Source organism: Pseudocercospora fijiensis (assembly GCF_000340215.1).
Source record: "Pseudocercospora fijiensis CIRAD86 unplaced genomic scaffold MYCFIscaffold_1, whole genome shotgun sequence".
Classification (NCBI taxonomy): Eukaryota; Fungi; Ascomycota; class Dothideomycetes; order Mycosphaerellales; family Mycosphaerellaceae; genus Pseudocercospora; species Pseudocercospora fijiensis.
The window spans coordinates 5,374,412-5,445,581 of NW_006921532.1; the positions used below are offsets into that span (position 1 = coordinate 5,374,412).

Below are 71,170 nucleotides of genomic sequence, written 5' to 3' on the forward strand. Positions count from 1 at the left end.
CTAATTACAATACGAGCGCACCTTCCCTACTATAATAGGTAGGTATACGGGGTATTATAGCACTGCCCCCGTTCTAAGTAATATCGTACCGAGTTCTCTACGTCTACTCTTAAAAGACCTAGAAATGTCCGCTTCCGAGGGTTGTTCTTGTTATTACGAGGGATTGTTCTTATTGTTACGAGGGCTATTATTTACTATCGTAGTTTTACTAGCCCTAATTAGTTAGGTTTAGCAGCCTTTAATTGTTAATCTTATCTTATCTTTTAAAAAACACAGCTCGTCTAGTTTCTATAGGTAAAGGCTATTGTAAGTATAGTAGTAGAGGTTCGCCTCGCTTAAAGGGTTAGATAGATCGAGGAGTAACCTATTGTCCGCAAGATCGACCCCGGCTAGCTTAGCTCTATAGTTTTGCCCTTAGTTAGTTAGTCTATTAGTCTACTTAATCTTTTAAGCGGCTTAAAGTTTTAACTCGGCCTTAAAGGTTTAATTAAACCTTTAACAGGCTTAAAGCTTTAATTAAAGTTTTGATTAAAGGTGCCTTAGGCTCGTAGTATAGGTAAGGTTGTCTTCGTAAGTATAGCGACAATAGTAAGTAATGTTAATAATAGCGGCGCTAGTCGTCTTAGCGCTAACTTTACCTCGCTTCTAATCTCCTTCTTCTACTAATAATACACTCTGCAATACCGTTACTAATATAGCCGCGCCGGCTATGCCGTCGTTATTATTATTATTACCGTTCGCGCGCGCGCCGTCCTCGTAGATCGCCTAGGCCTTAAGGCCCCGATAGAAGGAAGAAATAAGAGGGGGCGCTAAAAGAAGGGTCTTATAGATTGCGCTAGTAAAGAGGTAGATCCCTTAAAAGTTAAAAGAGCAGGCGATTAGTTAATAGTTATAGCGCGTTTGTTAACGCTCGACGCGTATCTACTATAGTAGTATAGTCTTATTGTCCTTTGTTGCTAACAATTGCTTGCCTCTAATTAGTTAGCTAATAGCACCCCGGGGGTAGTATTAATCCTAGGCCCCGATAGTAACATTATAAGCTTTTAGCCTTCTTCTTGTTCTTTACGCTAGTCTAATACTTATCTAACAACTTAGTTATGTCTTCGAAAGAGGCTTTAGCTTCCTATAAGTCCTATTTAGGTAAATAGCCTTGCTATCTTAATAGGTACTCCTTCTTGCCCTATCTAGTCCGATACTTTAGGATACGTTCTATAGACTATAGCTCTTCGCTATTAGCTAGTATATCCTCGGATTTAGTAGGTGCTTCATCCCCTTTACGTAGGTAGTACGGCTTAAGGAGGGATACGTAGAAGGTATTATAGATAGTGTAATAAGGAGGGAGCTATAACTAGTAGGCCTAGCTATTGCCCTTCGGTTCTCGGATACGGAATAGGCTAATATATCTTAGTACGAGCTTAGGCCTTGTTTTGCTATTAGGCGATAGGTGTTTGCGGATACGGAGGTTCTTAGTACTTAGCATAACTATATCGCCTTGCTTGAAGGTTATTAGCGTATAGTGTTTGTTATAATAGGCCTTCTAATAGGCCTAGGCCTTTGCTAGTTTGTTAGCTATCTTAGCGTAAATCTCTCGTATCTTTTAAACCTTCTTAATAGCCGCTAGTGTTTTAGGTTGACCTTGACCCGCTTCCCTTTCCTTACGCTCGGCCTCGAGCGACAAAGGGTCTTATAGTATAGCAGCGTTTTAGCCTATTATAGCGAAATAAGGTAACACCTTAGTAGATAAGTAGATACTATTGTTATATACGAATTCGGCTAGTTATAGGAGGTTAACCTAGTCGTTAGGGTTCTTATTAATATAGCTACGTAGGTACTGCTATAGCGTAGCATTCTGCCTCTCGGTCTAGCTATCTATTTGTAGATAGAATGCTATAGATAGGCGATGCTTGAGTCTTAGCTATAGGCATATCTTACTCTAATAGTAAGATATAAATATCGAGCCTCGGTTAGAGACTATCCCCTTAGGGGTTCCCTAATAGCTATAGAAGATGTTATTCTATAGTAACTTAGCTAAGTTAATAGCTGTCTAATCCTTCCTAGTAGGGATATAACGAGCGCCCTTAGTAAATCGGTCTACGACGACTAGGATAGCGTTAAAGATGTCTTTGCTTCCTCTTCGCTTAGTAGGGGGAAGGCCTATAATAAAGTCTATTGTAAGCTCTATAAAAGGCTTCTTTAGAACAGGGAGTGAAGACAACTCGCTAAATAGTAAGTGCTTTAGTGCTTTAACTCGCTAGTATACTATATAGGTCTGTATATACTCCTTTATATACCGCTTACTATTTAGCTAGTAGTATATACGCGATAGTAACTCGTGCGACCTCTCTATACTATAGTAACTAGCGAGTTTACTATTATAGTGCCTCTTTAAAAGCTCTTGTCTAATCGATTGTTTAGCGGGGATATAGTATCTACCCTTAAACTTTAAGTAACCTTTGTCGTCGATCGACTAATTATTGTTACTCTTGCTAGATCGGGTCGCCCGCCTACTTATAAGCCTATTAATACGCTCGATAGCAAAGGCGTCCCTCTGCTAAGTACGTAATAGCTTATCTATAAACGATTAACTATCCCTATTTATAAGGTTATTTAATAGTACCCTCGCTATCGAACAAGGTACGTATTGTATGCATCTAATAGTACTAGTAGCCGGATTAACTGCAACCTCTTCTATAGTGCTATCGCTATAGATAGCAATATCTTTAATCGAGTCGTTATAGCTCGAGCGATCTACGTCCTTTTTAACGTATACTAGAAGAACGACAACTCTGCTATAGTATTTATTGCCGCTGCGGGGTCCGGAAGTCCGCTTATCCTACGCCTACTTTATAGCAAGGTCTATAGTAATCTTATGCTATAGGGTTAGAAACAGAGAATTAATATATTAGGTTTCGCTATCGTAATTAGGTCGCCTCGATAGGCTATTAGTAGGGTTACTTACGCCTAGCCGATATAATATATCAAAATCGAACCTAGCGAGGTAGACGGCCTATCTAGCCTATCGACCTATAACCCTAGTAACCTTCGTAATTCTACGGAGGTTGTTATAGTCCGTATAGACCTAAATAGGGTACTAAGCACTATCGAGATAATAGCGCTAGTGCTTAAAGGCTTCTACGATTGCTAGGAGCTCTTACTCGTAGGTCTCGTACCGACGTTCTATATCGATTATCTTCCGTAAAAAGAAGGCAATCGGGTACTAATAGGTGTTATTAGCCTGCTATAATATAATAGCTAATACAGCGAACTGTAAAGCGTTAGTTTCAATTCGGATCTGCTTGCTTAGCACGAAATAGTATAATAAGGGGACATTAGTAAAGCGTTACTTTAGGCCGTTAAAAGCGGCTTGTGCTCTATTAGTCTATTTAAACTCTTTAGTTAGGTTAGCCTTGGTTTTAGTAAGCTTAGTTAGGGGCATTATATACCGTAAATAGCCCTTAATAAACCGACGGTAGAAGTTAGCAAAACCTAGGAATAATTAAAGCTCTTTAATAGACGTAGGAATAGGCCATTTAGTAATTGTTTTGATCCGGTTAGGATTAGCCTTAACACCCTCGGTCGAAATAAGGAAGCTAAGGAATAACACCTCTTTAGTAGCAAAGGTACATTTAGAAGGTTTGCAATATAGCCTATAGGCTCGTAGGCGGTCGAGGACCTTACGTACTACGGCCTAGTATTCTACAATATTAGGTAAATATATGTAAACTAGGATGTTATCTAGGTAAACTATACAGAGATAGTCTAATAGACCCGAAAGGGCCCGATTAATATAGGACTAGAATATTGCAGGGGCATTAGCTAAGCCGAATAGCATAACTAAGTATTCGAAATAGCTATAGCGAGTACGGAAGGCTGTTTTCTATTCGTCGCCCTTACGAATACGGATACGATAGTACGCATCCTTAATATCTAGTATAGTATAGTAGTAAGCGCTAGAAAGGCGATCGAGGGTCTTATTAATAAGCGGAAGTAGACAGCGGTCTTTAATAGTAATAGCATTAAGTCTACGGTAATCGACGTATAACCGTAGGCTACTATCCTTCTTTAGAACAAACAGGATTAGTGCACTAGCAGGGCTGTTACTATACCGAATGCGGCTATTAGCTAGGTTTTCCTCTAGATACTTACGTAATATAGTAAGCTCCCGTTCGCTAAGGTTGTAGAGGGGGCTAAAAGGAACCTCTTTGCCCTCTATAATCTTAATCTTATAATCCGTCTCTTTAAATATAGGCAATGTCGATACTAAGTAGTGTTCGAACACATTAATATAGGTCTCTCTAATAGGCTCTAGTATGCGAGCAAGCTAATTAGGATCATTAGGGGGCATAGGTTTATCGTTATTACTACCGAGCAGATCGGCAGTCGGATTAGCTAAGGCGGGTGTTAAGTTGCTAATAAATAGGACCCTAATATCGTTAGGGCACTCGCTAATATTAATGTGTTTAATGTCCTCTTTCCTAGCGATTCTAAATCGCTACTTCTAAATGCCTAAGTCTATAGCTATAGCGTAGTACTTAAGAACAGGGTTGCTAATAACAATAGTAGCTCCCCTATATAGGTTGTCTATATCTACTGCGTAGGTAGTAAAGTCTAGTAGGCGTTTATTTCCGAGGTCGTCCTTTAGAACTATAGGAACATAGTAGGCCCTATAGGTTAAGTGCCGAGCGTTATTAAACTAAGCAAGGGTTAGTAGGTTAGTCCTAGGCAATTGTCGAAGGTCTAATTGCTTAGCTAGGCGATAGCTAATAAGGGTACTAACCGAATTCCCCGGGTCTAGTATAACCTTAGTTTAATAGCTAGTGCCCTTCGTGTCCTATACAAGGTAGGAGCGTATTATAGCTAGTACAATGTCGATAGTTTTACGCCGTACGAGGCTAACAGTTAGTGCGACGCTTATTCTTTTTTTAACTAATTAGAAGGTTAGCCTATAGGGGTAGCGTTAGCTACTAAGAGATGCTTTCGGTGCTTAGTAGTAGCACGGTCGACTCGGGCCTAATCCCTAGGTTTGTCGTATTAGCCTAGCAGATAGCTAGTACTGTCGTAATTAAAGCACTTTAATCTAGTTAGGAGGTTGCTATAGCTACTATTAGTCGAGCGGTTAGCGTTATAAGGATAGGAGCCCCTTCTACGGCCCCTATCGCGGCCTCCTCTATATAGCCGCCGGCTACGGCCTCTTCTACGGTCGCTGTTACTATTTCTATTATTAGCATTATTGTTTTAGTAGGACCCTTAGCTATTGCCTCCGCGGGCACTACAATTGCCGCGGTTAGTACTAGTTAGTCGGATCCTCGATTCTAGTCGTTACTAGAGCTAAACAGCCCGCTCGGCTATTTCTACTTCGACTATGAATTAAATGCGTATTAGGTTAGCCTATTCGAACATACGACGGCGGTCTAATTTAAGGACCAACTCCTATCGCAATTTAGGGCGTATTTCGGAAATCTAGATAGAGTCGGTCTTAGCTAGCAAATCGTCCTCGAGGGTCTTTAAATAGGCCTTAAATAAGCGGGCCGATTAGTTAGTCTTTTGTTTAGCCCGAAGGTACTAATCCTAAGCATGTTGTTGCCTTAGTATAGGGTTTCTAAGGGTATCTAGGATAATAGTTTTGTAGGTCTGCTACTAAATAGTAGTCTAGTTATCTAGGGAGTCAAAATGGTTATCCTAGGTGCGCTTTAGGTCTCTATTAATATACTATATAGCATAGACGACTAACGAATAGTCGTCTAGAAGGGCCCTCGGTGCGTTTTGCTAGTTAAGCTTATAGTTACGAATATAGTCGTTGTATTGCTTTCGACTAGAGCTATTAAACATAGTATAGTCCTTAAGTTTAGCATCCTTCTTTTAAACAGTTAATAAGGAAGGCCCTACTACTAGTTTAGCATTAGTTATTAGGGACTCCTATAGGCGGCGAATTTCGAGGAGATTATCCTTTAGCTATTGTTCTTAACGTAGGGCAGTAAGCCTATTTCGGGTAGCTTCCTAAAGTCTCGCTACTAGCTAGGGGCTAAAGGCTAGCTAGCTATATCGTCGATTAATAATGTTGTTGAGAATGTCGTTAATAGGCAATTCTAGATCGTTACCTAGAATTATAGGTTCTTCTTTAGTAGGCTTAGTAGTAGGCCCTTTAGTAGGAGGCACTTTAGTAGGAGCCTTAGTAGGCACTTCGGTAGGCACTGTGCTACTAGTATTATCGTTGCTAGCGCTGCTAGCGGCAGCACGGTTATTGTTTCGTAATAAACCGGCTATTATAAGGGGTAACACTAATAATATATTATAGGCCCCTAAGATGCGGATATAGCGGAATTAGTAGATATCGGTCTAGTATGCTTAACTTAGTATAATAGGCTGTATAGAAGGCCTTACTTAATAATTGGTACGGTTGTTTCGACAGAATAGTACGTATAGGTCCCGTTCTTCGGGCGCAATATAGTTAGATTAGTCTTGTTCGTAGCTATACCGCTAAAAGCTTGAAATAAGGACTATCTAGCTACTACCCTTAAAGGGTAGATCGAATACTGTATAAGAAGGGTTATATTAGCAGGTAGGTAGGGTAGTAGTAAATTAGTATAGTATTCGATAGAGATCTAAGAGGAGAGGGAAGAAGGCGGGCTAGTTAGCCTAACGCTAAGCGCTAAGCCCTACCTAAGGCATCGAGACCCTAGCTTTACTCGAGCCCGGTTACATACTAATTACGTATAACCTCTTTAGTCCTAATATCTAGGGATGCTAAGGGGAGGCGCTTACGACGAGGCTTAGGTAGGTTATTATCGTTATCGTCTCCGTCTAAGCCGTTCTACTCGTCCGAGCCGTTCTGCTTTGCCTTACCTAGCGTAGTCGGCTGCGTCTTGTCTTTCTATTACTTAGTACAGTATTACTACGGAGGTGCTACCTTGTCTTAAGAGGAGCCTCTAGTAGTAGAGCTCTTTACTAGGTATATAGTAATATCGTATCCGTATATAGTACTAAAGGCGGGCTCTGTATTACGTAAGAGTATAGCCTTACGGCTAGAGGTACTAAGCTTATAGACGTATATACCGTTAGCGTCTTATTCGCGGATTAAAGTCGAATAGCGGATTAAGTCTAGATCTAAGTCGACGTCGGCACGATCGGCGTTAAGGAATTCCTCGGTATCTTCTACGCTCTTAGTAGCGTAGAGGTTCGGGAAGGCTAACTAAACGGCGTCTACGACCTAGCGTACGGTTATTAGGACGTCGGCGCAGATAAGGATAGCGTCTATAGCCTTACCCTAAAGTTCGTCTTTGCTCTTATTATCTAGAGGAGCGGGGCCCTTATCGTCTTTAGTTCTAGCGTTACCTATAGTAATATCCTTTCCTATAGCCTTTTCTTTCTATACTTCGTACTACTCTTTCTCCGTTACGTTCTCGCTATCGACGTCTATATAAGAAGGGTATATTAGTAGGAAGATAGGGTAGTAGTAGGTACGAGTAGTATTCGATAAGGAACTAGGAGGAGAGGGAGGAAGGTAGGCAAGTTAGCCTATTACTAAGCGCTAAGCCCTGCCTAAGGCACTAAGACCCTAGCTTTACTTAGCCTAGTTACATGCCAATTACGTGTAGCCTCTTTAGCCCTAATATACGCTTCCCTTCTAAAGGCCGCGCCCTCGTAGCCTGTCTATATTCTACGACCTCTATTGCCGCTAACTTAGCAAGTCTAATAAGCTGCTTAGCCCGCGCTAAATTAAATACTTAACTACCTAATTATGTAACTATATTAAACCTTACCTCTGATACAATGTCTAACTCTAACTGCGCTATCCTTGTATATAATAAAGTAAAGGGATATAAAGCTATAAGAATTAAGGGCTATCGACTAATTATAATATAGGCGCGTCTTCCCTGCTATAATAGGTAGACGTACGAGGTATTGCAGCCCTACCTCTGCTCCAAGTAACATTGTTCGGAGTTCTTTGCGTCTACTCTAAAAGACCTAGAAATGTCCGCTTCCGAGACTTTGTCCGTTCCGAGGGTTGCTCTTATTATTACGGGGGCTATTATTTACTATCGTAGTTTTACTAGCCCTAATTAGTTAGGTTTAGCAGCCTTTAAGTGTTAACTAATTATATCTTTTTAAAAAACTCAGTTCTTCTAGTTTCTATAGGTAAAGGCTATTATAAGTGTAGTAGTAGAGGTTCGCTTCGCTTAAAGGGTCGGAAAGATCGAGGAGTAACCTATTATCCGCAAGATCGACCCTAGCTAGCTTAGCTCTATAGTTTTTGCCCTTAGTTAGTCTATTAGCCGCTTAATCTTTTAGGCAGCTTAAAGTTTTAATTAAAGTTTTAATTAAAGGTGCCTTAGGCTCGTAGTATAGGTAAGGTTATATCCGTAGGCGTAGTAATAATAGCAAGTAATGTTAATAATAGCGGCGCTAGTCGTCTTAGCGCTAACTTTACCTTGCTTTCGATTTCCTTCTTCGACTAATAATATACTCTGTAACACTATTACTAATATAGCCGCGCTAGCCGCCGGCGTACTACTAGCTCGTAGCGCGACACTATTACCTTTATTACTATTATTCGCACGCGCGCGTACATCGCCCTTATCGAACGCTTAGGTCTCGAAGCCTCGATAGAATAAAGAACAAGAGGGGGACCTATAGGGCGTATTAGTAAAGAGGTAGAATCCTCGAAAGAGCAGTCGATTAGTTAATAGTTATAGTGCGCTCGTTAGCACTCGTTGCGCGTTCGTTATCGTAGTATAGTCTTGTTGTCCTTTGCTAACAATTGCTTGCCTCTAATTAGTTAGCTTAATAGCACCCTAGGGGTAGTATTGTTCCTAGGCGACATTATAAGCTTTTAGCCTTCTTCTTATTCTTTATACTAGTCTAATACTTATCTAATAACTTAGTTATATCCTTAAAGGAACCTTTAGCTTCCTATAAGTCCTATTTAGGCGAATAGCCTTGCTATCTTAGTAGGTACTCCTTCTTGCCTTTCCTAGTCTGATGCTTTAGTATACGCTCTATAGACTATAGCTCTTTACTATCGGCTAAGACTTCTTCTAACTTAGTAGGCGCTTTATCGCCTTCGCGCTAATAGTATAGTTTAAGAAGGGATACATAGAAGGTATTATAGATAGTGTAATAAGGTAGAAGCTACAACTAATAGGCCTATACGGAAGAGCCCTTAACTTCTCGAATGCGGAATAGGCTAATGTATCTTAGTGCGAGCTTAGGCCTTGTTTTGCAGCTTTTGCTATTAGGTAATAGGTATTTGCAGATACGGAGGTTCTTAGTACTTAGTATAACTATGTCGCCTTGCTTAAAGGTTATTAGCGTATAGTGTTTGTTATAGTAGGCCTTCTAATATGCCTAGGCCTTTGCTAGTTTGTTAGCTAACTTAGCGTAAATTTCCCGCATCTTTTAAACCCTCTTAATAGCCGCTAGTGTCTTAGGTATTAGTACTTGACGCGCTTCCCTTTCCTTACGCTCGGCCTCGAGCGGTAGGGGGTCTTATAGTATAGCAGCGTTCTAGCCTATTATAGCTATATATAGTAATACCTTAGTTAATAAGTAGATACTGTTATTATATACGAATTTAGCTAGTTATAGGAGGTTGACCTAGTCGTCGGGGTTCTCGTTAATATAACTGCGTAGGTACTGCTATAGGGTAGCATTCTGCCTCTCTATTTAACCGTTAGTCTACGGATAGAAGGCTGTTAATAGCCGATGCTTCAGTCTTAGCTATAGGCATATTTCGCTCTAATAGTGCGATATTAGTATCGATCTACGATTAGACACTATCCCCTTAGGGGTTCCCTAATAGGTGTAGAAGATATTGTTCTATAGCGCTTCTGCTATATTAATAGTAGTCTAATCCTTACGTACTAGGATGTATCGGGCGCCTTTAGTAAATCGATCTACTATAATAAGGATAGTATTATATATATCCTTACTACCCCTACGCTTAGCGGAAGGAAGGCCTATAATAAAATCTATTGTAAGTTCTACGAATAGCTTCCTAGGAACAGGAAGTAAAGACAACTCGCTAAATAGCAGGTGCTTTAGTACTTTAATACGCTAGCATACTACATAGGTCTATATATATTCTTTTATATGCCGCTTACTATTTAGCTAGTAGTATATACGCGATAGTAGCTCGTGCGACCTCTCTATACTATAGTAACTAGCAAGCTTACTATTATAGTGTCGCTTTAAAAGCTCTTATCTAATCGATTGTTTAGCGGGGACATAGTATCTACCCTTAAACTTTAAGTAACCCTTGTCGTCGATCGACTAACTATTACTCTTACTAGATCGAGTCGCTCGTCTACTTATAAGCCTATTAATACGCTCGATAGCAAAGGCGTCCCTCTACTAAGTACGTAATAGCTTATCTATAAACGATTAACTATCCCTATTTGCAAGGTTATTTAATAGTACCCGTACTATCGAACGAGGTACGTATTATATATATCTAATAGTACTAGTAGCCGGAACTACTACAACCTCTTCTATAGTGCTATCGCTATATAGGCTATTACTATAGATAGCAATGTCTTTAATCGAGTTATTATAGCTCGAGCGATCTACGTCCTTTCTAACGCGTACTAGAAGAACGACAACTCCGCTATAGTATTTATTGCCGCCGCGGGGTCCGGAAGTCCGCTTATCCTACGCTTGCTTATTAACAATACGGGCTATAGCAATCTTATGCTATAGGGTTAGAAATAATAAATTAATATACTAAGTCTCGCTATCGTAATTAGGTCGCCTCGATAGGCTATTAGTAGGGTTACTTACGCCTAGCCGATATAATATATTAAAATCGAACCCGGCGAGGTAGACGGCCTATCTAGCCTATCGACCTATAACCCTAGTAACCTTCGTAATTCTACGGAGGTTGTTATAGTCCGTATAGACCTAAATTGTATGCTAAGCACTATCGAGATAGTAGCGCTAATACTTAAAGGCTTCTACGATTGCTAGGAGCTCTTGCTCGTAGGTCTCGTATCGACGTTCTACGTCGATTATCTTCTGTAAAAAGAAGGCAATCGGGTGCTAGTAGGTATTATTAGCCTATTATAACATAATAGCTAATATAGCGAACTGTAAAGCGTTAGTCTCAATTCGGATCTGCTTGCTTAGCACGAAATAGTGCAATAAGGGGACTTCGGTAAAGCGCTTCTTTAAACCGTTAAAAGCGGCTTGTGTTTTGTTAGTCTATTTAAACTCTCTAGACGGGTTAGCCTTAGTTTTAGTAAGCTTAGTTAGGGGCATTACATACCGTAAATAGCTCTTAATAAAGCGACGATAGAAATTAGCGAAGCCGAGGAACGACTACAGTTCCTTAATTAACGTAGGAACAGGCTATTTAGTAATAGTTTTAATCCGATTAGGATTAGCCTTAATACCCTTAGTTAATACGAGGAAGCAAAGGAATAATACCTCTTTAGCAGCAAAGGTGCATTTAGAAGGCTTGCAATATAGTCTATAGGCTCGTAGGCGGTCGAGGACCTTACGTACTACGGCCTAGTGTTCTATAATATTAGGTAAATGCGCATAAACTAGGATATTATCTAGGTAAACTATATAGAGGTAGTCTAATAGGCCTAAAAGGGCCCGATTGATATAGGACTAGAATATTGCAGGAGTATTAGCTAGGCTAAATAGTATAACTAAGTATTCGAAATAGCTATAGCGAGTACGGAAGGCTGTTTTCTATTTATCGCCCTTACGAATACAGATACGATAGTACGCATCCTTAATGTCTAATATAGTATAGAAGTAAGCGCTAGAAAGGCGATCGAGGGTCTCGTTAATAAGCGGAAGTAGACAGCGGTCTTTAATAGTAATAGTATTAAGTCTACTATAGTCGATATATAGACGTAGGCTACTATCCTTCTTTAGTACGAACAGGATAGGTACACTAGTAGGGCTATTACTATACCGAATACGACTATTAGCTAGGTTTTCCTCTAGGTACTTACGCAATATAGCAAGCTCGCGCTTACTAAGGTTGTAGAGTAGTCTAAAAGGAACCTCTTTGCTCTCTATAATGTTAATCTTATAATCCGTCTCTTTGAATATAGGCAATATCGATACTAAGTAGTGTTTAAACACATTAATATAGGTCTCTCGAATAGGCTCTAGTATACGAGTAAGCTAATTAGGGTCTATACTATTAGGGGGCACAGATTTATCGTTATTACTACCGAGCAGGTCGGTAGTCGGATTAGCTAAGGCGGGTGTTAGGTTACTAATAAATAGGACCCTAATATCGTTAGGGCACTCGCTAACATTAATGTATTTAATGTCCTCTTTCCTAGCGATTCTAAATCGCTACTTCTAAATGCCTAAGTCTATAGCTATAGCGTAGTACTTAAGAACAGGGTTGCTAATAATAATATCGGATAGGAGGCTGTCTATGTCTACTACGTAGGCAGTAAAGTTTAGTAGGCGCTTATTGCCGAGGTCGTCTCTTAGGGCTATATAGATATAGTAGGCTCCGCAGGTCAAGTGCCGAGCGTTATTAAACTAAGTAAGGGTTAGTAGGTTAGTCCTAGGCAGTTGTCGAAGGTCTAATTGCTTAGCTAGGCGATAGCTAATAAGGGCACTAACTGAATTTCCTAGATCTAGCACAACCTTAGTCTTATAATTAGTTCTATACGTATCCGATACGAGACAGGCACGTATAATAGCTAGTACAATGTCGATAGTCTTACGCCGTACAAGGCTAACAGTTAGTACGGCGCTTATTCTTTTTTCGAAGGTTGGCCTATAGGGGTAGCGCTAGCCGCTAAGAGGTGCTTTCGGTATTTAGCGGAGGTACAGTCGATTCGGGCCTAGTCCTTAGGTTTGTCGCATTAGCCTAGTAGATAGCTAGTGCTATTACAATTAAAGTACTTTAATCCGGTTAGTAGACTGCCGTAGCTGTTATTATTGTTAGTAGAACGGTTGGTATTATAGGGATACGAGCCCCTTCTACGGCCCCTATTACGGCCTCCTCTATATAGCCGCCGGCTACGGCCTCTTCTACGGTTATTGTTACTATTCCCGTTATTAGTACTATTGTTCTAGTAGGAACCTTAGTTTCCTCCGTAGGCACTACGGTTGCTACGGTTAGTACTAGCTAGTCGGATCCTTAATTCTAGTCGTTATTAGAGCTAAATAGCCCGTTCGGCTGTTTCTACTTCGACTATAAATTAAATGCGTATTAGATTAGCTTGTTCGAATATACGGCGACGGTCTAATTCGAGGATAAGCTCCTATCTAAGTTTTAGGCGTATCTCGGAGATCTGTATAGAATTAGTCTTAGGCAGAAGGTCGTCTTTAAGGGTTTTTAAATAGGCCTCGAATAAGCGGGCCGATTAATTAGTCTTTTACTTAGCTCGAAGGTACTAGTCCTAAGCATGTTGTTGCCTTAGTGTAGGGTTTCTAAGGGTGTCTGGTATAATAGTTTTGTAGGTTTGCTACTAAATAGCGGTCTAATTAGTAAGGGAGTTAAAGTGGTTATCCTAGGTACGCTTTAGGTCTCTATTAATGTACTATATAGCATAGACGACTAGCGAATAGTCGTCTAGTAGGGCCCTTAGTATATTTCGCTAGTTCAATTTACAATCGCGTATATAATTATTATACTGTTTGCGGCTAGAGCTATTAAATACGATATAGTCTTTAAGCTTAGCATCCTTCTTTTAAATAGAAGGTCCTACTATTAGTTCTAGTCTAGTAGTAGTTGTTAGGGCTTCCTATAGGCGGCGAATCTCGAGGAGATTATCCTTTAGCTATTGTTCTTAACGTAGGGCAGTAAGCCTGTTTTAAGTAGCTTCTTAAAGTCTCCCTACTAGTTAGGGGCTAAAGGCTAGTTAGCTATATCGTCGATTAATAATATTGTTAAGAATGTCGTTAATAGGCAATTCTAGATTATTACCTAGAATTACAGGTTCTTCTTTAGTAGGCCCTATAGTAGGCTCTTCGGTAGGAGGCACTTTAGTAGGTGCTTTAGTAGGCACTTTAGTAGGCACTATACTACTTGCGTTGTTATTGCTAGCGCTGCTAGCGGTAGCACGGTTATTATTGCTTCGTAATAAGCCGGCTATTGTAATAGGGGGTAACACTAATAATGTATTATTAGCCCCTAAGATGCGGATATAGCGGAATTAGTAGATATCGGTCTAGTATGCTTAACTTAGTGTAATAGGCCGTATAGAAGGCCTTACTTGATAATTAGTACGGTTGTTTTCGATAGAATAGTACGTATAGGTCCCGTTCTTCGGGCGCAATATAGTTAGATTAGTCTTGTTCGTAGCTATACCGCTAAAAGCTTGAAATAAGGACTATCTAGCTGCTGCCCTTAAAGGGTAGATCGAATACTATATAAGAAGGGTATATTAGTAGGTAGATAGGGTAGTAGTAAGTACGAGTAGTATTCGATAAAGAACTAGGAGGAAAGGGAGGACGGTAGGCAAGTTAGCCTATTGCTAAGCGCTAAGCCCTACCTAAGGCACTAAGACCCTAGCTTTACTTAGCCTAGTTACATACTAATTACGTATAGCCTCTTTAGCCCTAACAGTCTATCTTCTCTACGTCCTGCTTTTTACCTACGATCTCTTTTCCTAGTTCCTACTCTTCTTTCTCTATTACCTTCTTGCTATCGACGTCTATCTTTTCTACGTCCTACTTTTTACCTACGATCTCTTTTCTTAGTTCCTACTTTTCTACTATAATAGTATCCTAATACGTCGCGTTGTTAGGGTCCTTAAGCTCCTTCTTATACCGCTAGAGTATAGGTATTTCCTTAGGGCGTAGGGCCGCCTTTCCCTTAGGGCGCTTAGTAGCTAACTCTATAGCGCTAGTATCGGCGTTAAGCGCGGTAGCGTCGCGTACTACTACGGCGTCCGAGGCATATTAGTATTAATTTGCAGCTTCTCTAAGATACTAAGGAAGGTCCTTATCGCCCTATACCTATCCTTAATTATTATAGTAATCTATCTACGGAGTATTAGGCTTAATTATCTTAACAATCTTAGTAGGACCGAGTACTATAGTTACGGTACGCTCTTTCTAGTAACGGTATTCCGTCTAAAATCGCGCAGAGGCGGCGTATTGCTTAGGGTAGGCGTCTAGCAAATCGGTGCTATTAGACGTAATTAGGTCGATAGGCTCGAGTACGATAATCTTCTCCTATACCTTTACGTATATCGCGGCTATCTACTACTAGACTATCGCCTCTACGGTAACGTTCTATTCCTCCTTAAACTAGCCTAGTAAGTTATAGCAATTAGCAGTCTAACTAAGGCGCTCGTCGCGCTACTCTAGCGTTTCGTCTTCTAGTCTATCTGCCGTACGTACTACAATCTATGCAATCTATATATATACGGATATAAGGTTTAGCTCGGTCTCGTCCTAGCCTAGTATACCGGTAAGGATCTCGTATAGCTTATCTAGGGCGTTCTTTGCGAAGCTGTAGCTAGCTAAGGCGCTTATAAGTTAAAAGGCAGTCTAGGTATAGGGTACCGCGAAGGGTATACCGTTCTCCTTATAAGACGTTAGAGTAAGGTCGAGTTTAGCGAGCGTCTAGATCGCGTAGTAGATATTATAGTTACGGACTTAGTCCGGGATCTCTACTAGATCGCAAAACAATTTAGCGTACTAGGGATTAGGTACGATAACGCGGTATCGCTAGCCGTCCTAAGCGACGTCTAGCTTAGCGTCTAGAAACTAATAGAACTACGGCAGGCCGAAAAACGTAGCCTAGCTAGCGTAATTACCTATTTCGTAGCCGTTAATACTAGCGCCCTACTATAATAAGATAGCGATATAGCGTAAGGTATTACGGTCCTTTAGATTAGCTTTAGGGTCGAGTAGTAGTAGGGGCAGGTAGCTAAGTTCGGAGAGGTCGATTAAGCGAATTCGTATAATATATACCCTATCGGAGCTATAGTGCTTTAGAAAGAAGTCCTCGAAGGTAATAGGGTTTACCTATATAGTTCTTCTACGTAATAGTAGGCGCGGCACTAGCGTACGATAGATTCGTGCCTATACTATAGCGTTAACGAAGTTACTAATATTTTCTAGTAGCGGCCGGTCGAGCTCGCGGTATAACTCTACTAGGACCTTATTATAAGGGATTTTGTTAAGGTTCGCCTACGCGATATGTTTAGGCGAGCTAGTATAGTCCTCGTAGTACTCGATTTGTAGTAGTACTAAGGCAAATAGTAGGCCGCTAACCTTGCGACGCTAAGGTAGCTACTACTAGCTTAGTTCGGAGAGCTCGTCTTCTTTATAGGTATATTGCTATTATATAGGAGGGCCGCGCTCGCCCGCTAGCGGATAGTAGCGCTCGCTACGCTCTATTTTAGTAATAGGTATTATCGTCTAAGCTAGTAGTCGAGGCGGCGTATACTTAGTAAGGATAATAGAAATAGTATTAAGCGGAGTAGAGAGAATTTAGTATATTACGTATATATAGTAACTAAAGACTACCGGCGTTGCTAGAGCGTTCTACGTTATTATAACGCAAACTTTACCTCGCTTACGCCGCGCCGTTTATATATACGGTACGGCCTGTCCGACAATAGGACGCGTCCTACGTTAATAATAACAATAAGACGCGTCGCCGCGCGCTTTAGAGCGATAATAGAGAGGGGACAATAAAGTAAACTATATACGTTTCAAAATAGAGTAAAGTAGGGTATGTTTTAAAATAAGGTAGAATAGGGTACGATTTAATTATAAATAATAATACTATAACGTAACGTGCCGCGGTAAAGATGCCTATTATTATATATAATGCTACTTAGTTATTCTTCTATAAGGCTATTCGTTAGGAGTTACGCAAGCTAGGCCTCCGAGAAGGCCGAGCCTATAGTTCTCCTACTATTAACTATAGTACGCCTAGGGACGGCGCTACCTATTGCGGTACCTACTATTATTATACTCGCTATCGTAACGCCTGCTATAGGTAGAGGCGGTCGTACTCTTAGACGAGTTCCGCTAAATTACGGAGGTCGTCGATATTATACTAAACGTTATACGCGTAACCGTACCCCTGCTATTTAACTAAATATTACGTCTTACCCCTCGAGACTCTACGTCCGAGGAGCTTCTCGACTTTATAATAGGGCGCCTTTAGGTATAGGTAGTCGTTATCGAAAGGTGCTTTATCTACTAGGCCTAGCTCGGATACCTCTCGGTTATATAGATCGCGGCCCTTAGGATAAGGTTCGAGCTACGAAACTAAGATTATAGGGTAGATACGTATTACTAGGGAGAGGTCGAGCTCGTATACGAGGTTGCCGACCGGGCGTACTACTTTAAATAGTCTAGTGCGCTACGTAGAGAGCTTACGATTAGGGTTGCCTAGTAGGCGATATCCCTTATATAGCTTAAGTAGTACCTTCTAGCCCGTCTTAAAGGAAATAGGGCGATACTTACGGTCGTATCGGTCCTTTATTATTACTACCGCCTACGCGAGAGAGTCCGTAGCCTAATCGCGTACCTTCTATCTTAGTACTAAGTAGTCTTCCGTAGGGAGCTCGGTAAGGGGGTTTAGCGCGTCTAAGTTTGTCTTAAATCCTTAAATTAGAATATTAGGTATTTCTCTAGTCGAGGTATTCCTAGCGTTATTAAGCTCAGCCTAGATATACGGTAATACGTCCGTCTAATTAGCGTTCGGATAATTAGAGGTAAAGAATCGGAGTGCGATTTCTATAGTCTAATTAGTTCGCTTAGACTAGCCGTCCGACTAAGGATAGTACGCTATCGTTACGAAGAACCTCGTACCTAACTTTTTAAAGGCTGCTTTTATAAATTCGCTAAGCTAAATAGGGTTACGGTTACCGATTATAATAGCTAGAAGGTTTCGTTCTATTTCGATATATCCTTAGATCTAATCGCTACCGTACTGCTACGCCGTCTACGTTAATTTGCACTTGCGTAGTATAACGCGCTTAGAGTACTTATACGTCTTAGTAAGGAAACTATCGTAGCCGTCTTTATTAGGTAGCAGGCCGTAAACCTAGTCCGTAGTAATAGCGTACTATAGAATAGGCTAGTATTTAATCGGCTACAATTTACCGTATAAAGGATAGCGGAGCGTCTAGTTTAGGATATACTCGGAGTAATAAGCGATATACTTAGAGACCTCGCGCCCGAGCCGGCGTATATAGAAACTAGCGTATAGGCGAGCGTAAGTGCAGTAATAACCTACGTAGTAATAATAATCGTAGGCTATCTAGAAGACCTCCTTATATAGGGAGCGGGGGATATATAGCCTCTCTCTACCGTCGGTATCGTCCTTAAAATAGATAAGGTCGTCGCGTAAGAAAAAACAAAGTCCTAATAGGCTCGACTCGGCCTCGCCTATAATATCCGCTTCCTTATAATTAGGGTTGTCGTTAGCGTCTAGGGTCCTTATAGCGGCGGCTCGTAGGCGGCGTTCCTCTATAGCGTTTAGCTAAGCTAGGATTGCGAACTAATAGGGGTCCTTAGTATATCCCGTCTTTAAGTCGTTCTTAAATTCGGTAGCGAGTTCTACGAGTACGGAGTAGAAAACTATAGGCTCGTTAGAGGTATACGTTCGGCCGGAGTGCTCGTTAATTATAGTAGCGTAAAAGCAAATCGCACCCTCGCTTTCGTATAGGTATATATAGTACGCGTCGATTATATTATTCGTAGGGGCAGGATCGTCGTATACTAGGGGATCTAGTATATCGTATACTTAGTCTGCTGCTCGGTTAAGATCCGCTACAAGCCTACTTAAGGCGTCCGGTATTCTATAAAGGCGTCCTAGGCGATAATATACTTTAAGCTTAGGGTACTAAGAGAGGTACTAACTAGCTCGCACTAGACGGAGATTAAGCTTGTCCGTAGACGTCGTTATCGCTAGGCTCGCTGCCGTTATAATGCCTAGGGCCGCTATATAGTCGGAAAACACGTATACCGGCTTACGTACCGCCTATAGAATTATTCGTGCCTTCTATACTATCTAGACTAGTCCGCTAACCTTAAGCTCGGTAGCTAGGTACCGCTTTTCTACGTCCGTAAGTGCTTTGCTAAGGTATATAATTACTTGTACCTAATCTACCGGGAAGCGTACGGCCTTACTATTCTCGATAGTCGGCTCTAGATCTCCTTTAACGTAGTATACTACTACTACGAATCCTCCTACGTAGGCGTCTAGGTCGATATGTATAGGGCGATTAGGGTCCGCGTAATAGGAGAACTTCACATCGCGGTATATCTGTCTTAGGATGTCGAAGGCCTTATATTCCGTCTCTAGTAATTTATCCGAGTCGAAGGCTAGGGTCCTTACCGCGTAACGCTTACGCTTATTGCCTTTATTCGCTAGGCTAAAACGCAAGAGCTCCTTTTTACGGTTCTCGAATAGTATCGTAATCGTAGAGTAGTATAGAATATACTAGCGTTGCTATCTAGTAAGCCCTAAGTAAAATTTAATATCCTTTAGGGTCGTAGGGAATTTCAAGTCTAGAATAGCCTAGACCTTTTCTTTATAAGTAGTGTATCCTAGTCCTAATACTCGTTAGCCTAAAAGCTTCGTAGATAGATATACGAGGAACGACTTATACGGTGCGATACTAATGTTCCTGTCTACTAGGCACTTAAAAACGGCGTCTAGATACTATAGGTACTCCTCGAAGGTACGGGAATAAATAACAATATCGTCGATATAAGTACGGTAGTAGGATTTGTATCGCTTAAGGATCTTATCGAGCTAGCGCTAGACATATTACACGCTATTTAAGAACCCTATAATAGCTACGTGCATCTGTTCTTAGCCGCGGTAGCTATTAATCGCGAATTTGCTACGGTCCTTCTCGGCTACGGCCTATTAGTAGAAAAATGCTACGGCGTCTACTATTGTAATATAGGTAGAGCTACGTAGTACCTTAATAATGTCCTCCTATCTAGGTAGCGGGTAAGAATCCTTAACCGTAATCTTATTTAGGCCCCTAATATCGACGACCGCGCGTCCCTTACGGACTAGTTTGCTATCTACTATCGTCGTTTTCTAGACTACGAAGACTAGGAACCTAAATTAAGTAGGCTTAGTCGTAAAGGATATCTTTCCTTATATATATAGAGGGTCGAACGTCTTGTTTACGACTTCTTTATTAGGGGCGTAGAGTAGGTACGCTACTATAGGAACTTTATCGTTCTTATAGCCTAGCTTTAGCGTAACTTCTAGGTAGTTAGACTTAGGAATGTCTACCGTAGTGCCCTTATCCTTCTATAGGTCCTCGTACTTCTTTACTACGGCCTCGATAAGTTATACCTACTCTTCGGTACCGTAGGCCGTTACGCTATTAAAAAGCTAGGTCTCTTTTGTAGGGTTCGGTAGGTCCGGTAGCAGAAGGCCGGCCGCGCCGTAATCTTTAGACGCAATATAGTAGCAGCCGTAGTAGTTACACTCGCGTATATACCCTATCTTTGTATATCGTAGTAGAGTCTATAGCTAATCCGTATCGTTACGGATCTATATGAAATTTATAGCGGCGTCTATAACTACGGCGTAGATAGTTAGGGCCTTATTCTTAAGCTCCTAGTTTTGCGGGTAGAAGGCTACGTCTCGATCTATAGGGAGGTCCGCTCTATACTAAACAGGTACCGAAGTTACTGTTTGCGGTACTAGAACGACGTTCTTATCGCTAGAGTATATAACCGTGTAGAACTTAACTTAATCTTTGCGGCTTACTAGTAGGGGGATCTTCGCTTTTTTATAGGAGTTAATCGTTACAGTACGATATAGTATATTAATTTTGATGCCCTCCGGGCCGATAATATCTATTGCTATAAGGAACTTAGCGCTAAGCTCCTTAACGACGTATACCCTATAACGCATATAGGCGATAACCTTAGAGCCCTTAACGATTCCCGGTACCTAAAAATCGAGGTCTACGTACTTACTAATGTCCGTTAATCCTACGCCTTTAACCTTTAGTAGGGCTATTAGACGCTTACGCTCGATATCTAGGCGCGTCTAGCGTAGGAAGGCCTCGTCGATAAGTAATACGGTAGCGCCTATATCTAGGCAAACCGCGTATTCCGTACTGTCCTTCTATAGGCGTACGACTATACGCAGATAATAATAGCCTCGAAACGCGTATCCGCTTTTAACTTTTAGTAATATAGCGGACTTAATTAGCCTAGCGTACTCCTCTACGCTATCCTTCTTAGGCGTTAGCTTCGTAGCGTGCTCAGTACGCCTATAGTCCTATAAGAGATTGTTGCTATCGAATTTCGCGCTATAATTTAAGTATAAGAACTTTAAAGGCTATATCGTAGCGAAGGGTTCTATAGCCGGGGGAAGGTACTTATCGACGTATAGGGAAAAGGGCGATAGTAGCGGAACTTCGCTATAGTATACTAATATAGAGTCCTATAAAGAGGCGTTATTATCTACGTAGTCTAACCTACGGTAGATATCTACCTAGTCGTTAAAGTACGCTAGTACGGAGTGCGGGCTTACTAGCCTCGCTAAGTAGCGTAAGCTAGATCGTAGGCGTAAGTATAAACGCGGCTATAGGATAGATATAGGCTCTTCGACTAATAGCTCCGGTACCTACTTATTAGCGTAATAGTTGCGCGGGGCGTTATTACCTTAGCGGCTGCGTTCTTACTAACCCTAGGTATTACGTACGTCGTTTCGTATACCCCTATCTTATCGTTGCCTACGATTAGTATTCCGATTGCTACCGCGTACTTCGTAGCCCCGATTATTATTACGTAGCTCTACTCGACTATTATAGTTAGAAGCGTACTCTTTTTAGCGTCCCTCCCCTACTAGGGCTTGCTTATCGTTTCCTTAATCTCGGCGCTAATACTAGTTTTAATTAGTATAGCTACTATTTCTAGGGCGCTTATTGCCGTAGCCGCTAGCGTAACTACGACCTAAATTGTCGCGATATCCGTATACTACTATAGCGTACCGATCGTCGAACCTACTAGCGTAACCGCGACCTAAAGTATCGCGATACGCGCCCGAAGAATCGGCGTACCGGTCGCTATTACGAGCGTTTCGGTATTGTAACTTACTATTATACCTATTGCGGCCTCGTACTATACCGTAGCTATCGGACTATATATACCTACGGTACTATGCTTTATACTTGTCTTCTATAGCTCGCGTAAAAGTGTAAATCGTATCGCTTAGTAAAGGCTTATCGAGCTTGTCTTATAGGCGGGGTTCGAATCGTAACTATACCTAGTAGAGAAGAGCGTATAGTCTATTAGGGTCTGTCTCGAGACCTGCCTCGTATACGTAGCGGATACAGTTTATAATAAACTACTAGGGTACTCTACGGTTACGTACGTCCTATACTATATACGATTCGGCGTATAGCTTGTCCTAAGCCTCGATAATAGATCTACTAAACTTGTCCCTTAGGGCTTTATACTAGCGCTCGATACCCTCTCCTCCGCGAATCGTATTACAATTATTACTTATAAGCTCGTAAATAAACTATTGCAATACGGCCCTACGGAGGCACTTCGTAAGCTAGGTACGTACTATACGGGCGTAATTAACTGCCGCGTAATCGCAAGCCGCGTCTAGAAATAGGTATACTAAGGTAAAGGTAACCTTGTTGCCGTACGTATAGATATCCTAGCTATCTAAGTCCGCGTATAGGGCGTTAGGGTAGAAGTATCCGATATCCGTCGGATCGAACCTCTCTAAACGCTAAGAACGCTACGGGCTATAATAGGGTAAGCGGCTAAACTAAAAGTTGTCGATATAGTACAAGTTAAAGCGGTAACCTCGGGGGCTAAAGTTCCTACTCTAGGTACTAGAATTACCTAGGCTCGGGCTTAGAGGCCCTCTAGTACCGCCTTAGCTATAGCGGCGTTGCCTAGCCTCGGCGTTGCGTTGTATATTACGGCGTAACTAATAAGGCTAGGCTTCGACCGGGTTAGGTAATAGGGCTAATAGAACTTGTTTATACGGGACCTGTTTATTTAAACCTATACGCGCGAGGCGTTTAGCTCTCCTAGTATCGAGCCTGTCTTATACTAAGCTTAAAGGGATACTCTAGCGTAACTAGTCGATCTCGTCCCTAATTTTATCCCTAAGTTACTATATTTAGATAACTTATTAATTTAATAGTTATCTAAATAGCTAGCGTATCTTATTACGTAGGACGGCTAGGTTAGCGGCGTTTAGGATTTCGCCGTTAGCGTCTTTAGCGGCTACGTTAGCGCTAGCGGCGTTCTAGTTCTCGCGTACTAGGACTTCGCGTAGCGCGCCCTCTCGTAGGCGTTAAGGCTACGGGTTATCGTAAGCTAGCTACTTACCGTTGCGCTAGTTTTAGGAGGATAGTCCCGCGCCCGTATTGCGTACTCGCTAGCGGTCCGCGACTAGACGCCTAGCCTCTATACCTAGGAATGCGTTTACCGATCGGCGGCGCTATATCTACTATCGAGGAGGGGGGTTACGCTCGACGCTAGGCTCTACGTATACTAAGTCCGTACGCTAGAACTCTAGGTCTATCTCTTAGGATATATCGGCTATATCTTTAGTAGAAGCGGGTAGAAATAACGGCTCTTATTATCGAGGTCCTTGCTACTACGTCTTAGGACGTTAATATTCCGGTTTAGGCCTCCGCTACTAAAGCTCTTACTACTAAGTACCTTATTAGTAAAGCTTAGTACCTAATAAAAGGGACTCTAGACTACTCGGGGCTAGAAGCTCCTACTATTCCGGCTCGGGGCTCTATTGCTCTATATCCTCCTATTTAGGCTTAGGACCTTGTTACTTAGGACCTTACTACTTAGGGTCGATAGAAACCGGTAAGGACAAGGCAGGGCTACTCGGGACTAATAGCTCTAAGGCACTAAGTTCTCGTAGACCTAGGGGAAAAACAATCGGTAAGGACCTATAACGTACGTACGTAACTCGTCGCATACTAGCTACTAAAATCGTCCGCCGGCGGCGTAGTAGTAGACTAGTATCCGGACTTATAGGCACTACTATATCTAGAGAGGGTAGTGCTAGTTCTAGAGTAGGAGCCGCTAAGTCGTTAGGTCCTATCGTGTCTAAAACTATAAGTTCGTTATAGAGTGTAAGTAGCGTCTTCGCTACTGCTGTAACTAAAGAGCGGTTAACTACCTAATCCTAAGGGAAACCGAGGGTAGTACCGCCTCTAGTATCCGAGAGTTTTCGTAGTATATATTCTTCTAGGGGCTAATAATACGTAGTAATTTTCGTAACGACTGCTATAAGCGGGTCTCTTTGCTTCTAGTATACTAACTTAGTGTAACCGGCGTTAGCTAAGAACTCCTTAAAGCAAAAAGCGATGTTTAACGAGTAGGCGTCTAAATCGGGGCGTACGGAAGCTAGCGTATTTATAGAATAAGCGTAGGCTCGGTAATCTTATAAAAATATAGGATAAGTATATATAAGAAGGGTTATGTTAGCAGGTAGATAGGGTGGTAGTAAATTAGTGTAGTATTCGATAGAGAACTAGGAGGAGAAGGAGGAAGGCAGGCTAGTTGGCCTACTGCTAAGCGCTAAGCTCTGCCTAAGGCATTAAGACCCTAGCTTCACTCGAGCCCGATTACATACCAATTACGTGTAACCTCTTTAGTTCTAACACACGCTTCCCTTCTAAAGGCCGCGCCCTCGTAGCCGGTCTTTGTTCTAGTCTCAACCTCTATTGCCGCTAACTTAGTAGGTCTAATAAGCCGCTTAGTCCGCGCTAAATTGAACGTACAACTACCGATTATATAACTATATCAAACCTTACCTCTAATATAGTATAATGTCCAACTCTAACTGCGCTATCCCTATATACAATGAACTATAAAGTAATATGTATCTATAAGAATTAAGGGCCTTCGACTAATTACAATACGAGCGCGTCTTCCCTACTATAATAGGTAGACGTACGAGGTATTGCAGCCCTGCCTCCGCTCTAAGTAATGTCGTACCGAGTTCTTTGCGTCTACTCTTAAAAGACCTAGCAATGTCCGCTCCCGAGGGTTCGTCCGCTTCCGAGGGTTATTATTTACTATTGTAGTTTTACTAGCCTAAATTAGTTAGGTTTAGTAGCCTTTAATTGTCAATCTTATCTTATCTTTTCGGAAAAAACACAGCTCGTCTAGTTTCTATAGGTAAAGGCTATTATAAGTGTAGTAGTTAAGGTTCGCCTCGCTTAAAGGGTTAGATAGATCGAGGAGTAACCTATTATCCGCAAGATCGACCCTAGCTAGCTTAGCTCTATAGTTTTGCCCTTAGTTAGTCTATTAGTCGCTTGATCTTTTAGGCGGCTTAAAGTTTTAATTAAAGTTTTAATTAAAGGTGCCTTAGGCCCGTAGTGCAGGTAAGGTTGTGCCTATAGGCGTAGTAACAATAGCAAGTAATGTTAATAATAGCGGTGCTAGCCGTCTTAGTACTAACTTTACCTTGCTTCTAATTTCCTTCTTTAACTGATAACAACTCGGCAATACCGTTACTAATATAGCGGTGCCCTTCCTTTCTTAAATAGCAATATGCCCCGTAATACTATTACTAATGTGGCCGCGTTAGCCGCCGGCGCACTGCTAGCTCGTAGCGCGACACTATTGCCTTTGTTACTGTTATTCGCACGCACGCGCGCATCGCCCTTGTCGAACGCTTAGGTCTCGAGGCCTCGATAGAATAAAGACTAAGAGGGGGACCTATAGGGCGCATTAGTAAAGAGGTAGAATCCTCGAAAGAGCAGTCGATTAGTTAACAGTTATAGCGCGTTTATTAACGCTCGGTGCGCATCCGTTATCGTAGTGTAGTCTTATTGTCCTTTACTAACAATTGCTTGCCTCTAATTAGTTAGCTTAATAGCACCCCGGGGGTAGCATTATTCCTAAGCCTTAGTAATATTACGAGCTTTTAGCCTTCTTCTTGTTCTTTACGCTAGTCTAATACTCGTCTAATAGCTTAGCTATATCCTTAAAGGAACCTTTAGCTTCCTACGAGTCCTATTTAGGTAAATAGCCTTACTATCTTAATAGGTACTCCTTCTTGCCTCTCCTAGTCCGGTGCTATAGGATACGTTCTATAGACTACAGCTCTTCGCTATTAGCTAGGACTTCTTCTAACTTAGCAGGCGCTTTATCGCCTTCGCGCTAGTAGTATAGTTTGAGGAGGGATATATAGAAGGTGTTATAGATAGTATAATAGGGTAGAAGCTATAACTAATAGGCCTAGCTATTGCCCTTCGGTTCTCGGATTCGGAATAGGCTAATAAACCGTAGTGCTAGTTTAGGGCGTGTTTTGCTATCGGGTAATAGGTGTTTACGGATACGGAGGTTCTTTATACTAAGCATAACTATATCGCCTTGCTTGAAGGTTATCGGTATATAACGCTTATCGTAGTAGGTCTTTTAGTATTCTTAAGCCTTTGTTAGCTTCTTAGCTATCTTAGTATAAATTTCTCGCATCTTTTGAACCCTCTTAATAGCCGCTAGTGTTTTAGGTTGACCCGCTTCCCTTTCCTTACGCTCGGCCTCGAGCGATAGGGGGTCTTATAGCATAGCAGCGTTCTAGCCTATTATGGCTATATATAGTAACACCTTAGTTAATAAGTAGACACTATTATTGTATACGAATTCAGCTAGTTGTAGGAGGTTTACCTAGTCGTTAGGATTCTCGTTAATATAGCTACGTAGGTATTGCTATAGCGTAGCATTCTGCCTCTCGGTCTAACTATCTGTTTGTAGATAGAATGCTATAGACAGGCGATGCTTAAGTCTCAGCTATAGGCAAATCTTACTCTAATAGTAAGATATGAATGTCGAGCCTCGATCGGAGACTATCCCCTTAGGGGTCCCCTAATAGCTATAGAAGATGTTGTTCTATAGCGACTTAGCTAGGTTAATAGCCGTCCAATCCTTTCGGGCAGGAATGTAACGAGCGCCCTTAGTAAACCGGTCTACGACAACTAGGATAGCATTATACATATCCTTGCTTCCCCTACGCTTAGTAGGCGGAAGGCCTATAATAAAATCTATTATAAGCTTAGCAAATGGCTTCTTTAGAACAGGGAGCGAAGACAACTCGCTAAATAGTAAGTGCTTCGGTGCTTTAACTCGTTAATATACGGCATACGTGTTTACGTAGTCCTTTATATCCCGCTTACTATTTAGCTAGTAGTATATACGCGATAGTAGCTCGTGCGACCTCTCTATACTATAGTAACCGGCAAGCTCACCGTTATAGTGTCGCTTAAGAAGCTCTTATCGTATCGAATGCTCGGCAGGGACATACAATCTACCCTTATAGCGCAAATAGCTATCGGCATCAATCGACCAATTCTTGCTAGATCTAGTCTTGCGGCTACTTCTAAGCTAATCTATACGAGCAGTAGCAAAAGCGTCCCTTTGCTAAGCGCGCAACAGTTCGTTTATAAAGGCTTAACTATTTCCTTATACAAGTTCGCTTAATAGCACCCTCGCTATCGTACGTAGTACGCACTATATACATCTAGTAGCACTAGTAGCCGGATTAACTGCAGTAGTGCTTTAATCGCTATTACTATATATAGCGATATCGACTAGGGAGTTATCGTAACCCTTCCTATTAGTGTTATTAAGCTTGATACGTACTATTAATATAGCAAGAGCATTAATATGCTTTAAGCCGTCGCGGAGTCTAGTAAGCCGCTTATCCTACGCTTGCCTTACTACGAGGTCTATAGCAATCTTGTACTATAGGGTTAGAAACAATAAATTAATAGATTAGGTTTCGCTATCGTAATCAGGTCGCCTCGATAGGCTATTAGTAGGGTTACTCACACCTAGCCGATATAATATATTAAAATCAAACCTAGCGAGGTAGACGGCCTATCTAGCCTGTCGACCTATAACCCTAGTAACCTTAGTAATGCTACGAAGGTTGTTATAGTCCGTATAGACCTAAATAGGGTGCTAAGCACCGTCGAGATAGTAGCGCTAGTATTTGAAGGCTTCTACGATTGCTAAGAGCTCTTACTCGTAGGTCTCGTACCGACGTTCTATATCGATTATCTTCCGTAAAAAGAAGGCAATTAGGTGCTAGTAGTAGTTACTGTCTAACTGCTAAGACATTATAGCTAATATAGCGAACTGCGAAGCGTTAGTCTTAATACGGATTAGTTTGCCTAGTACGAAGTAGTGTAATAAGGGGACTTTAGTAAAGCGCTGCTTTAAACTATTAAAAGCGGCTTGTGCTCTGTTAGTCTATCTAAACTCTCTAGTTGGGTTGGCCTTAGTTTTAGTGAGCTTAGTTAGGGGCATTACATGCCGTAAATAGCCCTTAATAAAGCGGCGGTAAAAGTTAGCGAAGCCGAGGAATAACTAAAGCTCCTTAATACTAGTAGGCGTTAGCCACTTAGTAATAGTCTTAATCCGGTTAGGATTAGCCTTAATACCCTCGGTTAATACGAGGAAGCTAAGGAAGGATACCTCTTTAGTAGTAAAGGTGCATTTAGAAGGCTTGCAATACAGACTATAGGCCCGTAGGCGGTCGAGTACCTTGCGGACTGTAGCCTAGTGCTCCGCAATGTTAGGTAAGTGTATATAAACTAGGATGTTATCTAGGTAAACTATATAGAGGTAGTCTAATAGGCCCGAAAGGGCCCGATTAATATAGGACTAGAATATTATAGGGGCATTAGCTAGGCTAAATAGCATAACTAAGTACTCGAAATGGCTATAGCGAGTACGGAAGGCTGTTTTCTATTCGTTACCCTTACGAATGCGGATACGATAGTATACATCCTTAATGTCTAATATAGTGTAGTAATAGGCACTAGAAAGGCGATCGAGGGTCTTATTAATAAGAGGAAGTAGACAGCGATCTTTAATAGTAACAGTATTAAGCCTACGGTAATTAATACATAGACGTAGGCTACTATCCTTCTTTAGTACGAATAGGATAGGCGCACTAGTAGGGCTGTTACTATATCGTATCTAGCTATTAGCTAGGTTTTCTTCTAGGTACTTACGTAATATAGCAAGCTCGCGCTTACTAAGGTTGTAGAGTAGTCTAAAAGGAACCTCCTTGCCCTCTATAATGTTAATCTTATAATCCGTCTCTTTAAACATAGGCAATGTCGATACTAGATAGTGTTTAAATATATCAATATAGGTCTCCCGAATAGGCTCTAGTATGCGAGCAAGCTAATTAGGGTCTATGCTATTAGGGGGCATAGGTTCATCGTTATTACTACCGAGTAGGTCGGCGGTCGGATCCGCTAGGGTTAGGTTGCTAATAAATAGGACCCTAATATTATTAGGGCACTCGCTAACATTAATATGTTTAATATCCTCTTTCCTAGCGATTCTAAATCGCTACTTCTAAATGCCTAAGTCTATAGCTACAGTATAGTGCTTAAGAATAGGGTTGCTAATAACAATAGTAGCTCCCCTATATAGGTTGTCTATATCTACTGCGTAGGCAGTGAAGTCTAGTAGGCGTTCATTTCCGAGGTCGTCCTTTAGAGCTATAGGAACATAGTAGGCCCTATAGGTCAAGTGCCGAGCGTTATTAAACTAAGCAAGGGTTGGTAGGTTAGTCTTCGGCAGTTATCGAAGGTCTAATTGCTTAGCTAGGCGATAGCTAATAAGGGCACTAACTGAATTTCCTAGATCTAGTATAACCTTAGTTTAATAAGTAGTGCCCTTCGTGTCCTATATAAGGCAGAAGCGTGTTATAGCTAGTACAATGTCGATAGTCTTACGCCGTACGAGGCTAACAGTTAGTGCGGCGCTTACTCTTTTTTCGACTAATAAGAAGGTTAGCCTATAGAGGTAGCGTTAGCTACTAAGAGGTGCTTTCGGTATTCGGCGGTAGTACGGTCGATTCGGGCCTAGTCCTTAGGTTTGTCGCATTAGCCTAGTAGATAGCTAGTGCTGTTATAGTTAAAGCACTTCAATCCGGTCGGGAGATTGTTACCGTAGCTATTATTGCTACTATTATTAGTCGAGCGGTTAGCATTATAGGGATACGAGCCCCTTCTACGGCCCCTATTACGGCCTCCTCTATATAGCCGCCGGCTACGACCTCTTCCGCGGTCGTTACTATTCCTATTATTAGCACTATTGTTTTAGTAGGACCCTTAGCTATTGCCTCCGCGGGCACTACGATTGCCGCGGTTAGTGCTAGCTAGTCGGATCCTCGATTCTAGTCGTTGCTAGAGCTAAACAGCCCGCTCGGCTGTTTCTACTTCGACTATGAATTGAATGCGTATTAGGTTAGCCTATTCAAATACACGGCGGCGGTCCAATTTAAGGACTAGTTCCTATCTTAGTTTAGGTCGTATCTTAGATATCTAGATAGAGTCGGTTTTAGGTAGCAAATCGTCCTTAAGGGTCTTTAGATAGGCCTCGAAGGATCGAGAGGTTTAGTCGGCCTTTTGTTTAGTACGTAGGTATTAGCCTTAGGCGTACTGCTAGCGCAATATAGGGTTACTAAGGGTGTTTAATATAATAGTCTTATAGTCTTGCTATTAAATAGCGGCCTAATCATTAAGAGAGTCAAAATAGTTATCCTAGGTGCGTTTTAGGTCGCTATTAATGTATTGCATAGCGTAGACGACTAATAAATAGTTATCTAGCAGGGCCCTTAGTGCATTCCGCTAGTTCAATTTACAATTACGTATGTGATTATTGTACTGCTTGCGGCTAGAGCTATTAAACACGGTACAATCCTTAAGTTTAGTATCCTTCTTTTAAATAGCTAGTAAGGAAGGTCCTACTATTAGCTTAGCATTAGTTGCTAAGGCTTCCTATAGGCGATGAATTTCGAGGAGGTTATCCCTTAGCTATTGTTCTTAACGTAAGGCAGTAAGCCTATTCTAAGTAGCCTCTTAAAGTCTCGTTATCGGCTAGGGCCCGAAGGCTAGTTAGCTATATCGATAGTTAACAATATTGCTAAGAATGTCGTTAACGGGCAACGATAGGTTATTTCCTTCGATTATAGGTTCTTTAGTAGGCCCTCTAGTAGGCTCTTCGGTAGGCACCTTAGTAGGAGGCACTTTAGTAGGCACTTTAGCAGGAGGCGCTTTAGTAGGCACTATGCCGCTAGCGTTGTCGTTGCTAGCGCTGCTAGCGGCAGTACGGTTATTGTTTCGTAATAAACCGGCTATTGTAAAGGGCGTTACTAATAGTGTATTATTAGCCCCTAAGATGCGGATATAGCGGAATTAGTAGATATCGGCCTAGTATGCTTAACTTAGTATAATACGCCGTATAGAAGGCCTTGCTTAATAATTGGTACGGTTGTTTTAATAGAATAGTACGTATAGGTCCCGTTCTTTAGGCGTAATATAGTTAAATCGATAGTTTTCGTAGCTATACCGCTAAAAGCTTAAAATAAGGACTATCTAGCTGCTACCCTTAAAGGGTAGATCGAATACTATATAAGAAGGGTTATATTAGCAGGTAGATAGGGTAGTAGTAAATTAGTATAGTATTCGATAGAGAACTAGGAGGAGAAGGAGGAAGGTAGGCTAGTTAGCCTACTACTAAGCGCCAAGCTCTGCCTAAGGTATTAAGACCCTAGCTTTACTCGAGCCCGATTATATACTAATTACGTATAACCTCTTTAGTTCTAATAGTATAGAGTAGAGGAACTAGACTAGAGTTAGGAAACTGTTAGGGTACTTATAGGCTCTTGCCTCGACTAGTACCCGCTTCGGCAGGTGCTAGTATAGAGTAAACAAACCTAGATAAGGAAGGTAGGCCGCCTAGTCTAGTAATTAGAGGGCTATAGGGCGCCGTCGGTATATAGCTATATATATACGAAAGATAATATACGGAATTTAGAGGACTGTCGTAATCGTCTCGGTATCGAGCGTAGGTAGTTATTATAGTTAGGTAGGTAGGTCGGTACCGCTAGTACGGGACCTCGCGGTCGCGTTTTTTTAGTTTTTTAAGGTATCTGTTCGTCTAGTACTTAGGTACTATTTAAACGGATCTAGATCTAACTAAAGCGAAGCTACTAATTATTATACGAGGGACGATTAGTAGGTCTGTAATAGTATAGTATTAGTAAGAGTATCTACGGTCCTACGGAAGTATATATAGGCCCGGCGTTCCGTACCTACTATAATACTAATTTCTTTAGTACGAGTATCGCGGTTCTCTCCTAAATAGTTAATAAGATTAGAGAGTAGGTCCGAGATTTAAGGAATTAAGACTATTTCGCTCTTACCCTATTAGGATCGCTACCTAACTACCTACTACCTCTATAGGGTACTATAGTATAGTAATAGAGCCTACTATCTAGTATATAGTATATATATTATATATTATACTATATATATAGCCTTTACGGCCGGAGGCTTAGTATATACCTATAGAGGAGTTATATAATACGCTAGTAATAGCCTAGATATAGGCCTAGTAGCCGGACTTCCTAGGTTATTAAGGTATTTATATAAGCCCTTACCTATGTATTCCGGGTATATACTAGTATATTATACGGTGTATATAGGGCTAATTCCTAGTATACCGTATATCCACATCCCTACTATAGTGTAAGCTGCCTATTAGCTCCGCCGCCAACAACACGCCCTGGACGATTTAAACCCTGCAGTCAATCTCGGGAGACTCGGAGAGGGGCAAGCTGACCGGGAAGATGACTGTGAACAGCAACAGCCTTTCACGATATCGTCTTCATTCAACTAACCAGAGGCAGAACCTCCAAGAACCACGTGGCTAAGGACGTGCAGCTCATTCTGATTGTTTCTTCCGACTCTTTCCATAAACGTATTCCACTTGCCAAGACGTCAGCAAGCCAGGCTTCTCGTATATCGCATGGAACAGACGTATGACCAGGAGAGGGAGCGCGCATACCTATAAGAGAAGCCCGCACTGACAATTCGAGGTCAGTGAATTGTAAAGACACCAGCAGAAGCTCAACCTGACGACAACAAAACATACTCTGCGTCAACATGAGACTATCCTTCCAACAATCTCTCATCTTCGCACTCGCCGTCATGGCCCCTGTTGTGATTGCTTGCAAAGGAGCAGGTGTAAGTAATCGTTTACATCAATCATGAGAGAATTCGGACCGGCTGAGATGCTGTTGATAGCAATGTGGCGAAGACTACTGCAGTAAATGCAGCCACACTTGTATTTCTGCTGGCTCCTGTGATAATTGTCCGTCTGGTTGTTGGTGAAGCGTGGGAGGTCTGTTGGTTGTCGCGGTAGCGATGCGTAGTCGACAAGAGAGCTGTGTCTTTGATCATAGAGAGTGGAGGTCTTTCTGGGGGAAGCAGGTTGTCAGTATCACAATTCATAACGATCGTCTCGCGTATCATGCCTGAGCATCTTCTCTTGTTGCTATATTCTTGAGAACAGCGATTGCACGTCAAGCATGCATGTGAGGTCGACCGTTTGCATGTGACGTCGACCATTTGCATGTGACGTCGGCCGTTTGCATGTGACGTCGGCCGTTTGCATGTGACGTCGGCCGTTTGCATGTGACGTCCAAGCGTGCAAGTGAGGATTACCGATTACAGCTACTCGAGGCGTCGATGCATGTGCCAAGACCCTGGTGTTCAAGATTTAAACTGGCCACATCCTGCTCTTGTGCAATCAACTCACACCAACTTGGCCATTCTATAATTCGTCGTCAACAGCTGTGAGTCAAAGTGCGATCGAACCAGCACAACATACTAACACAAAGCATAGACAAACGATGGCGCCTCCAACGGCGGTCTCAGCGCTAGCTGCTCCGACGCAGGCGTCTGCCGCGTCTCGAGTCTTCGCTATTCCAGAGCTACTCGAGGAGATTCTGCTGCAGTTAGCTTCCGACACTTTGCTTCCAACATCCAACCTCCGAAATGCGGATTTACAATGGTACCCAATGCCGGCCGACCAACTGGCACTCTCGCTGTTCACCGCCCAGCGTGTCAGCAAAGGCTTCCTGAACACCATCCGAGGCTCAGTCAAACTCAAGCCGCTCATGTGGCGCGCACCTGTGGAGGAAGTCGAAGAAGACAACCTACCCCTTCGGAATCATCGCCCACTGGAGTGCTTGCTAGGTCGCATGGGCAGAGGATTTTTCAGCAGAGAACCATGCTTGATCAGCGAACAAGGCTCTGAGTGTGTCCGTGTCGGGGCTAGGGAAGATTCTGACGCCTTCGACGGCAAGTTTGAGGATACATTGGAGGCAGCATTGCGGTGGGGCTGGCTTAATCCTGAAGCTTCTTGGAGGGACATCCCGATCTGCCACACGAAGTCGGAGAAGAACATCATTCTTCAATTGGCCACTAGTACCATCAGCTACCCCGATATTGGTACGGCTGTCATGAAGTGGGATCTCAGCCCAGATACCACATTGGGACGTGTCTACGAGCTCTTCCGCAGATTCTTCAAACTGGTCGATCAGCAGCGGGTGATCAAGGTGGAATATGACAGGCAGTTTGCGGAGGGTGCGAGGGATGCCATGCGTGCCGGGCTCGAGACGGAGGCCTGCGCTTACGGTATGTTCGGACAACACAACTTTGGTTCTTCGTGCACGCACAGGAAAGAGATGCTGACGATAATGAAGGCCTTCTGACGACTTTGGATCCCTATCATCTTACTTATCTTAATTGAGCCGCAGACGCTTTGCAGCCTATGACCGTCGCGCTTTACGAATTTCGATGCGCTTCAACCAGACTTGCTCAATTTTGCCTCGGACGGCTCGCCCTATCTCGACCAGTACAGTGGCTAGTGTGCTGCTCCGGTCGTGCAAGCACAGACGTAAGGGCTCCGATGCTGCTGTGGCATTCGAATGGGATTCGCGATATCGTTGTGCCGCAGTGCCGACATTGATGGCATCCCGACATGGTTCGAGGGGGGCTGAGAGGTTCAAAGTCCATTCAACGAGACTACGGAACTCCATTTCAATGCATTACACATCCTTCGAGGCATGCTGTCGTCCATTATCCGCCGAACGATGGGCAGGGCCCGTTCCTGGCCGATAGCGCACGCTACCCGCTCACGCTTTTTGATACTCCTGTACACCATGCAATACAAGTCCTTCGCGATGCAAACAACCACAGTTCTTCTATGGACTCAAGCATTTTCTCCGACCGTTTGCTGTGGATGCGTTAATCGATCTGATGTAGTAAAGCAAGCACTCATGCGACTTACCACAAGCCAATCCATACCCTCATTCACGCCCTTGCCTGTCACAGCTGAGCATGCCATTATACTCCAGTTCCTGTCCTTCAAGCTCCCCAGTCCGAGAGCTTCGCTTATCTCCCCAGCTCCTTTCGCGCCAGGTTGATCTTGCTTATTCGCGAATACCAGTAAGCTCGCGTCTCTCAGCTCTTCTTCCGCCAACATGCTCATCAACTCCTCCTTCACCGTTTCTAGTCGCTCGATATCGGTAGAGTCCACCACGAATACAACTGCCGCAGTATTGCTGTAATAGCACCGCCAATACGGCCTTATCGAGGTCTGCCCGCCAAGATCCCAGACATTGAAGTTGAGGTTCTTATACGTTACGCTTTCCACGTTGAAGCCTATTGTGGGTATTGTGGTGACTACCTCGCCGATCTTGAGACGGTAGAGAAGAGTGGTCTTGCCCGCGTTGTCGAGACCGAGGATTAATATTCTGATCTCCTTTTTGCTCCATAGGAGTTTGCTGAATAAGGACACTGCGCCGCCCATGGTTGCGAATAGTGATGGAGCTCCAGGCTCCGGAATTGGTAAGGTGTTTCTATCTGGACGCGGGAATGGTTTGGCTTGGAGGAGCGTATTTCGAACGATGCGGAGGATGAATTGGGCCTGACCCTTGAATTGAGAGCAGGCTTTCGGCTTTGCGAGGTCAAACAGTGGATGGAAGTGGTTCGATGCGGCATGACATTCAAGCTGCTTAACAATAATGAGATCAGTCTGTAAGCAGGCAGGGAGAGGTCGGCGCCCGGAGAAACGTGGCGCCGAGATATCTCCTCCTTCCAGCCGTCCTTTCTTTCTGCTCTGCTTCACCAGTCAGAAAGGCTCCACGATACGAAAGCGCGAATGATGCATCGAAACTGGCAGCTCACACAAGTCGATAATTCAATGTGAAGAAGTTTTCAAAAGAAAGTGTAATCACTACATACACTTGGCTTCTCTTCGAAGGCCTTGCACTTGCTATAGAACTAAACATCATAGGACCGTCGGGCATCGCACTGTTGGACAGGCAAACGTCAGGGTACGGGGACAGACGCTGAGATGGCGGCATGCATGGGATCCAGCACCATTCTGGCTATACTAAGCCGCTCTCTTCTCCCCACAGATCAATCCTGTCACGTGCGTCGTCCTCGTCGTCGTCTTCTTCTTGCTCTTCCCCTTCATCGTCATCATCATCGTCATCGTCATCATCCATCAAGTGCGTGATGAAGTATACATTGATCGAAGGCTGTGGAAGAATAATTTCGCCGCCTCTCCCCTCTGCGTAGCGGTGGCAATCTCCAGGCGCTCCTGGTGAGATGGGGAGATGGGCGTTATTTGTTGAGGGCCTGGATCGCAAGCTTCGTATCGTCACAGAGAACTTCCTTGCGATTTGCGGTGCATGCTCGGCACATCTTATCGTAATCTTATCTGATCCAACCACACTGATGCTCATCACCCATGTGGAAGCGGCAGTTGCGTTTGGCTTCCATTGTGCATCGCACTCACATCCGACTTGATCTTGCTCTCCGGGCCATTAGTGTGGCCGTGATCCTTGGCCCGGACCAGTCTCGAAGAACAAATGGACGGCCGCTGTCCAATGCAGTGCGTAGAAGCTCTCCTGAGCTTCTTTGTTCCACAATTCTGTATATTTTCCCTATTGATTGAACGGTCGTTGGCAACTGAAGCGCAGATCAAAGTAAAATCACACTATGCGTCGGCCGATAGCATTGGGCCTTCTGCTGTGCTTTTCGGGCACCCGAGCCAGCTACGTGCCCTGGCTTGATAAGTCGGAATACTGCGTCCAGGCGTGTGGCGTCATCTACGGAAAAGTATGGTTTGACTCGCAAAACCCTCTTTCGCTGCCATGCAGAGGCATGAACGCGATCAAATCTTTCTTCTACTGCGCAGCAAAACATTGTACAGCCGCAGAGATTGAGGAAGGCCTGGAGGCAGCAAATGCGAGCTGTATAGCACAAGGTCCGGCTCTGCCCAGCTACGAAGCTTTTCGATCGAATCCCAAGGCCACACCTCTTGCCAATGTCACCATCATCTCTGCCAAGGATGCTAAGAAGACGAACTTCACGGAGCCAGTGCTACCTTCCGAGGAATGGTTCAGCCTGGCTTACAGGTCAACGACCGTCAGAGAGCGCTCTTTCATGTTCAACTTCAGCTTCTCCTTCGCACTTTATGCATACTGGGCGATGGTGTTCCTGGTGGGAAATCTATGGCGGACTAAGACCGAGCTCAAAACAGAACTTCAACCTTTTCTCCTTCGACCACTGAAGAGCGGCAGCAGACATCATATGGCCGCGACCAGAGCAGAAGCATTGGCCATATTCGGTCATCTTGCTCTGGCTTTCATCTTCTGCTTTGTCGGCTACGAGGACGTATCAGGCAACATTTATGTTCCTGATCACAAGTTGAATCTGGGAAAGCTTATCTCGAACCGGCTTGGGACACTCGCTCTGGCACATATTCCACTCGTATGGATCTTCGCTGCAAGAAACAACCCGTTGCTCTGGTTGATGTCTTGGCCGTATGATGCATTCAGCCAATTTCACCGATGGATCGGCCGCATGCTTGCTGTGATCGCCCTCGGACATGCCATTGGATATACTATTGTTCGCCATAAACAAGGCACCTATCACGAAATGTGGAGTGAAGCATACTGGCACTATGGTATTGCGGTAAGAGATCTAGAGCAGTAAGATACGGATTTGATCAATACTAACTCATCGCAGACCCTCGCTTTTATTTGTACAATGGTCGCACTCTCGAACTTCTTGTTCCGGAGAAAGGCGTACGACACATTTCTGCTTGCCCACATCGTGCTTGCCATCACAATATTGCCCATGCTATGGATGCATTATGATATCCTGGACGACAAAAGCGCCTATCGTGGCTTCCTGTGGCCGGCGATTGTGATTTGGATCTTCGACCGGCTGCTGCGAATTGCACGTCTAGGCTATATTCATCTTCGTAGTACTAAACCGTCGAGCAATCCAGCTATTATTTCTGGCACACAAGGATCAGAGCTTCTGCGAATCGAAGTGACCGACCTTCTCCCGGCCTCAGAATTCCCACTTGCTGGACGTTACTATTTCTTGTACGAGCCTGGCAGACTGCGCGGTTATGAAAGTCACCCGTTCACAATATGCTCCTGGGTTGAAAAGAGAGCAGACACAGCACAGCCCAATGACAAAGCTCCCGAGGCAAAAATCCGCGAAATCACTTCAGATGAAATCGCTAAACAAGAATCAGTGGCACCGAGGCCCCAAGTCTTAGCGAAGAACATGCGGCACACGTTTCTCATACGTCCTCAAAATGGCTTCACTCGCCATTTGCAGGCGAGGCTGTCTGCTCCATCGCCCAACACGCACGAAGAAGGAGATGGGAGTATAGTCATCACTCGTCCGCTACGGCTCCTGTTAGAAGGACCATACGGACACCGCCCTGCTCTGGGAGACTTCAAATCTATAGTCCTCTTCATCGGCGGTTCAGGCATCACAGCAGCAGTGTCACAAATTTACTCGTTACTCCAAGCTGCTACGACGCCAAGCATACATTTGGTCTGGGCCGTGCGTAAAAGAGCTACGAGCGACGATGTCTGTTCCCACGAGCTTAAAAGCGCTCTCGCCCATCCCCAATTCAAGCTCGATCTCTACCTGACCGGTGATACGCCGCAAACCGCGGATTTGGAGAAGACTACTCTTCCTACCGAGCCTCAATATAAACAGTTTCCTGGACGACCAGATATTGAAGCTATTGTGCAAAAAGAAGCGAGACAAGTGAATGGCAAGCTTGCGGTCTTCTGTTGTGGACCTTCGGGTTTGGAAGTCAGTTGTAGAAAGGCCGTGGCGAGTGCGATGGTTGAGAAGAAGGACATCGGGATACATGTAGAGCGATTTGGGTGGTAGAGGACTACTGCTACGAATCACGATTTTTCACAGTGTGTCAATCACCGATTCCAACGGGCTTTCTTATCCAACATCTAAATCCAGATGATATAGATTACAATCCTAGAATACCAATACGTACGTACTTTTGAACGATTCGCTACGTCCCAGCGACGTCCCAACCCCAAATCTGGACAGGCAGTCCATGGTGGAAACCAACATTGTAATTTACCTCAGGGTGTGAGTGGAGCAGATCTGTCTTATCAACTCTCCTCCAGAATGGTGGCGCAAAGCTCGACAGCCGCAGACGGAGGAGTAGTTGTGTAATGGTGGGTGAGTGCCGGGATGCTGAGGGAAGGCGCACACGCGAAAAGAGGCAGGACGGTGCGGGAAGTGATTCTTTGCGTCCGAGAGTCGAATTGGTGCAAGCCAGAGCCGTGAGGATCGGATGGAGGTTGTGAAGTGACCCTAGATTGAGGCTGGAAACGCCGTCAGCTATGGGTGAATGAATTGTAGATTCTTGTCAGGTTGATATGGATGAAAGTGGGTCATGTCATGCGGGCAATTTCAGTCTTCGAACGATCGACTGACGGTAATCGTTGCAGGTAGTGTACATGCTCTATCGTAGGGTTCGGTCTCGAGGACCATGCAATGCTTCGTCTATGCGTAGAAGTTGACCGTGTCCTGTAATTGATCGTTAGCGAATGTTTCGTGAACGAGGTTGCCACGTTTATGCACACCTTCTTCTTGGCCTGCACTTCCGCAATAGCATCGACGTAATGCTCATGTGAAATCTTGCTCTGGCCACTCCTCAATGCAATCATACCAGCTTCCACACATACGGCCTTCAGCATAGCACCACCGAATTCATCTGTACTCCGCGACAACTCAGGCCAGTTGACCCCCTCGTCCACGGTCATCTTTCTGCTGTGGATTCGCAGAATCTGTGCTCGCGCCTCCTCATTCGGCAGTGGAAACTCGATCTTCCTGTCGAGACGACCAGATCGCAGAAGCGCAGGATCGAGCACATCCACTCTGTTCGTCGCCGCCAGCACCTTGATCCGATCATCTGATGCGAAACCGTCCAGCTGGTTCAGCAATTCCAACATGGTTCTCTGCACTTCACGATCTCCGCTCTTCTCGCTGTCGAATCGCTTCGTTCCCACGGCATCCAACTCGTCAATGAAGATGATGGATGGCGCCTTCTCTTTTGCCAGGGCGAAGCAGTCACGCACAAGTTTTGCGCCGTCTCCAATAAACATCTGCACGAGTTGTGGGCCTGCGAGTTTGAGAAAGGTGGCTTCGGTTTGAGCGGCGCAAGCTCGAGCGAGAAGCGTCTTTCCAGTGCCGGGTGGTCCGTACATGAGGGCGCCTGCAACTGATTAGTCCTGATATGAAAAAATGTGATCATGTAGCAGCATACCTTTCGGCGCCTTGATGCCGATCTTCTTGAAGCGCTCGGCCTCCTTCATCGGCCAGACGACGGCTTCCACCAATTCCTCGATCTGCTTGTCCAGTCCACCAACATCTGTGTACTTCTCAGTCGGCTTCTCGTCGACCTCCATCGCCTTGACTCTGCTGTCATATTCAGCAGGCAGTGTGTCGAGAATGAGATATGAGTCCTTGTTGACACCAATAAGATCACCGGGCTTCAGCTTCTCGTGGTCGACCAGACCGATAAGTGGGAGGAAGATGGTTTGCCTGGTGGATGTCTTGATGACTGCTGACTTGCCGACCCTCGTGGCATCCAGATCGATGTTGGCACCCTCCTCGGCCGCCTCTGCAGTCACGTCTAGATCTAAGATCTCGACCACATTGCCGACGAGATACGGTAACTGGCGGTTGTTATCAATCTTGTCGACGTTGTCCTTGATCTTGTCCTGCATAGACTGCTTCTCGTGTGTCAGCCGCTGGAACTCGCTGCGCATGATGCGCGTGTCGTTTTCGAGCAGTCGCCGCCGGGCCACGATGTCGCGTGTGCTGCTGTTGAGGATCTCGGCGTCAATCATTTCTTCTTCCTTCTCCTCGTCCTTCTTGTCTTCAGCATCCTTCATATCTGCGTCGCCATTTCCCTCATTCTTCTTGTTCTTGTCGTCGTTGTTTTCCTCCTTCTTGCCATCGCGCTCCATATCATCCAGATCCTCGAGCGTCGACATGGTGGCGGTGCTAGGCTGTGAGTGTCGGAGAGCAGCACTGTTGTTTCAGCAGAGGATGGGGATTTGGCGGCGCACTTAATGCAGCAGATGGAGAGTTGCGTAGCGGAAAGTGGATTTTGTTTGATGAACACAACTGAGCTTCAACTTCAACTTCAGGCACGATGCGTTGCGTAGTTTCCCAAGCTCGGACCCCCACAGCCACCAGCCACCCGCCACCAGCCACACGCGCTGGAGTCCGCCCGCCCCACCCCAGAAGGATTGCATTCACGTCTCCATTCGTGTCTTTCACATGCCGATCACCATGTTTCTTCCCACCCTGTCCTCGCTCCGTCCCTCATGGATGTCTCATGCTTGCCAAAGAATTGCACACCCACAGCCCGGAGTGACAGCCTCGCAGCCTGAGCCGTGAGCTCTGGCCCAGCTGGATGGCCGACCAGAGAGACGCCCAAAACGGTCTGCCATATCGTCCTCAGCTCAGACAAGGCACTCAGTCAACATATCTGAAAGATGTCTACAGGCCACTTGCCCGGGGCAGCATTCGTCTCATAGAGCTGCATGGCCTAGGGGATGACGGCGTGCTACAATGCAATCTTGTTCACAAGAGATTACTGGCACCTGATGCGAAGCCCAAGTACGCCACGATATCTTACACTTGGAATCCGAAGAATAGAATCACGTACGGCAAATATGATGTTGCTTCCAAGCATATCATTCTCGATGGCTTCCGCACTCGCGTCCCTGACAAAGCTGCTACCATTCTTCGTCTAATGTTTGCAGTAAGACATCACATCCTGTGCCCACTGATCAGCTGTTGACCATCATAGCACCGCCGGCGCCGCGTCTGGATTGATGCTATATGCATCAACCAGTCTGATGCCGCTGAGAAAGCCAGTCAGGTTCAGATGATGGGCGACATTTATCGTTTTGCAAATGAAGTGGCAATCATGCTTGGTCCTCCGTCTGACCTGACCGATCACTTCATCGATAGCCTTCATGACACCGAGTCAGCCTTGAAGGAGTGCGAGGAAGGCCCGCGCAAGCTCAATGCAGGCTATGACGCTTTGCGCGAAAACATGTACTGGACTAGACTTGATGTAACTGATGTATTCAGAAGAAGGACTATCTACGGAAAGTCCAAAGATGAAGTGCAGCAGTTGCAGCCTTAGGCATCAGGCACGTGATGGACCCTAATACCTGGATATACACTCCAAGTTACCCCCTCAGTACGTGCATATCGCTATAGAATGAAACAAACATATTAGCTATTCAGTTAGCAAAGCAAACAGGAGGGTATTAGGTAATCAAACAAAACAGGTAAACAAACTAGACTATTCTTATATCTATATAAAGCAAATAAGGGCCCTTTAGTACTTAATAGCTAGCTTTATAGCATTCTTAATAGCGACCCTATAATCTACTAGGTTTAGTTGTTTAATAAAGCGGCCGTGCTTAATCTTATTAAGCGGCTTAGTAAAGCTATCGGCTATCTAATTATATATGCTAACCTATTAGACTATAATAGAACTATTAGCAATCTTCTCTCGGATATAGTAGACTCGAGTATCTATATACTTCGTGCGGCTATTAATGCTAGTCGACTTAGTAATAGTAATAGCGGACTAATTGTCCTCGTAGAGCGTAACTAGAAGAATATAGCCCTTATAGCTAATTTCCTTTAATAAACGAGCTAAGGCAACTACTTCCTTAGCCTCTATAGTAAGTTAGATATACTTAGCTTTAGTTAACGATAGTATAACAAGCGTCTAGCGGCCGGACTTATATAATAGAGGTCCGCCTACGATAGTAAAGTAGAAGCCGCCTATAGAGCGACGAGTAACTAGATTATTAGCCTATAAGGCGTTACAGTAACTAGCGAATTTAAGGTCGTTAGCCTCGTTCTAATTGCCTTAAAAGCGTATGCTACGGCTTAGAGTGCTAACTAGGTACTTAATTAGCTAAAGAAGCGCGGTATAATGCTCCTCGGTCGGGTTTGAAATAAATCGCGATAACAGGCTAGCAGTATAGCAAGCATCCGGCCGAGTAATTATTGCTAGCTAGAGGGCTTTACTAATACCCTCCTAATATTGAGTCTTAAAGGCAGCACTAGCTATATAGCCTTTAGGTACACGCTAAATCGATATCTTAACGTATCGAGGCGCTATTAGAGTAGCTAGACCGACACGGCTACGCATACTATATTTCTTACTAAGCCTATTCAGATAGGCATCCTAAACGATATAGATAGTGCGCTAGTTACAGTTACGGATAATCCGCATGCCGAGATAGTAGTATAGGTTACTAAGTTCTCGTATATTAAATCGGTCCTTTAGCATCTAAGTAACGGCTTCTAGTACTAATAGGCTATAGGCGATAATAATTATATTATCGACGTAGATAACGATAATCGAGCCGCTAATAACGTGTTTAAACATATATACGTTAGTTATTATTAGTACAAAGTCTAGGCTCTTTAAGTACTTCCGAAGCTCTTTATACTATAGCATTAGTAACTGCTTTAGACTATATAGTGCCTTTAGTAATAGGCAAACTATGCCCTTGCTACTACGGTCCTTAAAACCGTATAGCTGTTTAACGTAGATCTTATGCTTATCGCCGATAAGGGCATTAAGGAAGGCAGTTAGGATATTATACTGTTTAGCCTCTAGGTCGTAATAAGCAATTAAGCTAAACAGTGCTCGTAGCGTAGATAGCTTAGCGACAGCCGCATAGGTCTCGTTATAATCCTGTCCTTTAACCTATATAAAGCTACGGACGACCTAACGAGCCTTAAACCGGCTTAGATTGCTATTAGCGTCTCGCTTAATAGTAAAGACCTATCGGCTACGGACAACCTTGCGACCTTTAGGCACCTCTAACCGAGACATATGCACCTATATATAGTTGTCGATTAGTAACTTATACTTAGCCTTATAGGCCTCCTTCTACTATAGCTAATATAGTAACTAAGTCGCCTCCTTATAGCTCTTCGGAATAGGAATAGTCTCCTTAGGCTTGTTAGACTATTTAGCAATGTAATAGGAAGCTATAAAACCCTTAATATAGGCTATTAGCATATTAGCTATTATACGTCGAGTTAACCGCTTAATACTACAATTAGCTAGATAGCTACGCAACAGGTTACGAGCCGACTTGTTACTCCGTATCTTACGCGTAGAACGATTACTAATAGCCTTAGGAGGTCGCTTAAACTTAGGTAACTAGCCTAGCTCGCCCTTCTTAGCGTTTAGATTATATGCTAGCTCTTTCTCGGCTAACTAAAAGCTATCTTTATTACTTGAAGTTAGTAGTTAAACTAGTTAAACGTCTAGAAGGTCGTTATCGATTAGCAACGGATTAGCGACCTTATCGGCCATTTCCTATGTAGGTCCTTGTTTAGGCTGTTCTTCTTGCTAAGCTAGAAGCCGCTAGACTATACTAGTAGCCTCGGCAGGCGACGGAGCCTCGTTGCTTATAGAATTGAACAAAGCCGGCATAATAGACTTAAGGGTAACAAACTCGTTCTTAGACAAGTCGTTAGTGTTAGTATATAGCTTTATGCTATCTAGAAGCAGGAGGTTACCCCCTAACTTAACAAACTAGACGTCCTTAGAAGCGATAACTTTGTGTTAATTAGGTAAGTAAATTATGTATTTTCTAGAGTCTATAGAGCCCTTAGTATAGCTAACTAGCTTGCTAACTAGGCCTCTACTGTCTATCTTCTTTCCGCGAGTTACACTGTAATCGTAGGCAACTATAGTATAGCTATAAGCTCGAAGGTACTATAGGTGTAGCTATATTCGTAACTAATTGAGCTCCTTAGCTATAATAGTATATAGGCTTCCTCTATTAGCGGTTAGCGTAATATTAAGGACCTGTATAGCGGAGGCAACAGTATATAGCTATAGAGACTTTAGAAGGTTAGCCTATAGTATTATCTTTCTCGCAGTCGTATATACGATGTAATTGCTAACCTTAGTAAGGCTATTCTAAGTTAAAGAATAAGGAGCTATAACCTATAGTATAATGCCCTAATTACGAGCCTAGCTTAATAGCTAATTTCCGCCGTATTTACCCCCTCTATCGAGGCGGTAGATTGGGATTAAGTAACTAGTCTATATACGGATATGTACACGATAGTCCTTAATAGCTACTGCAGCCCCTAACTTGAGCGTGCTAGCATATTCGTATCGATAGCCTAACTTAGCGCATATAAACAGTGTAAAATAGCGCTCCTGTAATAGACTAGGATTAGTAATAGTAACTACATCTATACAGATAATGTAATAGATCGTAGATAGTCGTACGCGTAGCAGCCGATTGTATTCCTTGTGTAACATAGCTATACGACAGGCAATGTAGTTGCGGAAGTCCTTCTTAGCACTAGTAATAACAATCTGACCCTCAGATTCTATTCTTAGCAGCTTACGGTAATAAATATAGCTATATCGCAGATGCTATTCATCTATAGTGCCTATTAGTACCCCCTTCTTCGATAGAAGAGCAACAACCTAACCCTTAGGACTAGAGGTAGGTATATACAAATAGGGGAGACCATTCTTTCGGTATGTCTAAGCAATAGTAACCTTAGAGCCGTTAATAACAGTAAATAGTATACGCTTATTATTCCGATAGAAACAGCCCTTATCGGCAAGCTTCTTAGTAGATAGGAGGTTAGCTACTAGACCTAGTATATATAGTATATTAGACAACTTTATATTGCTTATACTACGCTTATTAACAACCTCTGTCTAAGCTATACTAACTATTGTAGCGTACTTTGTGTTGCCTCTAAACCGGACAGGAATGTAACAGCCTTCGTATTTAATAAGCAATAAAGGGTTATTAACTATATATATACTAGTACCTAAGTCGACAACCTAATTAGTAGTACGAGTGCTAGCCGTAAGAGCCGTAGAAACCTAGTCGCTAACAGTAACTATAGTAGCGCTTGCAGTAAAGGCGTAATTGTAGTTTAGGTCTAATAATACCCCCGGGGTAGCATTAGCCGCATACAGCCTCTAAGTACTATTTTAACTACCCTAACTAGACGGCTGCTGTTGCTGCTAAGCAGTTAACGCCTGTTATTGCTTCTTCTTAGCCTTCTGCTTCTCGCGACGAAGACGGTCTTCTTCCTTTAGGTAAGGGTATTTAGTATAGCACCGATCGGATAGGTAAGCGCCTTAGCAGTATAAGCACTTCTCGCGATTCTGACTATTCTAGCTATTTTTACTACGACTACGACTATTATTGCTATTTCCGCGGCTACTACGACCGCTACAGTTCGAGTTACCTCGACCGCTATTATTGTTGCTATTGCTACCTTGCTATTATAGTTAGCGCTAAAGACTAAAGAAGCTATTATATTAGGCCTAGTTTAATTAAGCTATATTCTTATTAAGTAACGCGCTAATAATGTTGTTAAGTGTGTTATCGTTAATAGTGTATTCGGAGGCGCGCATCTACTCTCGGCGTATCTATACGAAAGCCTCGTAGAATAGAGAGATCTATATAATAAATATATAGATAGCCTAGTATTAGCTAATAGCTAATTTAGTATCCTTTAAGGCACTAAGCTTCTTCTTATACTTATTATAGAACTTCTTAATGTCCTTGCTATTATACCGAAGGGTAATATATTCCTAGTAGAGTATAAATTTAGTAGACCTACCTTTACTAGTATATTTCTTCTTAAGGAAGTCCTATACTTCCTAGGATATAGACAGACTAAGTAGTAACTATTAAATATTACTAACACAATTAGCGAAGATCTAGGTACGCGCCGTTTGATCTTTGGAGTCCTATTTATCTTAGCGGTCTTTAAACTCCTTAGAAGACTTACTAGAGGCCTTAGAAAGGGGTCGCTAGCGAGTGCCTTATATATAGCGCTAAACCGACATATCTTTAAGAGCGCCTTTAGTAGTATATAACTATAACAAGTAGTTCTCTTTGTTCTTTAGCTTAGGAATGTTGCTTATATAAGCGCTAGAGGTTATAGAGGGAGCTATTATAGATAGCGACGGCGATAATATAGAAAGAGACTATAGACTTGTTTTAAGAGGTCGCCGATAGGCGCGCCTATATTATATAGCAGATAGCTAACACTATTGTTATATAACCGACTCGAGTTAGGACTAGTACCTGCTAGAATACTCGAGGGTAGTAGCAGCGACGATAATAGTATCGGCGTAATTTTTAGTAACGAGCGCTAGCTACGTAGCTATTAGAGTAACTATTAGAATACGTAGTAAACGTGTTATGTGCGTTAGAAACGCAGGGGGCTTATAACCACTTAATGTAACTGATGTATTTAGAAGAAGGACTATCTACGGAAAGTCTAAAGATGAAGTGCAGCAGTTGCAGCCTCAGGCATCAGGCACGTGATGGACCCTGACACCTGGACACACACTCCAAGTACTAGAGCCTGGACTCTGCAGGAGATCAGCCTCGCAACCTCTGCCAACATCTTCTGTGGCTCTCGGGTGGTCGACTTTCAGTCCTACTACAATTTCCGTGAGAGAGTTGAGACGGATGTCCAATCCAAGGCGTTTGCAGTGGTCGACAAGACCGCAGTAGGTTTCTTGGCCGATGCTGTCAAAGGTGGCCGGCGTTTCAACGCCGACATCGCGGAAGAACGCTATCAGACTGGATTGATTATCGAAGGATCTGGAATAGGCTTTCTTGAGCTGATGCGGAGGACAAGGCTGTGGCATAATTGTCTAGCCCCCAGAGACAAGCTTTACTCGCGGCTTGCGCTTGCCCACGATGCGAGGACGCTAGTCCCTAGTGTTGACTACAAGTCTACCACAGAGTCTGTATTCAAAAGCTTTGCAGCAAGATGCATTTTTTCGACCGGGACTTTGGAGGTCATTACCTTCGCGAACAAAACCAAGATGACTCTACCGACATGGGTGCCAGATTGGTCTTCACCCTCCAAGGATTGGCAGTCCCGGAAAACAGCGTTGGTCGAAGCCATACAGACCCTTCCCTGGACCGACAACCCTGAATTGAGAGTCTCAGCGGATGATACGACGCTTACAGTCCGAGGTATGGTTCTAGAAACGATTACTGCCAGCTATGCCGCAGTCCTGAGATATTACATCACATACTTCTCGCCCTATCACGTCCCGCGAGACGCATACTCTTGGTCTGAGATCCCTCGTAAAGGCGACCATATCTGCGCACTTCAAGGCTGCAATAGCCTCGTATTCTCGCGAAAGGTCCAGACACACTACATAATTGTTGGCAGATTCGTTGCTTGGCAGGAGATGTTGGAGCGTGGTCTCTTTCCGGAATCAAGAATCAGTCAAGTCTGCTCACATGCGTCACCTCAACTCCTCCCCGGCGAAGAGTTGGTTTTCGAAATACGATGATATCCCCCACAATTTCACGCCATCAACAGCTATTATCTCGTTAGGCCTGCTTCCCAGGCTGGCGTTACCCTTACTGAGTTGGATTGCGAATGGATTTCTCCGTTAGAATCCTCATTCACTCCGTATTACGAATGCTCAAAATGTGGCTATCGGATTGCAAGTCGACATTGTGGCGAATACCACTTTGAGCGGTTCCGGATCGGAACAGTAGCTGGTCTCAGTCCTGGTGAATAATAAACTTTCGACTAGCGTCACATCTGGTTCACAAGCAAACAAGATATCTACTCCTATTCTGACTTGATGACTGCTACTCTTCTGTAACTGTCGTTCTTGCGCGACTCGATCATGGCCTCCGCAAACTCGCAAGCCGATTCCTATACCTTCGAGCAGACAGTGAAGAAGGAAGATGCACCGCATTGGCAGAGCAACGTCGATAAAGTGCTGCAACAACACACTCGGCAAATGCTTGAAACTTATTCCGGAATAGCCCCGAGCGACGTACTCGCTCATATCAAGCATGCTGTATGCAGCGGACTTCGTGTTGCCCTGTCATTAGACCAATGCTGACACGATCATCACAGCAACAGCGTGCATGGGCTATTGCTCCTTTCGCATCAGTCGGTGCCTTGACTTGGCTCAATTCATACTTGCGGCTGCATATCTCCTACGACACAGTGCTCGATCGTGTCAGATCTGGTGCCTCTATTCTGGATTGCGGTTGCATGATTGCACCTGATCTCCGCGAACTAGCATACGCTGGTGCACCCTCAGTCAAGATGTACGGCTTCGACATCCAGCCTGGATTTTTCGAAATTGGCTATGACTTTTACAAGGATTTGGACAACTTCGAGGGCCATTTCTTCCCGGCGGACGTACTGAAAGATTTCTCCGAGTCTCAGCTTGCATCTCTGACAAGACGAATCGACATTATCTGGTGCGCGAAGTTCATCCACCTCTTCGATCGGGCCAACCAGCCAATCATGGCCGCGAAATTAGTCTCACTTCTGAAGCCTCGACCAGGAAGTATGTTCTTGGGCTCACAGAATGGGTATCCTGGCGGGCACGATATCTTGATCAAAGAAGGCAACCAGAGGATCCTACCGCAGAGTGATAGAATCTTTCTTGGGGACGCAGAGCATATCAAAGAGATTTGGGCTGAAGTCGGAGAGAAGACCAACACGAAATGGAAAGTTGAGAGTAGACTACTGGACCTGAGGACTATTGGACTGCACGACGATGATGGAAGCCCGTATAAAAAGTTCACTGGTTACAATCTGCAGTGGACAGCGACAATGTGCTAGCGTCTTCGTGAGAGAGATGTTCTCAAATCGCTCTTACCATTCAAATGTATGGTAAGACTGACGCTTAGGCAGAACTTCGCCCGATCTCTTCTCATTCCTCTCTTACACATTAGTATGCTTCGTCTGGCTCTTCTTCGCAATCGGCTTTCCCCTTCTCGGCTTGACGACCCTCATTGTTATCGTGGCTTTCCTTGCATTGCGAGCTATTGTCAAACGAAGTCTACGACAACTGTTCATCCGGAAGAGAATAGAAGTGAAGCCCGCACGCCAATGCCGATTGGAGGCGCTCAGCATTATCGAGAGACTCGAATGTCTTCCGTTTTTGAACAAAATGGCCACTCGCCAACATAGGGACCAAACTGATCCTTGACACTGCTGAACAAGCTTGATGACAGAAAATCAGAAACTACCCAGTTGTCTTGAAAAACACGCTTGAAACATTTACAATAAGTTGGAAACCCGGACGTAGCCTCAAGATCTGCGCCAGTTTGGCATCGGTCTTTTGTCGGATCGTGATCCATATTACATCAGAGTGTGGAGGATCGCTGCAAAATGTGCTCTAGGGCTATGCCTCTAATCGAACCTCAAGACGTGAGAATCATACCGTCTTTATTACGAGTACATTCCCAAGATGTCGCTATTATTCGACAATTCCACCTCATCCGAAGGCACCCCATCTCCAGCCGACAGACCATTCACACTCCAAGACATACCAGGAAAAGGCAAAGGCCTAATCTCAACCTGTCAATTATCCCCAGGCGAATGCATAATCTCAGAAACACCACTCTTCACAACCGCCACCCTCACAAATGCAAACACAATCGAACAAGACCTCCGCTCAATCATAAAATCCCTCCCCAAAGACTCCCAGCGAGCTTTCCTCAGCCTCCACAACAACTTCCCAGGCTCTCCAACCCCATTTTCCAACATCGTTCGCAGCAACGGCTACCCTCTCGGACCTTCCAGCTCCATCGGTGGAATCTTCCCACTAGTCTCAAGATTAAACCACTCTTGTCTCCCAAACGCCCAACACGCGTACAACGAAAGACTCGGAAAAATGCTCGTCCACATCATCCGTCCCATCCTCCCAAACGAAGAAATCACCTTATCCTACATCCCAGGCGGCCCCTCCCCTCAACGCCAAACCGAACTAAAATCCAATTTCCTTTTCACATGTACCTGTACCCTCTGCTCCCTCCCACCCTCAGAGAAACAGAAAAGTGACCAACGTCTCACCCGAGCCGCAACTTTGGACCAAATCATCGGCTCTCCGAAATTGGTCTATACTTCTCCTCAAGAATCTCTCACTTCTGCTCATCAACTTTACAGAATTTACATCGAAGAAGGGATATCTGATCTCCGTCTTCCGAGGTTATTCTACGACGCTTTCCAAATCGTCGCTATGCACGGAGATTTTGCGCGAGCGAGGGAATTTGCGAGGTTGGCGAGGGAGGCGAGGAAGATTTGTGAGGGTGGGGAGAGTGAAGAGGTTCAGAGGTTGGGAGGGTTGATGCGGGATCCGAGAAAATTTGAGAATTGGGCGGCGGCGGGAACGAGGTGGAAGACTACTGGGGGTGAGGATCGTGTGTCGAGTCGGGATGGGGAGGAGTTTGAGAAGTGGTTGTGGAGGCAGTGAGGAAGGACGAAGATGAAGGCGATGGAGAAAGTGCGGTGTGGGTTACGGATTTCGTGGTTGTCGATCTTGATTACTTTTCTGTCCTTGCGATGCCTCGAACATGTTGGTGACCAGGTGACGAAGCCATGTTTTGTACGATGGACGTTCTCAGGCGTTCGACCGAATACATGTACTTATTGAAAACAGAACATGTGCCAACGAGCAATGAGTAAGCCATTTCCAATCCTCTACCTACCTCCCTTCACCTCCTCCTCCAAACAACCATCCTCCCACCCCTACTCTGATCCCTCATAATCCCAATCTCTTCCATCGACAAAATCTCAATCTTCCCTTCCCCCCGCAACCTCTCGATTTCGTTCTTATACCCCAAACTCTCAAAAATCTCCTCATAGATCGTAGCAATCACTAATCCCTGCCCTCCCCCTCTAACCACTCTGCAAAACTCACCTAGACATCCAGGTCCAACATGTCCTTTCGTCAAAGTGCCCACACAAAGCAAAAAATCATACTTCCTATCCTTAACCCCTTCAATTTTTTCATTCAAATCTATAGTCTAAAGATCTCGATACAAATCTTTCGTCCTCGCAATATCTAACATTCCCTAAGTGAGATCTATACCGTCTATCTTCTATTCTTCCTTCCCCTTCGCTTTAGCTAATTCTTCTCCGACGAGACTAGTTCTATATCCTATATCTAGAATTTGCACTACATTTTCAAGTTTTAGAGGCTAGAATTTTAGTGCTATTTAAACTGCGGCTTAGGGAGAAGCGTAATTATGTTTCGCTAGGTCTTTAACGTAGTCTTTAGCCTATTCGTTATAGAGGTTGCGGGCTAAGGAGACGTCTAAGTTTAAAGCGTAGGCGCGTTAGAGATACATATTGTATTAGTCTAAGGTTAATATGTTTGTTTTTTATAAGGGAGGGGAGTGCGGTATAGGGTATATAGGTCTAAGAACGTATAGAGAGTAGAGTATAGGGATATATATAGCTATAGACTATATAGCGAACGAGTAGAGAACTCGTCGTCTATAATATAATAACTTAATAAAAGTTAGGGCCCCTTTAGGCTTAGTGCGGCTCAAAACGGGCTAACGGCGGCCTCTAATTAGTAGACGCGAGGAACGTTAATACCTTAGCGATCTAGAAGGGCGTAGACGTCGTAGTATATACCGCGACGAGCTATAACTTCGATAGTAGTCTCGAAAAGGGCGTCTTCGTCGTATATACCTTATCTAGCGGTATTTGCTCGAAGCGGTATACTCGATCGCGCTAGTAGCCTTACGGGAAGCGTAATTTAGTACGTACGACCGGTACTAAGGCCCTACTATCGCGAGCTCCGCTATCGGGATTTTATAAATGCGACGCTATCGACCCTCTTAGTCGCTATCGTAGCTCTATCGACCTCTACGGCCTTCGAGAAGCTATACGAAATTGCGGTATCCTTCGCTCGCGAGTTCTAAGGAAGGCGCGCGTCGCGTATACGACTATAGTAGCCGCGTATAACGCGCCTATGTCTAGAGATATAACGACTTTAGTAGGCGCGCGGTTATTAATTGCTACTATAACAACCTAATATCGCGATCGACTATTATAGACTCTACTAGAACCGACCTCGATCTAACTCCCCTAGCCGCCGGATACTTATTCGCGTCGTACCGGTATAAATCTAATAAGGGCCCGCTACTAACTACCTATCGTAGTCTCTCGAGGCCTACCGCAATACTCGCGAAGATATACGCTTAAGATTATAGTCTTAAAGGGTCCGAGGTATAGAAAGCTATAGTAAGTAGTATAGTAGCGGTCGTACTCCGATATAGCGGCTAACAATTCTAGTACGAGGAGGTTTACGGTACTCGGTAGGAATTACCGTAAGAGTCGGTAGTTTTCTTTACGAAGATATAGCAAGACTCGCTACTACTTAGCCCGCTATAGAGGATTCTCGATCTACGGCGGTTCGGCTTGTTTCCTTCGTTTAGTATCGTCCCTCGGAAGCTAGACCTTAGGTAGATATTCGAATCGTAGCTAGTAGAAGGATCGACTATCGCGAAGCCTCTTAAGGTATTTTATATCGCTACTAGCCTTTTCTATAACGACGTCGCCGATAAGGCGGCTATAAAGGTCCTCGAGATCTAGTATTAATTCGATACGATATCCGGCTATAGTATTAGCGTCGCCTTGCTCTTAGAGAGTACTACTCGCGATTAGGAATAGACGGTATAGCTCCTAGCCCTATTTAGCGATAAGTACGCTAAGATAACCTACTTCTTAGACTATTTCTAGCTCCTTCGTAACGGTATAGGCTTCGACTAGGTAGCGACGTAGAGTTGTCTCTTAACTATATACGGCGCTCCTATCCGGCGAAAGCCTTCCTTATTATTATTCGGTCTCGCCCCGCTAGAGGAGTATTGTAGCGAGTCGAGCGTTATAATAAACTAAGGCGCGGGCAATCGTAGTATAGAGTATAAGGGAGAATATAGTATTTAGGGAGGTTGCGGAAGGAAATCTACGATAATCTTAGTACATTTATTGTAATTTTTAGCGTACTATCTACTTAACGGACATCTTTTTATATCCCTCGATACGATATAAATTTATAGCTCTAGAAGACATATCTTACTAGATTATACTACTAGAGGTAGACGACGCGCTCCTTCGCCTTAACTCGAGTCCTTAACGACTTCGTTCGTATTAACACCTCCCTAGCGATAATGCCGACGTTATAGTAGTAGGATCTAGGCTAGAGTAGCAAGCGTAAGGTCGAGGGTTCGTCGTCGCGTCGTAAGAGGCCGTTATTATTATCGCGGGTCGCTTTATATCGTCGCTTTATATCGTCGCTTTATATCTATTAGCTAGTATAGGCTTAGCGCGCGGCGACGGTTACGTATACAAATAGTAATATTGCGGCGTTGCGCGTCGTCTAAATATTACTACTATAATAACTAATATAGCGACTACTTCTACGTAGCTATATCTACCTCCTTCTAGTTATCGATATTACTAGTAGCGACCTCGATAAAGGCGCCCCTCCTATACGGTCTTGCCTGCTATAGCCCTTCCTAATAGTAAGTCTCTAGCGTATCGGTCGCCGTACGCTACCTTCGCTAATATCGAGCTATAGAGATAGACGTTCTACGTAGTATACCGTAGCGAGCCTTTTAATATTAGGAATTAAATCGCGCTATAGCCGAGATTAAGCACCCCCGCGCTTCTATACGACTTCGCTAATAGCTCGCTATAGGCCGGGCCCTAGTATATTAAGAAGCGCTATAAGACATTTACAAGTTAGTTACTAAGGAGGTATTACGCCGCGTACGCGAGAACCGCAATATAGACAAGAATAACGGCTTCTCTCCTAAACCTCCGTACTATAGCGTTATAGATTACTAGCCGTCTAGGCATATATCGAGATTAGTATCTCTAGTTATAAATAAGATCTACTAGCGAACGGAGTCTCGGGACGAAGAATATATAGCACGTATTCTCGCATATCGTCTAGTATATAGTAGTAGAAAGCTAACTCCTATAGATCTCCGTACCTAAGTAGTTATAGGATAAGTACCTAGACGGTAACCTTAACGTTGTTACTACTTAGGCGCAACGGGAAGAGCAAATAGAAGGGTCTATCGTCTACGTTAATCTATATACGAATGCTAATAGGCTCGACGAACTCGACGAGTTCGAGCCGAGACTATACCTCTAAAAGTCTAACTCGCTATTTCCTCGGTATTGTCGCTAGGTATATCCGTCGCGTACCCTAAGAATATAGCGCTTTTACTAACTAGTTCTAGATCGAATTCGCGCAGATAAAGCTTGCTACTATATAGCCGTTTAGTATAGATCGCTTTGTCGTCGTTCCTTTACGCGCGTATCCTACTATAACGAGCCGAACGGATAGTACCTTCGTATAGAGGGTCTTAGTTAGGTACGACCTACGGTTGTTAGAGGAAATCTGTCTTCCTAGCGCTATCGATACTTTACTATAATATAACTAATCCTTCGACTTTCTACGAAACGATAGCTATATTAAATACTACGACTTCTTCGACGTAGAGGTAGGAAGGGACTTCGATATAAAAAGGAGGCTATAGTTAGTATAGAATGCTACTAATTTCGGTTATACTTAAATCGATATAGACGACGCGATAGTAATCCTCGATATAGGGCGTAGGAATAGAGAGTTTTATCGTCTAGAGATATATATAGGAATAGGAGAGTAGTACGTTTCCTTAGTACTACTATAAGTACGGTGCTCGCGCCCTAGAGACAGACGCTATCGTAACTTAGAAAGAAGGCGGAGGAGCCTAAGTACGGTATCGTAGGTAGAGCAATCTATCTCCTTTAGTTTATAAACTTTCCGTACTTATTGTCGTCTCTAGGCTATAATTTGCCCTTACGCGACGTCTTCGATAGCGTAGCGGCGCGTAGAGTGTATTTAAAGCTGCATCTCGTTCTTGCTACGCGTAAAGACAATACGCTCTCTAAATAGACGGCGGTACCGGATAAGTTAGAGGCCCTAGATAGACCGACACGTTTAGTTTTAGTCTCTATCTCGTCTTAGTATAGATAAGAAAGCACGTACCTTAGAAGGCTAGGGGTTTTTTTAATATATATAAAGTTCTAGTATCCCTAAAATACGCGGGCGCTCCCGCTTAGCGCGGCAGCTCCCGGATATAGGGAAAATCACGTATAGGAACTCTAGAATTCGCGGCTATAGCCGGCCGCCTTACGCGAGCGCAAAAGGATAGCTAATAGAGGATTCGAACCTCTAATGCTAAAAGTTATACCCTCGCTAGTCGCTACCCCGTATCTCTATAAGGACTACGAGCGAATAACTCTTACTATCTAGAACCGATCTAATTAGCTAGAGGGTTATAGAATACAGATAATTATATAAATTAAAAAAAAAAGTTATAGCTAATAAGGGAATTAAACCCCCTATCCGGACGATCTAGTAGATCGTAGATCGCCTTATACTAATTTTACCGTACCCTTAAAGGTGCGGTCGGCTAATATATTCGAGCGAATATAGTTCGGCATCTCGCTAACTAAGGCTAGCTTTAAATAACTAGCAAGGGTATAACCTTTAGGACTACCTAATTAGCTAGAGGTCTCTATTTACGTAGCGGCTATAAGCGTCCCTACTCGCTTAGCTCCGGTTACGTATTAGAAAGCCGCTCCTATCTAACCTCGCCTTTCTTTGCTATAGGAGAACGTATAGTATCGGTAGAGAGTAAATAGAGGATTAGCGGAGACGACGCGAGGAGCGGGCGAGGTTTAGGAAAGGGACTCCCTTTTTACTATTAGGATAGCGTAGATCGATACGTTTTACTAGTATTTCGCGACGACGAAAGCGTAGGTAGTAAATAGAGGACCGGCGGAGACGACGCGAGGAGCGGGCGAGGTTTAGGAGAGGGACTCCCTTTTCGCCGTTAGGATAGCGTAGATCGATACGTCTTACTAGCATTTCGCGACGCCGAAAGAGTAGGGAGTAAATAGAGGATTAGCGGCGTATACGGTCGGTACAATTTTCGCGGTAGTAGCGAGTATAGGAGAGGAGAGTAAAATATATAGTTAGATATAGGCGACGGTAAGAATAGGACTATTTTTATTTTATTTCTACCGATTTAGGTACTACCGGAATCGCGATATCTTTAGATACGGCCGTTAATTACCTCTAAACTCTAGCTCGTTAATAGCCTTTAGGTATACGTCGCTAACTCTCTACTTCTATAATATCTTAGGTTGCTAGTCTATATATCTAAAGCTAGCCTTATTCTACGCCTTCTCTAATATCTAGGGCCGATACTTATTCTCCCTATCTTATACGGAGCGGAACGTAATATTATATTAGAGGCCTCGAGTGCCTTCTACTAGAAAATAGAACAGGCGGGCCTATTTGCTAGGTAGGGTTAGATTAGTACTAGGTCCGCTAGTCGAGATATAGCTTAGCTACCTCGGGTCGAAGGTATAGAACAGCTATACCTTACCTGCTAATTCGAAGGAAGGCGACCGCGGGTCGAGGATAGGGTATACGAGAAGCGGGAGGGGATATTCGGCAAGAGGGTAGTCTTCTACGGCAATAGTCCGGAAACGGAGCTTGCCCTAATATACCTATCCGAGCCTATAGAGGTTAGTACGAGATTAAAAATAGGTAATCCTTCCCGACGGGCTAACTTACGAATCTCTTTAGAGCCGGAATCTTGCTATCCGCCTCTAAGAAGTTATAACGATCGAAGGGGTAGGGAGAGCTATCGTCCTTCGGCTAAAAGGTAAGCTCGACTGCGCCGCTGTCTACTATTTCGTACTAGTACGTCTAGTTACTATTAGCTCTAGTTTCGATATCTATACGTAGCGCTAACACTTATAAACTTAGTGTCTAGTTTCGCGTTTATCCTTCTATTAACTACTATTACGATCTCGTTAGCGTATATATCGTAGCGGCGGTTATTACGGTACGCTATATCCGGTTACCGGCCTATTCTACGGTTCTCCCTTAGGCGATCGAAGATAGGGCTAGTCTCTAGCTTAACGCCGTTATTCTCGTTATAGAGCGACTTAGCGGCGAAGTTTAGCTCCTACTACTAAATAGCTATAAAATCGACGTCTTCCTAGTCTGCTATCGCGCGCGTTCTAATCGCTAATATAATAGTATCGGCGAAGGAAATCGAGGGGGAAATAGTCGTACTAGACTACGCTAAGTATATAGAAGGGCGGCGGTCGATAGAATAACGGTTAATATCCGTATTGCGCTCTAAGTTCGTATTAACAATCGCGTTAATATATTACTTCTAGGTCGCGTTACGTGTATAAACAAACAGGCAGCTACGTATACGCGGCGCGTATATTACTTCGAGATATACTTAGGACTAGGGGGTTTCGAAATAAAGATCTTTAGAATTACGCGATACTACCCGAACGAACATCGCTCTTTAAGAGCGCCGAGTATAGGAAATCAAGCCGAAGAACACACTATCCGAGCTAGCGTATACGTACTATATCGCTAATCTAGGCCTTTAATACCGAAATTGCCCTCCTAGAATATATAGTCTTAACCGGCGCTTAGTCTATATATTTAACCGCGATCTGCCTTCCTTTAGGCGTAGTAGGTACCGTTATAGCTTCTTTACCTTCTTCTATATTAAAATCCTCTATATCCGCCGCCTACGATACTATCTCTAGACATACCGGACTATCGTTTAGCGAGCTAATGTCTTAGACGCTTAAAGGCGAGTTATAGGCGTCCTCGCCTAATACCTCTAATCGGCTATTACTAATACTACTAGCTCTAGTAGGATCTAGTTTTCTAAATAGCCCCTAGCTATATACGTATCTCTCTTTAATAATCGGCGACTAGAGGATAGTACTCCTAGTAGGACCCGTATAGAGTAATCTACTTAACGCCTAAGGAATCTAGTAGCTATCCTACTAGTCTCCTAACTTTAGGCGCTCTATAGGGTGCCTATAGCCTTTCCGCGTCGAGAAATTACGAGATCGATACTACGTAAGACTAGATTACGCCGGTAAATATAGAGCTTTCTTAGGATCGGTTAAAAAGGCGCCTATCTACCGAGTACTCTCGCTCTCTCTCTCCCCTCTATACGAACTACCCTATACGAACCTACTATTCGTACTTAGTCCTCCTCCGTAATCTCGGCCGGCGAGTATCCTACTACTCTCGCAAACTATATACCCTAGATTTAATTAACTAGTTAGGGATAATTTGTCTAAACTAGATCTCGAGGGCTCGTATAAGAGTAGCATTCCGGGTAACCTTTATTTAATCTATATACTCCGCTAATACTACCTTAGGATCTAGGAATCTTCTAATCTACGGATTCTAATAATCTAACTAGCTCCGTTAAAGGAACTTCCTAGTATTAATTTCCGAATTATTACGATTCGTAAGCAAGTACTAATCGTATAGGCCCTTCTAACTAGGTTCTCCGCTATCGATTCTTTGCGATTCGTCCGCCCTAGATCTTAGACTTCTTTCGTAATATCGAATATCTAGCTATTCTATCTATAAACAACTTAGGACTAGTAAGCATTAGAGGTAGGTAGGCTAATAGCCGCGGTCCCTCCTAACCGAGATCCCTAATGTCGACTCTTTACGATTCGTATACCTTATACCGCTCTAGGATCCTAATTTCCGAGGCGTACCTTAACGCTTATATTATCGACGATCTCTACGAGAAAACAACGGCTCGCTCTTAGAATTGTCCCTATCTCCGAGAGGTAGTATATAAGGACGCCTCGATATCGTCGGTCTACTAATAGTACGTTATAATTACCTCGCTTTTCGTATAAAAGGCCGCGATTCTTCGAACTCTATAGTACGGCGTACTCGCTTAGCTCTTCCTTACCTAAAATGTCTTCTCTATCTACTCTATCTTCTTCTAGATCTAAGCGCCCGATACTTACGCTACCAGATATAGAGAGCGCGAGGAAAGGTAAGAAGCGAGCGATATCTAGCTCTTTCGTACTGCCCGACTTTACGATTAACCTAATATCGGACGATAGTCTATCTAAGTTGCGGCGTTCGCGACGATAGCCGAAGCTAAAGCGGAGATCTAGTTCCTCGTTACTAGTTAAAATGTCGATAGGGATAAATGTCGTATAAGACAATAATCCGTTCTAAACGATATCGTATAGAGATAAAGAGACGAAGTATAGAGCGGGTATCTCCTAATCTTCCGCTAGGCTATTGTTTCCGTATAACCGTATTCCCGTTACCGGTCCCGCTTCTAGACTAGTAGTCGAACTGCGTTAATACAAATTCTATTAGATCGTTAAACTAGTATCTAACTTCTAGAGGAAGAACGGACGATTCTATAGGGTCTATACTCTAGTAGTATATTAGCGCGTAGGTTAGCATTCGAGCGATAATATTCCCTAACTTTAATAGAAAGCCTAACTTTCTGCCTATAGCAACTACGATTCTAATGCTATATATCTATAGTTAGCGTACGACGACGCATCTACCGGACTATTACCTAGGTTACGTCGAGCAAGTCCTATCTTTAACGATACGTTAGAGGCGTTAGGGACGACGCGCGACCTCCCTAGCGTATTATCGCTATATACGTAAGGTGTTTTATTTAAAACGCTGTCCGATCGTTCCCTCTTTCTTATATCTTCTTCTACTAAGCGTCCCTATACTCCGCCTACGTATAAGTTATACACTATCGACCCGTTACGTCTAATACTATCTCCTTTGTCGCATTCGGCGTAGAGTTTACCTACTGTTACAATTCCGAGCGTTAGTCGCAAGTCCGATTCTATATCTACGTTAGTAAGTAGCGCTTCTAGTATCTATACTCTACTAAGTCCGATAGGTCGCGACTATAACTAGAACGATTAGTCTGTCTTGCCTAGAGACAGCGTTATATAGGACGCCGAGAGGTAAGGTCCGACGCTACCGAATATAGAGGTTCCTAATAAATATAGTCTAGACGCTTTCGATAATTACTACGACTTCGGCGACCTTCTCGATCCTTCTAGACCGATAGACGTTGAATTTACGGAGCCTTCCTATAACGCTAACTCTACGAGTTTAATTAAGAATAGTAGCTCTATCGCGCCTAGAGCTCCGTCGCTAGGGCCTATCTAACCGCTACTTCTACTAAGCCTTCCTTTTACCCCTAGAGCTATACCGACAGATACTACTACTGCCCCTACTAGTAGGGCTAGAGCTAGCGGTTCTAGTCCTTAGGTACGAGCTAGTTAGCCTTCTCTAGGGCGGATATCTTTTAAACATCTAAACGATTATAATACCCTCCCTACGGCGGTCGCCGAGGCGTACCGTAGCCTAGGTCGATCGTAGGCTACTAACGCCGACCTCTTACGCCCGGAGAGGTCTACTCTTCCTAAGGCGTATATCTCGATGCTATACGAGGCAGTAATACTTAACATTAGCGATATAGTATATACCTACTAATACTATTAAGCTAAGTATTAGATCTATAAAGTATCGAACGTCCGAGTAGATAGTAAACCGTCTTCTTCTACGGATAAGAACGGCATAGTGTTTATAATATATTGCGGTAGCGGCGCGGTAAAAGGTGTGTTTTCGATCCCTAAACTACCTCCGTTACTACGGCGACTGCTTACTATAGACCTATTTAAGGATATAGAAGCAAGAACGTTCTAGGAGAACATTCGAGCCTATAATTGCCGCCTCGCAATAACTTCGTTTATAGCTAAGCGTAATATACGGATATTAGGGTATAGTTCGTTCTAGATCTATAGGGAAGCGTATTATTTAGGCGGCGGTCTCTTCGCTCCGACGGAAGATCCCTAATACGCGTAGCTATACTTTTACGACCCCGTATATACTACTAAGAGGCGTATATAGAAATCCGGCGATCGTAGATATGCTAGCCGGAACTAGAAATCTATACTATCGCCGTAGCTAGACTACGGCACTATAATCGCGTTATATAAGATAATTACGTAATATAACGCGCTATATTATAAGTTCGCCGCGGCTCGGGAAATGTTTATATCCTCCTAAGGACCTAGGCGCCTCGTTCTTAAGGCTATAGACCTTAGTTTAGTCTACGAAGGTATATAGGACGCGCGTCGATATAACAAGCCGGTCGTAAACGAAGTAGCCGCCCTCTATCCGGATTACGATCCGGAAGCTATTAGCGGAATAAGGGATTTTGTAGTAGTAGAGCGGTTAAGTACGGAAGAGGTGTCTACTACTCTATATTATATAAATCGCTACTATCTATACTACTTCCCTATATATTACGTCCTCCTCTAGGCGGCTAGAACTCCTAGGTTTTCGTAGGAGAACTAGTTTCGTACGCGTAGTAGGAGGCACGTTACGCTTAGGGATTATTTTAGGTATATTTTACACTATCGACTAAACTAATTTCCTACTATCTTCTACGGTCGCTAGCTCCTATAACAATTGTACGTCGACGTATATACCGTAGTAGACTTAAACGACCTGCTTTTCCTAGGCAACTATTAGAAAGAAGTATAGGCGGATACGTACGACTTAAAACAACCGAAACAGCGTAGTACCCGCGTACTATTAGGCAATAAGGACAGATAGGACATCTAACGAGAGTTATCTCGATAGATAGGCGAAGACCTACGTTACGATATTCTTCGAACTAAGGTATAGTACGGGGAATGCTAGAGAAGCTTACGTTATAGTTTACTATAGCGGAACTGTTTAGTCGTCCCTACGAACGGGGCTCTATTATCCGATAGCATCCTACAAGCTCTACGAATAGTTCTCTTATCCTCGTACGTCGGCGGCGATCGGTAGATTTTATAGTACTACCGAGATTCTATAGCTATCGTCGGCTACTTCGGCGTCCCTACGTACTTTATTACGTTTACGGCTAACCCTAACTAGCCGGAGATTAGGCGTTATTTGTTCGACTATTAGGACGCGATAAACCGCCCGGACATTACAATAAGGGTCTTTATTTAGAAAGCTAGGGAGTTTCTATACGAGGTCTACTATAGGAACGTATTTAGTCGCTATATCGCGAGATGCTAGACGGTAGAATACTAGAAGCGTAGCCTCCCCTACCTTTACCTCTTACTATAGATCGCGCCCGATTAAGCGCTAGATACTATATCTAAGATTAATAACTTTATCCGCGCTAAGCTTCCGAGCCTAGCCGAGGACCCGGATAGTAGCGTAACGAACTTAGTTAAGGAATATATATATTATAGACCTTATAGTACGGGCTTTCTATACGTCCTATATATATAGTTACCTCGACACTCCGAAGGGACGTATTCTAAGGGATTCTCTATAGAGTTCTCGGACGAGACGGTAGTAACTAATATCGCGTTTCTAAAATATCGTAGACGCCGTAACGGGAGGATATAGAATAAGAGGAGGAATCGCGCGTTCCTCTTCGACAATCGTTACATCGTACTATATAATTTATACCTACTAAAGCGGTTTAACGCCTATATTAACGTCGAGCAGGTCTGCTTATTACGGGCGATTAAATATATTAATAAGTACGTCTATAAGGGCGCCGACCGTACGACTGCCCGCCTCGAGATTCCCGGTAACGAGATTACTAACTACGTTAATATACGATACATTAGTCCTACGATAGCGATATATAATATCTTAGGAGGCAAGCGCTATAAAGAATAGCCCGCGGTTATTCGACTAGACGTCTACCTACCGGGCCCTAGGGGTAATATCGTGTTTAACTATAACGTAACGATAGCGGACCTACGCGGCGATAGACGATAACGTACTACGCTCGTCGCGTAGTTTCGGTATAACGCGTTGCTCTAGACAACGACGTGTCTTGCCGGCGCTTAACGTATCTTGAGTTTCTAAAACACTATACGCTATATAATAAAGTGTAGAAGAAACGTCCTAGGCGCGTAGTACACTCGATCGCGCGTCTTAACCCGCCCCTACGTCCTAAAGGCGAGATACTATACTTAATTAAATTGCTCTATATCGTTCGGGGTACTAAATGTTTCCGCGACTTAAGGATATATAGCGGCACTATATATAAGAGCTTTCGAGCGGCGGCGATTATATCCGGTCTTATAAGATTAGAAGATAAATAGCTAGATACGTTCCGGGAGGCCGAGAAGATATATACCTCCCGACAATTACGTCTTATATTCGTACTACTTATCCTAGCGGATGCGATATCCGGAGCCGACGCTGCGCGATAGTAGAGTCTTCTATAGAGGGATATATATAAAGATCTATATATCGAACTGCGGCGCGGAGGGCACGTAGGAAGGTATAAGGAGATAAATGCTACTACTAAAAGTTATAGTAAGTAGTAGCTGCATACCGAATTGGTTCCTAACAGATACAAGGTATCGGGCTATAGACTACCGAGTCCCGATCCTTCGTAGGCGAAAATGCGTAGTAGCAATAACGCTATCGCTTAAGAAGAAGCGCTAGTCGATATAGGAAACGAAGATAGGAACAAACTCTACGTGCAACAAAACGCCTACCTTCTTAATAACGGTTAAAGGCGAGCCTTTACCGATATTACGAACGATATCGACTAGAATCCGTTAATAGCGCACTTTTTTATCTAAGGTCCGGGAGGCTACGGGAAGACGTTCCTATACCGTATACTCGTAGCGACCTATAGAGCACGTAGCCTTATCGTGCTATATATCGCGTCTTTAGGTATTACCGCATAGCTGCTTCTTAGTAGTCGTATAGCGCACTCCCGATTTAAACTTCCTTTAAGCAATACTAGGCGGTAGGACTATCCTATTACGCAAGACATAATAGACGCTAAGCTAATCCGAAAGACTTATCTAGTTATTTAGGACGAAGCCGCGATATAGAATAGACGCGATATTATAGCTATATATCGACTCTTTTGTAAGTTACGATTAGGTAGTAATAGCTAGGATAACGAACTATTCTTCGCGGGAGTCCCTATCGTATTCGGCGGCGACTAGGCATAGACTCTTCTAGTGCTTCCCGAGTATAAGAAGTCTTCGAAGGAAGCAGACGTAATAGCGATTACATTTAAAGCCTTCCTAATCTAGAATAAGATTAAGGTACTCTATCTCTAGTAAAATATACGGCTCGTAGATAGCAATCCGCGGAACGTCGACTTCTACCGCTAGACCCTCTATATTATATACGACGACGTGTTCGATCGATTTATTAAGCTACTAATATACGTCGGAAGAGTCTAGGACCTTAGCGAGCTTATCGATTTCGTCTTTCTAAGATAGGGTATTATTAACGCTAAGTACGACCTAGTATTCTATCGTTCTCGAGCTATCCTTTATATAACGAACGATACCGCCTACGAGATTAACGAACGTATTATAGACGACCTACCGTATAGTACAATTCGCGAATATCGCTACGAGGATAAGATAAAGAAGTTGCCTAGCGATAAAGACTAGCCTCCGGAAATCTTAAGCCTTTTAAAATCTATCTAGAATACCGAGCTCTAGATTCCTTACCTGCGGATCCGGGTAGGTATACTAATAATAATTATATAGAACATTTATAAGACCGTAGAACTCGTAAACGGAACGCGGGTTATTGTCGTAAAAACACTCTAGTTCGGGGTTAAAGTTCGGAAACTGCTAGACGACGATAATTAGGAAGTATACTAGATACCGCGAATCTAGATATATTCGAACAAAGGCCTACCGTTTACCCTTAAGCGATATTAACTTCCGCTTCGACCTTGTTTCGCAATAACGATAAACAAATCTTAGGGTTAATCCCTAGTATATATCGGTATCGACCTTCGACGGCCCGTATTTAGCTACGGCTAACTCTTCGTAGTATTCTTACGCGTTACGGACGTATACAACCTCCGCGTACTTATTAACGGAAAGTATGCTTTTACGTAGGGCGGCGACTCCCTAAATAAGGTATTTCGCTCGGCTCTATTATATCTGCCTAAGCGTCTCTACGACTTTATTTTTAAGGGTAGAAATCTGTTTATAGGTATAACCTCTAACGTCCTATTACGCGGAGCGATATACGCTATACCTACTAGCTCTACCGGACTAGCGTAGCAACCGCGACGCCCGTAGGGTACTTTTAACTATATACCTCGAGCGTACGTTCCCGAAATCGCTAAACCGCCTACTAGTTCTACTCGAGACGCTATAGAACCTAAAAACGAGCCTAACTAGTATACTCGAAACTTTGCGGATCTAGACCGCGAAGCAGGTAGCGATAGTAGCCTTCCGCGTAGGGTAGAAAAGGGTCCTAGGGCATTCGTGCTAGGTAACGACGAAGATAGGACGTTAGTCGACACTAGAGTCGGACGATAGCTAAGCCGGCGAGAAACTACGCTAACTATAGCACTAGCGAAAACTTCGCGCCGACCGTTATTCGTAGAACTTCCTAGATACTAACTAGACGACTCCTTAGTCTACCTCTAGAACTTAGCCCTAGGTCCTAGTAACGCCTAATAGATAATATAAGTTACGGCTAAAATAATACCTTCGAAGGAGATTGCGTAGGCAGATCTAACTAAGGCCTCGTCGATACTACCTACGCTAGTACCTATACCGATACCTCGTTCTATATCTGCGGCGCGTACAATCTAATAGATTTCTAAGGACACTACGCCTATTCTAGGTCCTTCGTTCTCTAGGAAGCGACTACCCGGACAACCCGTATTGCTCTCGAAGCCTATATCCCGCACTTAAGTCTCTACTCCGACCTCGATACTATACGCTCTAACGCTACCTCGCACTCTAAGGCTAGGCGATATTACTAAGGCAAAGGCTCCGGTTGTCGTATATAAACAAGAAGCTAAGATCCTTAGTATACTTTAAGACGCAGATCTCGACTTCGATATAGAAGACTTTTAGGCTACGGTTAGTAGTTGTTCTCTATAGTACAGTTATTCTCTATAATATATATATACAAAACTTCTCTATCCGTACTAGCATTTTTTTCTCTTTAGATATAGAGTTTAGCTACCTAAATACAGTTAGCGTATTACTACTTCTCCGAGGTACTAAGAACCTTGTTATTTAGCCGCTTATCCCCTATCTATATAAGCTAAGTTCCCGGCAGTTCTCTTAGTTATCCTCCTTTCTCTTCGGGTTCTCTACTATATTCCTAGCGCTAATACAATATCGAGCCTTAATATTATACCTAAAGTAGGAAAGGATTACGCGCAACAGTTCGTATAAGTAGTAGTAGAAGTATATTAAAAAGGTGAAATTTAGGAAACTAGAACTACGGACTACGCGCTAGCAAAGAAAATCGTAAGCGGTAAAGGGCGAGATCTAGTATTTCGAGAGGGCTATATACGTATACTAGGAGAAGGAGTAACGTAGAAGGGTACCGATAAGAGAGCGAGGCGAGCGGCGCTAGTCTATATCCTCGGTATAGACGCTAGAAGTTGCGCTATACTAAACTGTCCCTTTCCTTCGAAATATAGAACTTGCGAATCTAACCGTAGTTATTTCGAAGGGTGCCGTTATTCCTATAACCTAGCGCTAAAGCTACTATATAGTAATTGCGCTTATAGAGGAGATCCTAGGAGCTATACTAGCTATATAAACTATAACCGGAAGAGAGTAGCATTACTAGAATTCGAAGATAGCGGGCGGGCTTCGAAATCGAATACTCGACCTCTGTTTACGGAGTACGAATAGGAAGAGGGCACCCTAGAACATTAAGAGACTATCTCTACTAAGGATGCTAGCTGCTAGTAGGAATACGACTTTATCCCGGAAGTGTCTTAGAAAGCGGAAGAACTTAGGAGAAGCATAAGCGAAGTATAGCTCTAGTAACTCTTCGAGTTTCTAGCGGAATTGTTATATTCTAATTCTCCTACGTTTCCGACGTAGTATATTCGAGATATATATTACGAGAGTGTTAGCGAGATTACAAGCGGTTATATACGGAAAACAGATAGTAAGCGAGCTCGTATAGAAGTCGTCGCGGTAGTAGAGCAGACTTAACTAGATTAGGTATATATTTCAAAACGACTATAATGCGAATAGTAACAACGGCGGTAACGTACTAAGAAACGCGAGATTAAATATTGCTAGCTTCGCTAACCGACATTATAGGCCTAGTATATATCTATTATATAGGCAGACGAGATAAAAATAGGAAGGAGAAGATTATAAGTCACTTTATAGATTTCATTTTTTGCGGAGGGCTAACTAACCTCCGTAGAGTACATATATCGGTCCGCGCCCTATAGCGTAGATAGTATATCTTATCTTATTTCCTCTCGCTTTTTCTAACTTTTAACTTCTTAATTAGTATACTATTCTTAGATTATCGCATTCTTCCGAGTAGCGGCGATATAGATTCCTATAGCAAATCGATTCCTAGGTCCTATCTAGACGAAAGGAGAGCTAGCGCTAAAGTCCCGGATAAAGTCCGATCCTAGGAGGGTAGCGTACGATTAAGCGTTAATAGTAGAGGTGCCTAGCGACTACTAGTACTCGATAGTCTTAGCGCCCTCTTAGAGGACGATAGTATAGTTAAAAGTAAGGCGGCGCACTACGCCGCTAACAAAACGTACGAAGACTTCGCCTACGACGAGCTTTAAGGGTTAGTATATCTAGCAATATATATTTATAAACGAGACTTACTAGAGTCGCGACCCTCTTAGAGCCGGTCTTCTTAACTAGAACTCGCTTCGTAGAGCGAGGGGGAGACTCGTTAGAGGACATACCGGCGAGATCGATAACTTCCTTGCCCTTAAACACTTAAGCTACTAATACTATTAGCGACGCGGTTGTAAAGGTTTAGCGATAATATCAAACTTACCGGTAGCGCTCGAGATCTTACTCGGGGTTTCTATAGGGGCTAGTATAGGGGGTAGGTATAGTATCTAGCTTAGTAAAGATAGAAAGGGAGTAGTAACGAGTCGTAGTAGTAGTAGTAGTAGTAGTAGTAGTAGTAAGTAGTAGTAAGTAGAAGAAGTTGTTATTAGAAAGGCGCGCGATTTATAAAGCGCGATTTGTAACGATTTCCGCCTTATTGCCTAGCGCGGTATAGCTATAGCCGCCGTAGAATCTTCTAGAATCTAGCTTACCCTATCCCGCTCGTCGCCTTAGCCTTTACTTATAGCTCTTCGGCCTTTACTTATAGCACTTCGTCCTTTACTTATAGCTCTTCGAGCTATATAAATACTAGTCTATAATATAACAACTTAACAAAAAATAGGGCCCCTTTAGGCTTAGTGCGGCTTAAAACGACCGAAAAGCCGACTCTAATTAGTCGGCGGCGAGGAACTTTAAAATTTCTCGATTCTCGCGCGGTCCGGAGGGCGTAGGAGTCGCGGGATCGACTATAATACTCCGGCGCCGCGATAGTAGTGTTTCCGAGGCCGTCTCCGTCGTTTACGCCTAATCCGGCGGCGTTTTTTACTCGAAGCGGTATCGTTCGCGCCTAATCCGGCGGTATTTGCTCGGAGCGGTAGGCTCGAAAGGCTTATCCTACGCGTTCCGGATAGTACTACTCGCTATAGGCGTTTTATAGGGTACTTATAGTAGGCGTTAGATAAGGTACTCGCTATAAATAGTTCGAATCCTATTTAACTATAGGCGTTTTAGATAGTATTTGCTATAAGCGTTTCGGATAGGACTACTCGCTATAGCTATCTCGGACAGTTACCGCTATAAGCGTTTCGAATATTACTACTCGCTATAAGCGTTTTTAGTAGTATTTACTATAAGCGTTTCGGATTAGACTTGCTATAAGTATTCTAAATAGGACTTGCTATAGGTATTTTAGATAGTCCTACTTGCTATAAGCGTTCCTAATAGTACTTGCTATTTGCGTTCCGGATAGACTTCCTCTACGCGTTCCGGATAAGACTTAGTATAAGCGTTTCGGATTATAATTGCTATATAGTGCGTTCTAAATAAAACTTAGTATAGGCGTTATAGACAGTAGTACTAACTGTTAGCGCTCCGGATTAGAGTTATTAGACTTACTATACGCGTTCTAAATAGTACTTAGTATTATAAGCGTTCTGAATTAGACCTATTATAGGCGTTATAGATAATAGTTAGCTTATCCTACGCGTTCCGGATAGTACTACTCGCTATAGATATTCTATAGAGTACTCGCTATAGGCGTTATATAGGGTACTCGCTATAGATAGTTCGAATGCTATTTAACTATAGGCGTTTTAGATAGTATTTGCTATAAGCGTTCCGGATAGTACTACTCGCTATAGGCCTTCCGGATAGTGCTTCGTATAAGTATTTAGTTTCGGATTAGACTTAGACTTACTTTATACATTCCGGATAAGACGTTCTATAAGCGTTTCGGATTAGACTTGCTATACGCCTTCCGGTTTATACTATACTAAGCGTGTAAAATAAGGCTTGTCCTACGCGTTCCGGATAGTACTACTCGCTATAGATATTCTATAGAGCACTCGCTATAGGCGCCCTATAGGATACTCGTAGTAGGCGTTATATAGGGTACTTACTATAGGTAGTTCGAATACTATTTCCTATAGGCGTTTAAAATAGTATTTACTATAAGCGTTTCGGATATAATATAGTACTTCTTGCTATAAGTATTCTAAATAGTACTTACTATAGGCACTTTAGGTAGTACCGCTTGCTATAAGCGTGCTTAAATTTTAATAGTACTTGCTATTAGCGTTGCGAATTAGACTTGCTATATACGTTCCGGATAGTGCTTACGCTACGCGTTCCGGATTAGACTTAGTAGAAGCGTTCCGGATTAGAATTACTATATAGCGCGTTTTAAATAAAACTTAGTATAGGCGCTATAGATAGTAGTACTAACTGTTAGCGCTCCGGATTAGACTTACTATATACGTTCCAAATAGTACTTAGGATTATAAGTGTTCTAAATTGAAATTCCTATATTTATAGAGTACTCGTAGTAGGCGTTATATAGGGTACTCGCTATAGGTAGTTCGAATACTGTTTAGCTTTAGGCGTTTTAGATAGTCTTTACTATAGGCGATCCGGATAGTACTGCTCGCTATAGATATCTTAAATAGTTACCGCTATAAGCGTTTCGAATGTTACTACTCGCTATAAGCGTTTTTAGTAGTATTTACTATAAGCGCTTCCGATATAACTTGCTATTAGTATTCTAAACAGTACTTACTATAGGTATTTTAGATAGTACTACTTGCTATAAGCGTTCTTAGCAGTACTTCGGATTAGACTTGCTATACGCGTTCCGGTTTATATCGGACTAACTATACTAAGCGTTTAAAATAAGGCTT

General features: G+C 43.4%; 9 protein-coding genes across 9 annotated transcripts; 5 read left to right on the top strand and 4 right to left on the bottom strand.

The window, feature by feature from the left end:
• Positions 1-32,906: 32,906 nt before the first annotated feature.
• Positions 32,907-34,557, top strand: MYCFIDRAFT_192597 (uncharacterized protein; the record flags this gene model as incomplete). Its single annotated transcript, XM_007923273.1, has 4 exons — positions 32,907-32,987; positions 33,597-33,598; positions 33,649-34,442; positions 34,511-34,557. The coding sequence occupies 4 exons, from the start codon at positions 32,907-32,909 to the stop codon at positions 34,555-34,557; spliced, it is 924 nt and encodes a 307-aa protein (XP_007921464.1).
• Positions 34,558-34,805: 248 nt separating this feature from the next.
• On the bottom strand, positions 34,806-35,798 carry MYCFIDRAFT_72514 (uncharacterized protein). Its single transcript, XM_007922146.1, has 2 exons — positions 35,098-35,798; positions 34,806-35,043 (listed from the first exon to the last, which is right to left on the bottom strand). The coding sequence occupies exons 1-2, from the start codon at positions 35,617-35,619 to the stop codon at positions 35,020-35,022; spliced, it is 546 nt and encodes a 181-aa protein (XP_007920337.1). The 5' UTR covers positions 35,620-35,798; the 3' UTR covers positions 34,806-35,019.
• A 1,017-nt stretch (positions 35,799-36,815) lies between these two features.
• On the top strand, positions 36,816-39,023 carry MYCFIDRAFT_43867 (uncharacterized protein; the record flags this gene model as incomplete). Its single annotated transcript, XM_007921774.1, has 2 exons — positions 36,816-37,793; positions 37,848-39,023. 2 exons carry the CDS (start codon positions 36,816-36,818, stop codon positions 39,021-39,023), a joined length of 2,154 nt encoding a protein of 717 aa, XP_007919965.1.
• Positions 39,024-39,564: 541 nt separating this feature from the next.
• On the bottom strand, positions 39,565-41,158 carry MYCFIDRAFT_60533 (uncharacterized protein; the record flags this gene model as incomplete). The annotated part of the gene is made up of 3 exons (XM_007922027.1): positions 39,565-39,686; positions 39,743-40,374; positions 40,426-41,158. 3 exons carry the CDS (start codon positions 41,156-41,158, stop codon positions 39,663-39,665), a joined length of 1,389 nt encoding a protein of 462 aa, XP_007920218.1. The 3' UTR covers positions 39,565-39,662.
• On the top strand, positions 41,157-48,849 carry MYCFIDRAFT_170044 (uncharacterized protein; the record flags this gene model as incomplete). Its single annotated transcript, XM_007923274.1, has 12 exons — positions 41,157-41,179; positions 41,208-41,267; positions 41,297-41,540; positions 41,569-41,733; positions 41,761-41,934; positions 41,983-42,290; positions 42,319-42,335; positions 42,371-42,385; positions 47,519-48,433; positions 48,462-48,605; positions 48,635-48,754; positions 48,806-48,849. 12 exons carry the CDS (start codon positions 41,157-41,159, stop codon positions 48,847-48,849), a joined length of 2,229 nt encoding a protein of 742 aa, XP_007921465.1.
• A 135-nt stretch (positions 48,850-48,984) lies between these two features.
• MYCFIDRAFT_100731 (uncharacterized protein) lies at positions 48,985-49,733 on the top strand (the record flags this gene model as incomplete). Its single annotated transcript, XM_007923275.1, has 2 exons — positions 48,985-49,050; positions 49,110-49,733. Coding segments are annotated over 2 exons (690 nt in total), but the record flags the coding sequence as incomplete, so codon positions are not given.
• A 205-nt stretch (positions 49,734-49,938) lies between these two features.
• MYCFIDRAFT_170046 (uncharacterized protein) lies at positions 49,939-50,431 on the bottom strand (the record flags this gene model as incomplete). The annotated part of the gene is made up of 5 exons (XM_007923276.1): positions 49,939-50,049; positions 50,096-50,115; positions 50,158-50,247; positions 50,295-50,374; positions 50,421-50,431. The coding sequence occupies 5 exons, from the start codon at positions 50,429-50,431 to the stop codon at positions 49,939-49,941; spliced, it is 312 nt and encodes a 103-aa protein (XP_007921467.1).
• Positions 50,432-50,460: 29 nt separating this feature from the next.
• MYCFIDRAFT_43814 (uncharacterized protein) lies at positions 50,461-51,465 on the top strand (the record flags this gene model as incomplete). Its single annotated transcript, XM_007921772.1, has 1 exon — positions 50,461-51,465. The coding sequence occupies one exon, from the start codon at positions 50,461-50,463 to the stop codon at positions 51,463-51,465; it is 1,005 nt and encodes a 334-aa protein (XP_007919963.1).
• A 241-nt stretch (positions 51,466-51,706) lies between these two features.
• Positions 51,707-52,018, bottom strand: MYCFIDRAFT_43951 (uncharacterized protein; the record flags this gene model as incomplete). Its single annotated transcript, XM_007921775.1, has 1 exon — positions 51,707-52,018. A coding segment is annotated over one exon (312 nt), but the record flags the coding sequence as incomplete, so codon positions are not given.
• Positions 52,019-71,170: the final 19,152 nt, after the last annotated feature.

Bases quoted from the DNA above. Each gene is read 5' to 3' on its own strand.
- MYCFIDRAFT_72514 (XM_007922146.1), bottom strand. From the start codon at position 35,619: ATGGGCGGCGCAGTGTCCTTATTCAGCAAACTCCTATGGAGCAAAAAG. The intron at 35,044-35,097 runs GTAAGTCGCATG...ACGCATCCACAG, and splicing joins AGGGTATGGATTGGCTTGTG to CAAACGGTCGGAGAAAATGC.